At 44.8% G+C, this 60948-nt stretch overlaps 2 protein-coding genes across 4 annotated transcripts; one reads left to right on the top strand and one right to left on the bottom strand.

Annotated features, from left to right (window-relative positions):
• Positions 1 to 1926: 1926 nt before the first annotated feature.
• LOC119707187 (carbonyl reductase [NADPH] 1-like) lies at positions 1927 to 8396 on the bottom strand. The gene is made up of 4 exons (XM_038151784.1): positions 8260 to 8396; positions 6252 to 6571; positions 3672 to 3779; positions 1927 to 2886 (listed from the first exon to the last, which is right to left on the bottom strand). Exons 2-4 carry the CDS (start codon positions 6535 to 6537, stop codon positions 2450 to 2452), a joined length of 831 nt encoding a protein of 276 aa, XP_038007712.1. The 5' UTR covers positions 6538 to 6571; positions 8260 to 8396; the 3' UTR covers positions 1927 to 2449.
• SETD4 (SET domain containing 4) lies at positions 8354 to 17539 on the top strand. 3 transcript variants are annotated; one of them, XM_038151764.1, is made up of 11 exons: positions 8354 to 8467; positions 9324 to 9426; positions 9852 to 9947; positions 10689 to 10766; positions 10993 to 11081; positions 12577 to 13006; positions 13994 to 14168; positions 14623 to 14704; positions 14965 to 15045; positions 16143 to 16266; positions 16518 to 17539. In XM_038151764.1, the coding sequence occupies exons 4-11, from the start codon at positions 10746 to 10748 to the stop codon at positions 16650 to 16652; spliced, it is 1137 nt and encodes a 378-aa protein (XP_038007692.1). In that variant the 5' UTR covers positions 8354 to 8467; positions 9324 to 9426; positions 9852 to 9947; positions 10689 to 10745; the 3' UTR covers positions 16653 to 17539. The 3 variants fall into 3 exon arrangements, with proteins under 3 accessions (XP_038007692.1, XP_038007683.1, XP_038007701.1); XM_038151755.1 differs by having other exon boundaries at positions 10646 to 10766; XM_038151773.1 differs by having other exon boundaries at positions 10729 to 10766; positions 16518 to 17538.
• Positions 17540 to 60948: the final 43409 nt, after the last annotated feature.

Genomic DNA, 60948 nt, shown 5'->3' with positions numbered 1-60948 from the left:
TTAAATTTTCACAGGAGAGTTAATGTGTTTTTCACAGAGGTCTCTTCCAACCCTGCTAATTCAGTGATTCTGTGACCACTGCAGCACTGAACACCAGGCTGGCTTGGATGGAGCTGAACACCAGGCTGGGTTGGATGGAGCTGAACACCAGGCTGGGTTGGATGGAGCTGTTTCTGTGACACTGAACACCAGGCTGGCTTGGATGGAGCTGAACACCAGGCTGGGTTGGATGGAGCTGTTTGTGCAGCACTGAACACCAGCCTGGCTTGGATGGAGCTGTTCCTGTGACACTGAACACCAGGCTGGGTTGGATGGAGCTGTTCCTGTGACACTGAACACCAGGCTGGCTTGGATGGAGCTGTTTCCCCAGCACTGAACACCAGGCTGGGTTGGATGGAGCTGTTTCCCCAGCACTGAACACCAGGCTGGCTTGGATGGAGCTGTTTGTGCAGCACTAAACACCAGCCTGGGTTGGATGGAGCTGTTTCTGTGACACTGAACACCAGGCTGGGTTGGATGGAGCTGTTTCCCCAGCACTGAACACCAGGCTGGCTTGGATGGAGCTGTTTCCAGAGCGAGGAAGGGCTGAGGCAGCATCGCCTGGAGTCGAGCTCCATCTGCCGGGAATTCCAGGGAGCCACAGCGGCCACGGCACGCCGGGAGCCTCTTCCCCGCCGCCCTGCCCTGTCCCCTCCTGCCTGCGCTCCGCAGGGGATGCTTCCCCCTCGGGCCCACAGGGCAGAGCAGAACTGGCCACGACTGTGCAGGCAGGACTGGCCAGGAGGAGACAGCGGGAGAGCCACGGGAAACACCGGGAGAGCCATGGGAAGTGAAGGCACTTGAGATTATAGTTCATGCTCAGACTCAAATGTTTATTTTTTCTTGCCTATGTTACAGTCTCACAAGCTGTGAGTTCTGCAGTATTTCACTAACAAAGTACAAAAATGGCTAACTATCTTTCTCTCCAAGGTCTTTTAAGGCTAAACTGTCCAAGAAAGGACACCTCAATTATTTTCACTTTTAACCCAATAACTAATCACTCAAAGTCCACAATGCAGACTTTTCTGTCCAATTACACAAAAACCCCAACCCATGGAGAAGGTGAAGAAGAAGGAGCAGCCTCCAGCCTAAAACCTCCACCTTGCTTTATATCCATTGCTGTATTCTAAACCCTTCAACTCTGAGTTTCCCAGCCTTTGCTATCACACACTTCTATCCAAACCCCACAGCCACAATCCCAGTTCTGTCATTCCATTCTGGAAGCTTCTCCAGGGCCTCAGGTCACTGCAGTGTTCTCTTGGGGGTCAGTGCCTGGCAGCACAGAAAGTCTGGAATTCTCAGCAGCCAGGGTTCCAACACTTTTGTAATTTTTTCCCCTAAACCCATGGCCTCTTGAGTTTTTTTCCTTCCCACAGAATAGAGCACCCTGAGAACTTTTGGCCGTCCCTTCAAGGAGCTGTGGGGCATGACTGATGAGGTAATTCTTCACAAAAACAATGCTCCTGTATGCTTAAAAAACCAATTTATAACCAGCCCTTTGTTCTGTGCTGATAAGCAATTAATAATCCCCCACAATATTTATTCCCAATGCCTTCCACTGCAAGGCTTCCCAACCCAAGCTGTTCTGGGGGAGGCCGATGCCAAAGCCAGCCAGCATCGCCTCCCTGACTCCTGATTAACAATTAACAAGCCCGTTATTGATTTGCCATTACCAACAACAGCTTTATGGGCAATTGTTTCCAGCTCCTTCAGCCCCAGAAGAGGCAGTTTTTCAACTCTGAGACTTTGAGAGGCAATAAGCAGCATTTCAGCAAATGTAGAGCTCTCCATACCACTTACAGTTCTTGTTGCTGCTGTGTGGGGAGCACTTAATTCAGATTTTATTAAGGAAACTTCTGGCTGTGCAATAAAGGAACTGAGGAACACTTTGCTGTGTCAGGTCTGTAGTTTATTTTCTCTGCTTCCAATGCACACATCACAAATCCCAGCCACAAACTCTGCTGCAGAAAAGGAAAATATATTTTCTGACTTGATAAGCTTTTAGTACCAGAATAATTAATTACCAGAATATAAATCAGTAATTATTTATTGATATATTAACAACACCAACTGATTATGTTTGGCTATAAATGGTGGATCAGTGCTATTTTCATTTTCACCTAATTCCATTTAGTTCTGACAGTAAGGAATGTCTGCCCAACAGTGATTCTGGTCTTGAGTCTCCCCTCAGACAGATCACAGCAGCTCTAGAACAGCCCCATCCTCTTTAGAAAACCCTCCAGAACATCTCTGGATCCTGGAAAACTCTACTGTGATGAGAGATAAGGCACCTGCTTCCTCCTCCCAGCTCCACGAGCCCCATCCCAGGGGAGAGGGAAAAGGGAATGATGGAATTAGGAATGAAATCAGGAAAATGAGCTCAGCCCTTTCCATCCCCACCTCCCTGAGCTCACCAGGCTTTGACAGTTTTGTCACTGACAAACTGGCCATGAGGAGCATCAGCACTGGAAGGCAAAAGGGCCAAATAAACGGGGGTCTCAGCCCCCTCCTCTGGGGACTTGGTGGCCTTGGGACCTGCCATGTCTGTCCTCACCCAGCCAGGGCAGCAGGCATTGAGGAGGACGTGGTCGCCTTTCCTCTGCTCGTTCAACAGCCGCGCTTGGATCCTGGACAAGACAGTGACCCCGATTTTGGACACCCCGTAGGCAGTGTTTGGCCAGCCCTCCTTCTCATGGACACCTTTCTTGGTGTCTTCCACGAATTTGGCCATGAGCTGCACCAGCTCGTCCTCAGTGATGGTGTCGCTGCGGAATTTCTGCTGCAGCTCCTGGCTGCAGCCTCTCAGGGCTGAGCAGCTCACCATGCTGGAGACATTCACCACCCGGCCTGAAAGGAGAATAAAAAGGGATTATTGTCACACATTTGCAGCTCACACTGAAGTGGGGCTGTTCTGCAGTTCTGGATTCACTCCTCAGGTGAACAGCTGTAAAATATTTTAGGTGGGTTGTTTTGCAGAGCTCCTGGAAAATCAGATTAACTCAATGTTCTGATTTCTAGTCAATACCATGAGAGGTAATTTAAGGTGTGAACCTGCAAAAGTTTCAGATAAACCTCCAGGAAACAACTTCACAATCAGCTGGTACACTCTTACTACAAGAGAAATATCACCTGGAGATTTACAAATTCAAGGATTTATCTCCCAGCACTGCAGTAATCAGCTGAATCAGTAAATCACTCATCTCCAAAATCATGTATGCCCCTCCTACCTGCTACTTCACAGCCATTCTGGTGATGAGTTTGGGGATTTCATCTTAAAAGCCACAGAAAGCAATGCTGTTAATGACTTTATTACAGTCATCCTTCACCGTAGTACAAGAGGACTAAACTGCAACTTTGGCACTGTTTCCTCTCTCCCCAAAATTCACTCACTCTGTTTATTCCTTCTCCCTCAGGAAATAAAAACCTGGTTTTTGTCTACTTGACTTCTTTTCTCCTTGAAAACCTCGATGTATTTAAATATTAGAAGAGACCACATCTCATTTTTAGCAGCAAACACCTCACAGCACCACATCTGAAGGATTGGTGCACTGCCTGAGACTGGACAGGATTTCCCATTGAAAAGGGCCAAAATTCAAACAAAACTCTTTCTCTGCTTGTTATGTTTCACTTACCATAAGGCTTCACAAGAGGCAGCAATTCTGTGCAAACATTCCTGGTTCCAAAAAAGTTTGTCTTCAGTGTAACCTCAGCTTGGACTGCAAATGGAGTCGTGTCCTGAACTGGACAGAAGAGGTAGGAAGAGAACAAAAACCAATAAAAATTAGAATTGTAACACTGTTTGAATAGAAGTTACCAAACCCCAAAAGTTTATCTTAGTTGCAGTTTTTAGTAATTAGAAAACAGGCTGGGCAGGTGTTCATTGTCTCCAAAGCCAAGATAATTCAAGAGATAAATTAACAAGTCATTATTTGATGTGGTTTTTATTGCAAACGTGTTTAATGACCCACGTTCATGTGCAAATCACTCACTCGCATTTAAATCTCAGACACAAAGCCAGATCCATGGCCAGGGTTATGGCAGGGGGAGAACTAAAACCCCACAGAACCCCAAATCCTGCTTCCATATCCCGCCTTCCTTGTGAGAGAGAACTTCCTGACACCCCAAACCCCACTCATGTGCCTAACAGGATATTGGCAACATCCTGAAATTCCCTTTATCTGACAACTCTTCCCAGAGAGGCTCATCCAGAAGACAACCACAGCTCCAGCACCGTTTGCTACAGGAAGTTTTTGCTGGTTCAAGGACTTTGCTGGAGAAATGCAGCACAAAACCAAAACAACAAAACCTACTGGCGAATCTAATCTTTGACAGACTGCAGTAGCACACAATGCTGCAACTAAGAAAGGAAAGCATAAATTCTGGGATGGCGGCAAAAACTCGGTGAGGCAAGAAGCAATCTGGGAAGCAAAAATGAAAACTATGAGAGAAGCATCAGAGCAAGTTCTTACACAGATGTTACACCCTCTGTGCTTCACACTCACAGCCACAGTTCCTTTGTCACATCCTGAATTGTGTGACTGCTGACTCAGCTGTTGTCAGCTTGAGGAAAGTCAGGGCTAAACATCTGGAAGTGATATTTTAACTGCTGCTGGAATCTTTCCTGAGCACACCCTGAAGCTCAGACAATTCTATTAAGAGCTGCCTCCCAAGAAGCTGATCTTAAGCAATTTTCCTATGAAGTGACAGGCAAAAGAGTCAGAAGATCATCACTGCTACTCCATGAGAAATTCCTTACCCTCTTTCAGCGTGAAGCTGTTCCCCCTTGGAATGCCCCAATCAGGCCACCCCAAAGCTTCTCCTGTGCAGCTGAACAATGCCAGCTGTGCCAGCCTTTGCTGCCAGCAGAGCTGCTCCAGCCCTCTGCTCATCCTGGAGCCTCCTCTGGGCTCTCTGCAGCAGCTCCAGCTCCTCCCAGCGCTGGGGCAGCTCTGCAGGTGGGGAATCACCTGTGGGGGGCACAGGGGCACAATCCCCTCCACAAAACCATCAGCCAGACTTGTGGTTTGCTCTGTCTGGAGCAAATTCTGATTCTGGATTTCATACATGCAACAAAAATGCATCCTTCCACCTTGAAACCGCTGTGTCTTTCTCACTTTCCCTGCCTTTCTGCCCACTGGGAGGTGAAAGGGTTAAATTCTCGCCCAGCACAGCAGGATTTGAGTGGTTCAGAGGTGACTGAATGGCCTGAGAAAGTTCCAGATAGCAAAGCCCACCCAGGGACAATAAAGGTGCTTTTTCATCAGCTGGAATCCCTGAGCAGAGTGCACAGAACAGAGCAAGAAGAGAACACATAGCTCCGTGGGGCACAGGGAGACATTCCCAATGGAGATGGGCTCCCACACCCTGCTGAACCCCTGGGCACTGAGGCAATTAACCCAGCCCTGCCCACCTGCCTGTGTGCCTCAGCGTTTCCATGTGGAGCAAACACAACCCTCCAGGGAGGCATGTTTACAGAATCATGGAATTGTTACAGCTGGAAAAGCCCTCCCAGCCCATGCAGTGCCAGCTGTGCCCCACGGCCACCTTGTCCCCAGCCCAGAGCACTCAGTGCCACCTGCAGGGGACACCTGCAGGGATGGGCACTGCAAAGCTGCCTGGGCAGCTCTTTCCAGAGCCTGAGCACCCTTTCCATGGAGAAATTCCTCCTGATGTCCAAGCTGACCCTCCCCTAGCACCCTGCTCTCACATCAGCCTTAAGAAGGGAAGTTTGCCCAAGCAAAAAAGCAGCATGGTGTGGTCTTCAGGGCAGCCAGGACAAGGGCGAAGAGAAGGAGAAATCTTGACTCCATGTTTCAGAAGGCTGGTTTATTAAACTATGATACATATTATATTAAAAAAAACACACTAAACTATATTAAAAGAACAGAGAGAAAAATGCATCAGAAGGCGAGGCAGGAATAGAAAGGAATGAATAACAAAGGCTTATGACTCCCAGAGAGTCTGACCCAGCTGCCTCCTTGATTGGTTATGAAGTAGAAACATCCAACATCGACCAGTCAAGGGTGCCCCTGCTGCATTCCACACCAGCAGATAACAATTTGTTTACATTTGTTCCTGAGGCCCTCTCAGCTTCTCAGGAGAAGAAAACCTTGACAAAAGGATTTTCACAGAATATCATAACTACACAACACTGGCACAGAAGTGTTGGATGCATCCACTGCCTCTCCACAGAGCACAGGAGCTCTTCCTACCTTTGAAGGCGATGCCAGCGTTGTTCACCAGCACGTTGAGCCCTCCATACTTCTCCTTGAGGAAGTCCCGGAGCGCTCGGATGCTCTGCAGGTCATCGATGTCCAGCTGGTGGAAGAGCGGGCGCAGCCCTTCCTGCTGGAGCTGAGCCACGGCAGCCTGGCCGCGGCCGGGATCCCGGGACGTCAGGTACACATCCCCCGGGAACTGCTTGCACAGGGCCCGCACGATGGCCAAGCCAATCCCCTTGTTGGAGCCCGTCACCACGGCCACCTGCACGTTGGACATTGTCCCCTCGCAACGCGAGCCGACGTCACGGGAACTGCCAGCAGCAAAGAGAAGGTCAGTCACACAGGCAAAATGGCTGTTTGGAAAGGAATTAGAATTATGGGACGGTTTGGGTTGGAAGGGGCTGTGGAAACCCAGGGCACCGGGAATATTTCTGTCTGTTCTGGGGTGCCCTGACCCCCAGGACAGCACTGACTCTGACCCTCATTCATGGAGAAAGTTTCCTGGACTTCAAGACAGACTGGAATCCACAAAAGTGTGAAATGGATTATAGAGAGCAGTGCGGGTGTGTCACTTGGGGAGAAATTTAGGTTTTGGGATGTTTAGTATGTTGTGGATGGCAGCAGGATGGAGGGCACAGGGTGTCATCCTGGGTTTCTTCTTCACGCTTCTTCTTCCTTCTTCTCCATGGGTTTGGGTGGCATTTTGGAATTGGGCAGAACAATCTGCACTGGGGCTATTTGGGATCAGTTATTGGGTTAAAAGGGAAAATAATCCAGGTGTCAGTTCTTAATTGGATGGTTTAGTCTTAAAAGACCTTGTAACCAGAGACTGTTGGCCATTTTGTGCCTTCTAATGAAAAGCTGCTGAACTCACAGCAGTGAGACTGTTTTATTGATAAGAAATAATAAACATCTGAGTCTGAACATGAACTACTGTCTCAAGTGCCTTCAATCCAAACCCAGAGGAACCAACAACTAAAACCCCCAGAACCTTAAAGATTGTCTCATTGCCATGGACACCTTCCACTATCCCAGGTCACTCCAAGCCCCATCCAACCTGGCCTTGAACATTTCCAGCAGTGTGGAGCCTCCTTAGGCAAGTGTTTTTCCTTTAAAATATTATTTCAAGTTCCACCTTGGATTATGCAAAACTATATTCCTGTGTAAGCTGTGTAAACTCCTAAGGCAACGTGAGATATTCAGAGAGAAATCTGGGGTTAAGTGTTCTGAAGAGATGGGTACAAAGAAGAAACGTCTCGACTAAAAATTGCCAGTGACTAATTTTTAGTACTGAATTAACTTTTTGTAGGAGTAAGCTTTTCTGCATTTACACCTCGCAGAAAGACTTTCTACCTTTTGGGAATATTCAATCGGGTCAGCTCAAGTTTTGCTGAAAACTTCATGCTCAAAACCTGAGCAACCAGCTTTAGTGCAAGGTATCCCTGGCCATGGCAAGGGTTTGAAGTGGATGATCTTTAAGGTCGCAAACAATATAAAAAAAAAGATGGGGGATCTTTATCTCCCGGTGCCAGGCAGGAGGAGCAATTACAGCCTTTTCGGGGAAAAACAGCAGAGCACAGGCTGACTACAATGGCTGGTTGTGTAACACACAACAACAGCTCCGAAAACCTGCTTGCTGCTTTTCTAACCGATAAGAGTGCATTTAAAGAAGCTTCATTGATTGCCCCCATAAAAAAAAACAAGTTTAAACGCTGGCTTTGCCCCCTTTTGGCATCATTACCATCTCTCTTCCAAATTTACTTGTAACTCTAAGCAGTAGAGTTATATCACTCCAAGTATATATCACTCCAAGAATCTCCAGAGTGACGCCCCAGGGTCAGGAACGCCATTCCCACCTCACCGCGAGCCTCCCTCTCTCCCCCTTCTCTCGTCCCCCTCACGGGGAGGGAACCCACGGGCCGCCATGAACCCCGACGCCCTCATGGGGACCGCGGGGGCGAAGGGTCCAGAGGGGGACAGCCAGCACGCCATCACCCACCTCCAACACCGCGGGGACCTCTCCCTCGTCCCTCAGCTCCACGCAGCGAGGACAGAACACGCTATCCCCAAAGCACAGTCACCCGGGGGAAGGGAGATGGGGACGCCCCTAAGATGGCGGGGCGGCTCCGCCTCGGGGGCGGGAGAGCGGGCGGTGACTCGCGGAGAGGGACAGCGAGGGAATGTCGGTCCGTGTGTCCCCTTCGCAGGTGGGTTTGGGACTCCGGGTAGCAATTCCAGCCCGGAAGAGGCTCGGGAATCACAGTCTGAGCTGGCAGGGAGGATGCGGTTGCGGCTCTCGGGGGGAGGGCGCGGGGCACGGGCGGTCCCTCGGGAAGTTCCGCTCCCGCAGCGCTGCCGGGGCCGTTTCTCTCCCTCTCGTCCCGGGGGTTTGTGCCGAGCAGGGAATGCGGGTCTGGTTAGCGCAGGATTTCCACTTCTAGCCATGGGATGGGATTTGGACTCGATGATCTCTGAGATCTTTTTAACCCAATGGAATGGGATGGGATGGAGGGCCGGCCTCTGGAGGAGCCCGAGCGCCTGTGGGTGATCCCGGCTCCCTGCGGCCCTCCCTCCTGGCAGGGAAAAGCTGCGCTTTGAGGTTCCGTTCAGGGAACTTTTGGCAAAAGGGAGGAGATCAGGGAAAGGTTCTTTCCCCAGAGGGGGCTGGCACTGCCCAGGCTGCCCAGGCAATGGGCACGGCCCGAGGCTGCCAGAGCTCCAGGAGCCTTTGGCCAGCGCTGCCAGGGGTGCCCAGGCTGGGCTTGGGGGGGCTCTGGGCAGGGCAGGGGTGGAACTGGATCATCCTTGTGAATCTTTCCCATCTCAGGATCTTCCATTAGTCTATGAAGGATCATCCCATCCCATTCCCATGGCAGGGACACCTTCCCCTGTGCCAGGCTGCTCCAGCCCCAGTGTCCAGCCTGGCCTTGGGCACTGCCAGGGATGCAGGGGCAGCCCCAGCTGCTCTGGGCACCCTGTGCCAGGGCCTGCCCATGCTCACAGTAGTAAATTTGTCTTTAAATGCTTCTAAATCAGTTATTTGAAAATCTATTTTAAATTCAGGTTGTCTAAAAAAGGCAAAATCTGTTGCTTAATATGAAGAAAAGCAGAGGTCGGACAGGTCGAAAGAGAAGAAGAAAGCACTTGAAGAGTTTTATGGATGGAGGTATCATCATGCCTGCAAGTTAAATAATAAACTAAACCAATTGTTCCTCAAGGTGTCATTTTGTTCATATTTTCAAAAGCCTTTGTGCTTGGAAAATTACATTCATAAATGTTACCTTTTTCATATGCAAATATCTGAGCTTTGCTTTACAATCCCAAGCAGAGCAGGGTGAATTTTCTGAGCTCTCTTTTCTGCCTAATGGCAAATATTACATTATTGTAGAATTCCTTGGACTTGCTGAATAACTCACACATTTCTGAGACAGTGCACAGAGACCCCAAATTTATTTAGTTTATTTTTTTTTTCTTGCCATTTTATTATGCTTTAAAATATCCAGAATGCAGTTTCTCTGACTATACAGCAAAATGTTTATATTTCATTTATTGTCCTCTTTAATAGCATTAATTTATTTTTCTATTTTTTAGTGAACTGCAGTCACAAGCTGGAATACATTAAACTTAAGAAGTGGCTAAAAGAGAGAGGATTTGAAGACAGTAATTTAAGGCCAGCAGAGTTCTGGGGTAATGCTTTAATTATTTATTGATGGTACAAATTTATGAATCTTCTAAGAATTTTAGATTCCAGCTTTCATTTTGAATTATGCTCCTGTCTGGCATCAGGAAAAAAAAAAACCAAACAGTTACTGATACTCTTCAAGGATTCTTGGAATGTCAATTTAACATGAAAAAGTAGATATGGAGGCCTGAAAAAGCCAAAATTTGAAGTGTTAATAAAACAGTGTTTGGAATTTAACCTTGTTATAACTTGTTTATCCTTTTTAAACCCAAGCAAGTTCAGCAGAGAGCTGAGGTTCACTTACTAATGTTTACAGTAAAGATTTATACTTGTATTTTTTTCTCTTTCTGTAGTTATATTTTAAACATTTTGTAATATTATAGAGGGAGCAGAAAGAACAGAATGGATCAGAGAAAAATATTGTGACTAGAAATGCCAGAGTTTAGTTAAAACTCTGAAACCAGGAGCTGCAGCTGGTGATGAAAGATGTGTGTGAGGAAAAAATGGAGAAAAAGAAGGTGAATAATTGCTGTAGGCAGCAGAAAAAAAAAAGCTGAATAATTTCTAGAACTGGACAGCCAATGCTGCAGGATATGCAGGGAAAAGATCCCGAAAAACAAAGAGAATTGGAGAAAAAGGAATGAGCTACATATGGAACAGCCCGTAATTCATGTTTTGTTCCACATGCTGCCTGTTCTTTTAGAGCTTTTCCTTGCTGACCCGATCACAGATCACTGATTTTCCAGATCTGCATTTATTTACTCCTGCTCTTTGCTCCTTCTGCAGAGACAGGCAGAGGATTGATGACAACAAAAGCTCTTCAGGTGAGTGATGTTGTTTCTAATGCGGGAGCCCTTCAGGTTTTTTCTTGACATTTAATGATTTTTGCAACAAGCAAAGCTCCGAAATCCATTGTGAATGTCATTTCTGACTTTTGGACTGTTGCAGCCAGAATGTGAAGCCCCCAGTCCCCACAGTAATTAAATGAGTCTTTACACTTGATTTTTACTGTTTCTTGTGTGTAATTTTGTTTTTCCTCCTCCGTCAAAGGCAGGAGATGTGATTATTTCATTGCCTGAGAAGTGTTTGCTCACCACGGGCACTGTCCTCAGCAGCTACCTGGGAGCACACATTGAGAAGTAAGTGACAAGTGACACTTGGTGGCCTTTAGAGAGGTTTTTTTCAGCAGTCACGAATCCTCTGAAGGCGTGGTGGAGCTTTAAAGTGAATATCCTGAGTGCTGCCAGCATTTCAGGGATGTGGAATGCTCAGAGAGGGAAAATCTTAATACTGAACATCTCCTTTGAGCTTGGCCGAGCTGGAGAGGGGGCACAGGCTGCAGCTGGAGCTGCCTCAGAGCCTGCTTGGCCCTAAATGCCAGGTAGGAATGGGGGTTTTGGGAATCTGGGAGTCAGCTGCAATAGGAGAAGGAAGATGAAACTGGGCTGCAAAGCCAGGGCCTTTTAGAAAATTAGGAACAAATTGGAAATTTGGAAAATTTGGAAGAAAGCCCCATGCTGGGCATTGAATGCTTGTGTATCCTGAAAAAAGCCAAGCCAAGGCTGAAATTGTTATTGCATCCAGCTTTTATTGCCCCTTTGAAATCAGCCAAAGGACTTGGAGATGAACTACAAAGGAGTTTTAAATAGAAGCTATTTATTACATGCAGTGAGCTCTGAGAGAGGTAAAACACTGCTGTGTCCATTTCCCATCTCACCTCTGCAGGTCTGCTGCGTTGGTATTTTTATTATTATTTGTACTTTTATTTGTACTTTTATTTTTAGTTTTAGGTTTAATTTCTTTATTTATATTTATAGTTCTATTTTACTTAATTTTAACTTTAATTTTATTTTAAGTTTACTTTTAATTTTAATTTTTTTGTTTATGTTTCTTTTTATTTTACTTTTTATTTATTTTTATTTTCATTGTAATTTATTTTAATTTTTCTTTCTGTTTTCTTTCTATTTTATTTTTCTTTCTATTTTATTTTTCTTTCTATTTTATTTTTCTTTCTATTTTATTTTTCTTTCTATTTTATTTTTCTTTGTATATTATTTTTATTTTTATTTTACCTTTCTAAAAATTTTTATTTTTATTTTACTTGGGTTTTTTATTTTTATTTTTGTTTTTATTTTTCTTTCTATTTTATTTTTATTTTACCTTTTTAAAAATTTTTATTTTTATTTTACTTGGGGTTTTTTATTTTTATTTTTGTTTTTATTTTTCTTTCTATTTTATTTTTATTTTACCTTTTTAAAATTTTTTATTTTTATTTTACTTGGTTTTTATTTTAATTTTTTTATTTTATTTTTCTTTCTATTTTATTTTTATTTTACCTTTTTAAAATTTATTTTATTTTACTTGTTTTTTATTTTTATTTTATTTTATTTTCCTTTCTATTTTATTTTTATTTTACTTTTTAAAACTTTTTATTTTTATTTTACTTGTTTTTTATTTTTATTTTTGTTTTTTATTTTTATTTTATTATTATTTTTCTTTCTATTTTATTTTTATTTTACTTTTTAAACATTTTTATTTTTCCTTTTATTTGGCTTTTACATCTTTATTTTTATTTAATTTTCCCCATTTTTAAAATTTGTATTTTATTTTTATTCTATTTTTATTTTGCAACAGATGGAAGCCCCCGGTGTCTCCTGTGCTGGCGCTGTGCACGTTTCTGATAGCAGAGAAACACGCTGGGGACAGATCTCCATGGAAGCCCTACCTGGATGTCCTGCCCAAGGCTTACTCTTGCCCTGCTTGTTTGGAACCCGATGTCATCAATCTCCTCCCAAAACCCTTAAGAAAGAAGGCTCAGCAGCAAAAGACGATGATCCAAGAGCTGTTCAGCTCTTCCAAAGCTTTCTTCTCTTCCCTGCAGCCTTTATTTGCTGAGAAGACAGGATCCATTTTTAATTTCAGCGCTTTGGAGTGGGCTTGGTGCACTGTAAACACCAGGACAATCTACATGGAACATCCGCACAGGGAGTGTTTCTCCCTGGAGCCAGATGTTTATGCCCTGGCCCCATATTTAGATTTGCTAAACCACAGCCCAAATGTTCAGGTGAGAAGCTCAAAATAGATCAGTAAATTTCTTTATTTTTATAAAGTGCGCTCTCTCGATGCCATCTGCTTTTATGTGATGGATGAGGAGTGTGGGGAGGGCAGGGAGAGATCTCACAGGGGGAAAAATGTCTCAGCTCCTCAGGAACTGGAGAGCAAGTTCACCTGGGCAGGAGAAGCTTTGGGCTGAGCTCAGGGTGGCCTTGCAGGGCCTGCAGGAGCCCCAGGAAACCTGGAGAGAGACAATTTCCAGGGCATGCAGGGACAGCACACAGGGAATGGCTTCAGAGTGAGAAGAAAGTAGGGTTAGATGGGATTTTGGGAAGGAATTGTTCCCTGGCAGGGTGGGCAGGGGCTGGGATGGAATTGCCAGAGCAGCTGGGGCTGCCCCTGGATCCCTGGCAGTGCCCAAGGCCAGGCTGGACACTGGGGCTGGAGCAGCCTGGCACAGGGGAAGGTGTCCCTGCCATGGCAAAGTTGGAATGGGATGTTTAAGGTCCCTTCCAACCCAAACATTCCGTAATTCTGTAACTCAAATATTTCAGTTTGTGCAGCAAAGCACAAAGCCCAAGGTACAGGGAGAGCCCACAGTGGCTGGGGGAGATTTACATCCAAACGAGCTTTTGGGAAGAGCCACTTGTAATCATCCCCCTGATCTGCTCCTAAAAGCAAGACAAATTCCTTGCCCTGACCCAAATTCCATCGTCCCTGTGTTACTCCACCTGTGGCTGAAGCCTCAGAGCAGCTTGAGGGGAGTGCAGAGAGAATTTCCACCTTCTGTCAGGCTCTGGGTGCCACCACTGAGCTGGGGCAGCACAGGAGGGGCCAACTCTGCATGGAACCATCTGTGTTTGCAGATCTGGGGTCTCTCCAAGAATTCCCCACAATTGAAGAAGAATTTCAATCCTCTGGGGTTTCAAAATTCAAAGGTTTGTTTCCTTTTTCACCCTACCAAGAGTAAAAACCTTTTATTTTTCGCTCCCTGAAGGTCAAGGCTGGGTTTAATGAGCAGACAAGGAGCTATGAAATTTGGACAAATACACAATGCAGAAAATACCAGGAAGTTTTGATCTGCTATGGACCTCATGATAATCAGAGGCTGCTGCTGGAATATGGATTTGTTGCCGTGGACAACCCTCACAGCAGTGTTTATGTCTCAGCAGGTTGGATTTATGGATTATCTGAGCATGGAAAGGCACACAACCAGAGAACTGAGTGTGTAAATTCTCAAGGAGGGGAAAAGGTTTTGATACCTCTTGGCATATTTACTTTTTGCTTCATTAAAAATGCTTTTTGTTAATATTTTGGAGTTTTTTTTAATGGTTATTATTAACAACATCTGTGTAGAGATTCCAGCTGGATCTCTTAGATTGCACCATTGAGGACTGAAATCCAGATCTCCACAAACTGAACTTGCTTGGAGTGTTTCCTGACTTCAGTCTGAGTCAGGATTTCTGTTACAATCCTGGAGAGAATTCTGGAAGGTTCTCCAAAAATTAACAGGTTCTGATCTTAGTCCTACCTGAAAAATATTGTTGAAATCTTTTCTCAGAATTAATGATGGTGGTTTCTCTTACATACAATTTATTTAAATATTTAAACTGCATTTTTCTGCAGATACTCTCCTCAAATATTTCTCCCCACTGGACAAGCAGAGAAAGGCCAAACTTTCCATTCTAAAGGATCACGATTTCCTGGAGTAAGTATCTGGAGATTTTTTGTTTCTTGGTGAGATTTTAATTCAGTTTTTTCTGGGAGTCAAATTTTGCTTCTAGTATAAAAATCCAGCAAAAAAAACCCTATAATTATTTGTTTTTTAGCAAACTCTCTGCTTGGGAGAGAAGGAGAAGTTATAAACACCAGTATCAATGCTGGAAATCTTCCCTGGCTGATGTGTCTCAGGAAGAAAACTCACTCTAAAGCTCACCTTAACTTCATCTCATCCCTTGGGCTTTGTAGGAACCTGACCTTTGGCTGGGAGGGACCATCCTGGAGACTCCTCACAGCCCTCAAGGTGCTGAGTCTGCCAGCAGATGAATTGTAAGTTGCAGCACCCTGAAGATTTATTTGCAGGGTGTGCAGGTGCCTTCTGCTTTGATTGCATGGAATCACCAGGGTGGGAAGAGCCCCTCAGGATCAGCCAGTGCCACCCCAGTGCCACCAGCATCACCCCAAAGCCTGTCCCCAAGGCCACATCCAGACTGCTCTGGGACAATTCCAGCGACTCCTTGAGCAGCTCAGCCCAAGGCCTGACCATTCCACCAGGGAAATTTTCTTTCCCAGTCTCCAACCTGAGCCTCCCCTGGTGCCATCTGAGGCCATTTCCTCTCCTCCTTTCCCTGCCCCTCCTGGCAGGAGTTGTGCAGAGCCACAAGATCCCCCCTGTTCCCCCTTTACTCCAGGCTGAGCCCCGCCAGCTCCCTCAGCTGCTCCCCCCAGGATTTGTTTTCCATCCCCTTCAATATTTTCTGTTTCCTCTCACTCTTTGCTCTCTGCTGGCTGTGAGTGACACACTGGGACAATTTTTGGATCTCCTGTGTCTGATTTGTTGACCCCAGGTGAGAAGTGAAAAGAAGAAAGGCAGAGAACACCTCTGACTTTAACTCCCTCCCCTTTTGCTGCTTTGGTGATTTTCTTTCCTGTATTATTTTCCCTTTCTATTTCAAGCCCCAGATATTCCCTCAAGGTTCAGGCTCCTTCCAGGCCTTTTTCCTGTTGGTTTGATGAAATTTTAAATGCTCTTAACCTGGCTTGATTTCCTTGAGTCATGTGTTCCACAGGCTGGAATTCCAGGGCCAAGGAAGTTGCTGAAATTCATCTCCAGGGACTCTCAGTGCCCTTGGAGCATTTATTCCAAATGGCAAATCTGCCTCAAACATCAGGGCTGGAAAATGATTACCTACTCTTTGCTTGGAATAAATAAAACGAGGGAATAAATTAATGAGAAAAGGCTTGTTCAAAGTTGTTTGTGCTTTGAAGATTCATTGCTGAGTGGAATAAATGAATCTGAGAACTAAAAATAAATCCCTGGGGTGGGTTACGAGCCCAGGTGAGGGCCAGGGCAGCAGAGCCACGTTTGGCATCCAGCTGGGGAGTGCAGCAAATAATTCTGTATTCTTCAACCATTTTGGTTCCAGTGCCTGCTGGAGGAGGATCCTGCTTGGTGAAGTCTCTTCAGCCAGGAATGAACAGCAGGCTTTGGGTACAGCAGCAAAAATCTGTCAGTTTTTAATAGAGGAGACCCAGCATGTCCTTCTCCAGGTAACTTGGAAAAACCAGGGAGCTCAGATTCCTTTCTCTATCAGAACATTGTCATTTTCTGGGTGAGAATTTTGATGACTTTCCCCTTTCCCTGTTTTTTTTTCCCCTTTTTACTACTAAAGTTTCTCTTGTGGAATTTAAAAACTATTTTAACATAATAAAATCATTACAGATTTCCACAAATTTTCTTTTTGTGTCCTGTTCAATAATCAAAATTTTGAATAATTTCATCCCGTTTGTCTCCACTCCAGATTTCCCAGTTGAAAAGAGACAAAGAGAACCTCAAAACCCACCTGGCTTTGGTGGAAATGCTGCGCTCAGAAGACCTCAAGATCCTTCAAAAATCAGCTGAGATTCTTTGCAACTTGAATTTAGGAACAACTTGAGCCCCCTGGAGCTGTGACAGCTGTAATTGGTCAGGGATTATTGCCAGATTATTCCTCTTTTAATGGACCTGAGCAGCAAGGAATAATTGAAAAATTCATCAGAATAGTTTTGTTCTTTGCTGGCCTTTGCACAAAAGGTTCTGCTGAAGTGGAGAGCTCGAGCTCCTTGCTTTGGAGAAAAGAGAATTTATTTTAAAGGGCATTTCAGGGCAGGACCCTTATTTAAGCTGCAGAAACTTCATTTGGAATTAGGATTCTCTTGTGTCTATTTTCCATGATGTGATTTTAAAAAGTGTTTATTTTTCTAAATGTTTTACTTCATTTTCTACAAGATTTGTCTGTTTTATTTTTGCTAAAATCCTTTCTGGAGCTGGAACTCCATTTCTTACATCCTTGAGCCCCATCCACCTTCCGATTTGCCTAAATTATGTTTTTGAGTCACTTGCCATCAAATTTTACACTCTAATCAGTCCCATTAAGCCCTGATCAGTTTAGATTGGATATCAGGAATTTTTTTTTCATGGGAAGAGTTGTAAAACATTGGAACAGGTTACCCAGGGAGGAGTCCCCCATCCCTGGGAGTGTCCAAAAACGTGGATGTGGCACTTGAGGACTTGGTTTGATGGTGCCCATGGCGTGATGGTTGGACTTTGAGCTTAAAGTCTTTTCCAGCGTCAAGGATTCTGGGATTTTCTGGCTCTGAAGTGCCTCCTGAGGTTCCTTTGGATTTGGGGGGAATTCTCACCAGTTTTTCTCCAGGTCCTTCTGTGCCATTGACTGGCTCAGCCCTGCCCCTGTGCCTGTTTGACCTTCCTTTAATAATAAACCCCTTTTCATTCTCCAACACCAGCTGTGTTTCTAATTTTATCATTTCATCACTAAATGGTGCCAGGGTTAAAGGAGATGAGGCTGTTTGGCTGCTTTATTTCTCTTTTTTTCTTTTTCCTGAGGATGGTTATTTTAAGAACAGCTCCTGTGCAGTGTGTCTGGCAAGGTGAGTTTCACAGAAGCTGATTTGCTTTTGCTGGGGGCTCCACATTTATTCCAGGTGCTTTGGAGATGAGCTCTGCTCCTGGAGCTCCTACACACCCACCAGGGAGAGCAGGAAAGGAGGGCTGGAAGTGCAGGAAAGAAGGCAGAGCACAGCAATTGATGTATTTATATCACACTATAACTTAAATTTAAGCTTAAACTTTTTTGGTTCAACCTAAACTATGTGCAAGGCAGGGCTGAGAGCTGAGGTGCCTGAGGAGGCAGCAGCCCTTGGAGTGCTCTCTACCTGTTTTCCAGAATAAATCAAATTTTCAGAGGGAAAATTCTCCTTCTCAGTCTCTACTTGGAGCTGCAAACAGCATCTCCTCAGTGGTGTGCTGTTAACATTTCACTCTGGCTGTGTGTTTCCTGGGAAGGGATTGAGCTGGGATCTTACTGTGGGGGAAAAAAAAAGGAAAGAAAAAAAAAGAAAAGCTTGATTTCCCTCTTGGTCTAAATTCCCTTTCAGATTGAACCTGCAAATCTGAGCAACAGTGGGAATAAACTCAGCTTCTGCCCAGGAGTGCTACAAAGCTGGGCCAGAGCAGGGCAGGGAGTTGGATTCTCTGCCAGCTTGAGCAGTGTTACCCAAAAAATGACACTGAGGGTTTGGGCTTGGCCAGAGATGACAAAAAAACTGGGAAAGGGCTGGAAAACAAATCCTGGGGGGAGCAGCTGAACTGGGAGGGCTCAGCCTGGAGAAAAGGAGGCTCAGGGGGACCTCACTGCTCTGCACAGCTCCTGAGAGGAGGGGCAGGGAAAGGAGGAGAGGAAATTGTCACCGCGACATTTTTTATGAAAATCCTTTTGTGAGGATTTTCTTCTCCTGAGAAGCTGAGGGGCCTCAGCTTCAAGATGTAAACAATAACTACCTGCTAGTGTGGAATGCAGCAGGGGCACCCTTGACTGGTCGATGTTGGATGTTTCTACTTCATAACCAATCAAGGAGGCAGCTGGGTCAGACTCTCCGGGAGTCACAAGCCTTTGTTATTCATTCCTTTCTATTCCTGTCTCGCCTTCTGATGCATCTTTCTCTCTGTTCTTTTAATATAGTTTAGTGTGGTTTTTTTAATATAATATGTATCATAGTTTAATAAACCAGCCTTCTGAAACATGGAGTCAAGATTTCTCCATCTCTCACCCCTTGTCCTGGCTGCCATGAAGACCACAGGAAATGGCCTCAAATTTCATTCCTAATTGGATATCAGGAAAAAAAAAAATCCTTGGCAGAGTGGTCAGGCCTTGGGCTGAGCTGCCCAGGGAGGTTTGGGGTCACTGGAATTGTCCCAGAGCAGTCTGGATGTGGCCTTGGGGACAGGCTTTGGGGTGATGCTGGTGGCACTGGGGTGGCACTGGCTGATCCTGAGGGGCTCTTCCCACCCTGGTGATTCCATGCAATCAAAGCAGAAGGCACCTGCACACCCACCAAATAAATCTTCAGGGTGCTGCAGCTTACAATTCATCTGCTGGCAGACTCAGCACCTTGAGGGCTGTGAGGAGTCTCCAGGATGGTCCCTCCCAGCCCAAGGTCAGGTTCCTACAAAGCCCAAGGGATGAGATGAAGTTAAGGTGAGCTTTAGGGTTTAGGGTGATGCTGGTGCTGCTGGGGTGGCACTGGATGATCCCAGGGGGCTCTCCCCACCTTGGTGATTCTGGGAATGAAGGAGAGCTGAAGTGGGAATGCACTCAAACACCAAATGGGTTTGCTTAGGTAATAAGAGCCACCGGATTTCATGTAATAAGAGCATGAGGCAGAAATAGCACAGTTGACTTTATTTTTTAAGAGAGGTGTTGATTTAGTGCAGTCACGGAAAAATTATAAACATGAAACCTCCTGACAAAACCTTCGCTGTGTCAGTTTATGTCAATAAAACACAGATTTCCTTTGATCTGCTGCAGAAAGTGGCTCCCAGTTGAGAGTTTTCCCCTGTAATGTGTGCAGCTCATCCATCACTGCTGTGTGCCCTCAGGCCTGTCTGGTTTGGGACAAGATAAGGGAGTATCGACTTCACAGCCTGATAATTAAAGCTTTTAAACAAGCTATGAAAACACTGCCAAGAGGACATTCCCAAAGAAAAAGCTTTTAAAAATGACATTGTCCCAAAAGTGCCACACTTGGGCAGAATTTGAGATGTTTGTTTGCGGTCAGTGATTCAAGTGATGGATTTAATATTCTCTGGGACACAGGGAAATATCCCCAAAAAAATTTATGGACACAGGGAAATATCCCCAAAAAAATTTATGGATTTATTTAAACAGTAACAGGGTCAGGTGGCTGCTGCCCCTGGATCCCTGGAATTGTCCGAGGCCAGGCTGGATGGGATTTGGAGTAACCTGGCAGGGGGTGAAATAATTTGTAATGTCCCTCCCAACCCAAACCATTCCATAAACTGAAAGAAAAAATTCCATTTCCAGCTCATTTCACTGTGTGTTCAGTGGATATCTATAATCCCAGAATTCAGGTTTAGAAAGCACTGCAGTGAAGTGTATTCAAAGATAATTAATCCCACATCAATTGTATAAAATGTAAAAGCAATGCAATCTCTGTGCTGTCCACTAGATGATGCAGCTGTACTGTAGAGAAATAAGGAATTACAGGAGATCCACATCCAATTACAATCCTATTTCCTGTATTACATTTATAACAGGAAAAAAAAACCATTGTCTTCAGTGATATACCCCGACTGTATTTAGATAAATAGTTCAAAATGTAATTTTCTTTCTGCTCTGGAAGTGAAACATGAAGGTTTGTAGTCTTTTATCTTCTCAGTTTTATTGGGATTTAACTTGGTTGCGCCTCTCACAAGTTTCCTCATGGCATTCTTCTTGGAGCAGTCACTCGAGACAGAGTTCAAATCATTGCCTGGATGATCTTAGAGGTCTCTTCCAACCCTGATGATTCCATGAACTCCACTCTGATGGTTTAATTAGTGGGATTGCACCGGGGAAATGACTGTTTTTGTGTTTTTTTCCTTCAGAATAGGGGCCTGATGGATCTTTGGCACAGATCCCTCTCAATAGTGTCCTTGGATGGAGCAGATGGAAACATTTCCATTGACTGGGAAGATTTTGGAGAAGGGAAACTTTAGGGTGACCTTACTGTGGCCTTCCAGGACCTGAAGGAGCTGAAAGAAACATGGAGAGAGACAATTTCCAAGGGATGGAGAGACAGGACACAGGGAATGGTTTCAAACTGCCAGAGGGCAGAGTTGGAATTTTCATGGGAGCTTTCAGGCACCTGGAATTAAAGAGATCAATAATGATTCAATTGTTGTTCCATGGGGCTGGGAGGGAAAATTACCCGTGAAATAGGAAATAATGGGATTAAACATTCACCTGTTGGGACTCCTGGAGCAGCATTTGGGGAAATCAGGGTGGATGATTGGCATGAAACCCTTGATGGGTGGAGAGGGGCTGGAAGCAGGATGAGCAGAGGGCTGGAGCAGCTCTGCTGGCAGCAAAGGCTGGCACAGCTGGCATTGTTCAGCTGCACAGGAGAAGCTTTGGGCTGAGCTCAGGGTGGCCTTGCAGGGCCTGCAGGAGCCCCAGGAAACCTGGAGAGAGACAATTCCCAGGGCATGGGGGACAGCACACAGGGAATGGCTGCCAGTGCCAGAGGGCAGGGCTGGATGGGATCTTGGCAATGAGGAATTGTTCCCTGGCAGGGTGGACAGGGGCTGGGATGGAATTCCATCCCTGGATCCCTGGCAGTGCCCAAGGCCAGGCTGGACACTGGGGCTGGAGCAGCCTGGCACAGGGGAAGGTGTCCCTGCCATGGCAGGGCAGGGATGGGATGAGCTTTAAGTTCTCTTCCAACCCAAACCATTCTGGAATTCCATGATGTTGGCGGGAAGAATCACTAGCTGAGCTCTGCATCCCTTGCAGACATTCCAGAGGCTCTGGATGTGCCCCTTTAGAGCTCCCTCCTGCTGGGGCTGCTCTGGCAGGAGCTGGCAGGGCCAGCTGGGCCCTTGTGACCCCTGGCAGGCAGCAATGAGGGGACAAGGGGCACTCTCAGCAGGGGGCTGGTGGCACTCCTGGCTGTACCAGCCTGCCCAGGCTGGCTTGCAGAGCTTGTCCAGAAGAAACCAACAAGGAATTGTGTGGGAAATGGATTTACAGAAAGTTTTTGAAGTTCAATAGAAGGTTTATATAGTGTGTGTATAAAATAAGTTTATTACAAAAAGTATGGTGTGTTACAAAATAAGTCCATATACATTAAAATAAAGATTATATATAATATAATATAATATAATATAATATAATATAATATAATATAATATAATATAATAATAATATAATATAATATAATATATAATAATGTAATATAATGTAATATAATGTAATATAATGTAATATAATGTAATATAATATAATATGATATAATATAATATAATGTAGTGTAATGTAATATAGTGTAATATATAATTTAATGTAATATAGTGTAATATATAATTTAATGTAATATATTATAATGTAATATAATAATTAAGTTTATATACATTAATTATTATAGTAAAAATATTAGCAATAGTGCCTTGTGTACTTCACTGTACACACCAATCAATAAACAATAAACTTATAGTGCATTGTAATTAGTAAATATTTGGCTTTTGATTGTGATGGTGTGAATTATAACATCTGTATTGTCTCACAACTCCTTATGAGACTAAAAATAGAATAAAAGTTTTTAAACGGCCTCTCAGTTACCCTATCTCTGGGTCAAAAAAAGGCTTAATCCAACAGAATTGCAGAGAATTTGTGTGTCCTTCCCATGAGATGAGCTCTGAAAGGACAGGGATGGAAATTTGGGGAATTTGGGTGTCCCAGGGATGGAATTTCAGGGAATTTGGGTGTTCTTCCCAGGAGATGAGCTCTGCAGGGACAGAGATGCTTGGTGGGGGTGGTCTGGCCTGCAGAGGGTGTTGGGGAGGGATCAAGAGGGACCTTTTGGCATTTTTTTGGCAGTGCTGGAGCCTTTTTGTTTATAGTCCACCTGGGGGTGTCACTGCTCCTTGCACAGATGGATATGGACACAGATCCCAGGTGGGAAATCTCTCATTTTCTGTTATATCAGTGTATCCCAGAATTCCAGAATTTTTTGGGTTGGAAGGAACCTTAGAGACCATCCATTTCCACCCCTGCCACAGGCAGGAACACCTTCCACCGGAAAAATCAGTCAGGGAGGTGTGAAGAGCAAGGAAAAAAAAAAAAAAAAAAAAGGAAGACAGAGAAACAACACTGAAAAAAACCCCAAATGGTTAAACATCCCTAATTTCCAAATAAAATGTTTTTGTGAGATAAAATGGGCAGAGGACTGTGAAACAAAGAAACCCCAGACCCTTGCAAAATGAAACAGCATGAAAAATATTCTTAATGCGCCCACATTCTCTGGAGCTTCCCCCTGCTTTCCCCACTGGTTCGGGATTTGGATCTAAGTCGGTAACAAAATGCAACTGTTGAATGTCAAGGAGGGGGAAATGGGAGCGTTCCTTGGATAATTCACAAAGCAGCTGCTGCTGTTGGGTTGTGTTACTTAGGAAAAGATGCTGCTCCCCTTGGGAGGAAGAGACAAATTTCTGCTAATTTGGTGTTTGTTCTAGGGCCGGCAGGGTTGTGATGCTTTGTGAGCCCAGCAGGCAGCAAAGAGGACACGAGGACTGAGGCAAACACTCCTGACAGTTTAGATATAAATGTGCAGCAAAATGGACCTAAATCCTCTGTCTAAAAGGAGAAAAGTCAAGGCAGAGTTATTTAAATCATTCTTTAAACACAGTCGGAGGGCCTGAGCTATTTTTACCCGACTTGAAGCTCTCCATGATTAATAAATAATTAAAAATAAATATAAATAATATAGAATAAATACTAATAAATAATTTAAAAATATGGAATATCCTGGTTCTCACTGGTTGCAGCTGATTCATAAATCAAGTGCTGATGGCAGAAAGCTCCAGCCTCTTTTGCCCTTTGCCCGCTTCAACACTTGGGGAATCATTCCCTCCATTAACGCCCTGAAATTGCTGAGGAATGATGTGGAACAGAAGTCCCAGCAACTCCTCCTTTGTTTATAGCCAGAAACTCTCTGGCTGCTTAACAGAACATGAAAACCAGTTCCTTTCCTATTACTGTCAAACAAACTTCACCTCCCCGCTCGCATCCCGCGGGATTTGTCCCCGGCAGGAAGCGCAAGCCCAGCCCTGTGAGTACAGAACTTCCAGTCACTTCAGAGGGAGGAAAAGAACCCTTTCATCATGTTCGGTTTTCTCCACTGCTTTATTTCACTTAAAACATCACTCACTACCAAATGGTCTTTGTCAGGAGTAATTGGCGAGCGCTGGAGGCGCTTTTCAAGGCTGTCTGGATGGAAAATCTCAAAGCTGTTGTCTGCGCTGAAAGAAAATATTGCATTTGATCTTTTTATGATTCCTGCAGACATGATGTATGTCTGCATTCCTCAGCCGGAGGAATTCTCCCTGTTTGGGTTTCTCTGCCTTTCAGTGACAGGAAGTAGCACTTCACCCTCATTTTGCTGTATTGTCTGGGAATTAACCACAACATAACCGTAATGTGCATTTTCTTTTTGTGCTTCACAGAGGTCGGTTTTTATTAGCCATTTCTTGTGGTTTTCTCGTTGGCAAGTGGCAGATTGTCTCAGTGATAGCTGTGGCTATTGCATTTCAGCTGGGTTTGTATTTAAAAGTGGATTTCTTCTGGTGGCTCCTTCCTAAGTGATGTCCTGCTCTGAGCTTCCCATGCCATAAATCAGCTTTTTCCCTACTGCAGTTGTACAAAGGTGGCACTGCCCTGGTCACCTCTGCTCCTGAGATTTTGGGTCACTCAGAGAAAGGACAGACGGAATGTTACATTAACCCTGTGAATTCCTGGCATGGAATTGTGGAATCATTGAATATTCTGGGCTGGAAGGAACCTTAAAGATCAGCCAGTTGCATGGCAGGGACACCTTCCCCTGTGCCAGGCTGCTCCCAGCCCGTGTCCAGCCTGGCCTTGGGCACTGCCAGGGATCCAGGGATGGAATTCCATCCCAGCCCCTGCCCACCCTGCCAGGGAACAATTCCTCATTCCCAACATCCCACCCAGCCCTGCCCTCTGGCACTGGCAGCCATTCCCTGGCTCCTGTCCCTCCATCCTTGTCCCCAGTCCCTCTGCAGCTCTCCTGGAGCCCCTTCAGGCCCTGCCAGGGGCTCTGAGCTCTCCCTGGAGCCCTCTTTTCTCCAGACTCTTGGGAATGGCACAGAATCATCAAAGTGGAAGAGACTTTCAGGATCACCCAGTGTCACCCCAGTGCCACCAGCATCACCCCAAACCCTGTCCCCAAGGCCACATTCAGACTCCTCTGAGACAACTCCAGTGACTCCAAACCTCCCTGGGCAGCTCAGCCCAAGGCCTGGCCACTCTGCCAGGGAAATTTTCTTTCCCAGTCTCCAACCTGAGCCTCCCCCAGTGCCATTTGAGGCCATTTCCTCTCCTCCCTTCCCTTGAGACAGGGCAGGAGACACCAAACCCCATCTCAGTGGATCTGGCAGATTCAGACCCCTTGGAAAAGGGGATTTAGGAATTTTGCTGCCTATGGAATAACTTGGTAGTGAATAACAGTGCAGAATTCAACAATATGAGTATTTTAAAATTTTTGTGGTTATTGGGCCACATCTGCCATGACTCTGTTGATTGTCACTTTTTCACAGTTCCCAAATTAGTGCCACATCAGAGACTCCTAAGCCAACAGCACAATTAGTGAACAAAACCATGTGAGATTGTGAGGAAAATTAAAGGCAAACTCTGACAGTCAAAAGTTTTGTGTTTAGTGATTATCCTTCAGCAGTTACTGTTGTCTTCTTGTAAATCTTATTAAGAGTATTCAGGGATGTCTTGCTTTATTTTTGTCACCAATCAGCAGAACGTTAAATGCACAAAGAACCCTTCATTTTTCTCCCTTCTGCTGACATGAGCAGCTGAGGACTTGGGGATGTGGGTGAGAAATGATCAGGATTTTATTAAAAAAAAAAGTGTTTCCACCAGAAGGAGAGAGTGGAATGCCAGACCCCACAGAGTGTCACTTAATTCTGACTTTGTGCAGGGCTGCATGGTCAGAGAAAAGGCAAGAGAAGCCCAGACATCCATGGAGATGTTGGAGCATCCGGCAGATCAGAGAATTCCAGAATCTCTGATGTTGGGAAAGATTTCCAATGTCACAGAGTGCCAGCTGTGCCCCACGGCCACCTTGTCCCCAGCCCAGAGCACTCAGTGCCACCTGCAGGGGACACCTGCAGGGATGGGCACTGCAAAGCTGCCTGGGCAGCCCCTGCCAAGGCCTGAGCACCCTTTCCATGGGCAAATTCCTGCTGCTGGCCAAGCTGAGCCTGCCCTGGCCCAGCCTGAGGCCGTTCCCTCTGCTCCTGTCCCTGTGCCCTGGCAGCACAGCCCGACCCCCCCGGCTGTCCCCTCCTGGCAGGGACTTGTGCAGAGCCACAAGGGCCCCCCTGAGCCTCCTTTGCTCCAGGCTCAGCCCCTTCCCAGCTCCCTCAGCCCCTCCTGGGGCTCCAGCCCCTTCCCAGCTCCCTTCCCTGCCCTGGACACGCTCCAGCCCCTCCAGGGCTCTCCTGCAGGAGCAGAACTGGCCCCAGCCCTCGAGGGGCCTCTCAGAGCCAGCCCAGAGGGACAATCCCTGCCCTGCTCCTGCTGGACACACAATTCCTCATCCAGCCCAGCTGCCAGCGGCCTCTTGCCCACTTGGGCACCCCTGGGCTGGTGTCCAGCCCCTGTCACCAGCACCCCCAGGGCCTTTTCCAGCTTTCCAGCCCCTCTGCCCAGCCTGGAGCTCCACAGGGTTGTGGTGGCCTCATCCCTTGGATCCAGCCTGTCCTGGTCCATCCCAGATGCCCTGGCCATATTCCAGCCTGTTCTTCAGGAATGGATTTACCCCTTTACAGGTTTATTCTTCACCTGGGCCACTTTGAAGTTTGCTTGCAAATTTAATTTGGGGATTTGGCTGCTTGCAGGGTACAGGTGTCACCTTGGGACAGTTGGGTTGTGGTGGGTGAAAATGCTGCTTCAGTGCTCAGCAAGAGCCAAAAAAATTAATGAACAGGGCATTTTTTGTGCCCTTTATAACTCATGGATGTACATCCTTATAGACAGGAAAAATAGAATAGAATAGAATAGAATAGAATAGAATAGAATAGAATAGAATATATAAGTGATATAATAGAAATAAATTATTATATAATATAGAAATAGAAATAGGAATAGAAATAGATAAATAATATATTATGATATAACATAATCTAGGAGTATAACATAATAATATAATATAATATAATATAATATAATATAATATAATATAATGTAATGTAATATAATATATTCAATAAATACAACAGACACTGCTTTGGGCATCACTTCTCGGATCCAGCAGAATTAAAGTAAAAAGCAGAGATTGAAGTGATCCCTGCAGAAATGAAGATTAAAGATAGAAATTTCCTTAAGTTTGGGAAAATGGACAAATGGGGTAGGAAAGGGTCACGATGGGCGCCTATAAAATCCTGAATAGCACAGAGGAGGCAGATAGGGAAAGCTGAAATCTGCTTTCCCAAAACACAAGCAGTGGGGGGTGCCTGGTGGGATTATAAAGCAAAAAAACAAAAGGAAAGAGCCTTTCCCAGCAGTGTGGAATTGGTTCATGGAGCTTTATTGCCTCAAGATGTCCTGGAGGCCAAAAGGAGAAACGTTTTCCAAAAGGGTCGGGACAAGGACAGCGCCAACGGTCTGGATGCAAACTGGGACAAGAGCATCACTTTGTTCTCTGCTTCAGGCTTTTCCCTGGGGTCTCTGTCCTGGCTGGACACTGGGATGGATTCTGGCCGTTCCCATACGGAATTGCTGTTCCTCTCTCTGTTTTGGGAAGCTGCCAGATGACGGTTTCCTCAGCCCTGATGCTTCTGCCGCTCGCTCTCTTCGACGGTTCTGTCCCCACCAAAGGTGGGGGATGTGTCTGGCAGCCCCAAGCTGGGCTCTGGGTGGGATTTCCACTTCCTGAATGGAGAGAATCATGAATGTGTGAAAAACATGTTCACTCCCCTATGAAAATGTAAAATATTAATAAAGGACAATGGGAGACCAGGCCCACAGAGCAAAGGTTATTACTCAGCCAAGAGCACCCCGTTATCCTCAGGGATACCTCTTAAATACCGTTTCATTACATCAGCCCTTTGCATATTCATAGACCATTACACATAGCAAACTTTCCCCCAAACTACTTTACATGTTCCAAAAACTATTTAGCATATCTTCTTCTTGGGTCCACTCTTTTAGAGCATGTGTATTCCTTGGTTGTGCTTGTAGTCCTTTTTTAGCATCACCTCCAGTTTTTGGGCTTTAGCCCACACTGCCTTCAGAGGTGAGTGCTGATGGCTGGCAGATCTGTACAGGTGTCCTCATCCTGTGCTCATGGGGCGTTATCCCATCCCAGCAGGCATTCTAACACAAACATACCCAGACCAGCTATTTCACTGAGCTCAATGAACAACAGAAATAAAAACCGTATCTTGATAACAAAGTTACTTCAACACCACACATATAAAATCCATTTTAATATTTGCAAAAAGCCAATATTATAATATGTATCTGTAACAAATGGTTTGGGCTGGAAGGGACATAAATTTAATCATCTCATTGCCCTGGGCAAGGACACCTTCTGCTATTCCAGGTTGCTCCAAGCCCCATCCAGCCTGCCCTTGGATTCTTCCAGGGAGGGAATATCCACAATTTCTCTGGGAATCCTGTGCCAGGGCCTCCCCATCCTCACAGGGAATTGCCCTGTACAAATCCCTAGGTCTGCTCTAAGCTCTCTGATTTGTGACTTAAGGCCAGGCTTAACAACTGCTCAACACATTTATTATTTCAGTCTTAAGGAGCCTTTCTTGGGTAAATCCTTTTTGAGTTTGCAAGTTTGACTTAGCCATGATGAGCTTTTAAGGGAAAAGGACTGGCACTGTGTCCTACTCCTTCAACTGCACCTAATTTAAAATCTAATAGGGTTTAAAAGAAAAACATGACCTGTTTAGTGGATTTTAGTGGCATTTCAAGACCTTAAGATCCTCATCATCCATCTCAAAACCAAGTGGTGTTTTATTTCTCCCTTATAATCCTCCAGATGTGACTCAGTGTGCATCTTACACAGATTTTTTAATTCCTTAATTTAATTTTTTTTTAAAGAGTAAAGGCTAATGAATGTTTGGGTTAAAATTCTTGGTGTGCAAGGCTTGGATTTGGTGCTTCATCACCCATCTGCAGCCAAGAATATTTTTAAGAAGCTCTTGTAAGGCTTGCAGGAAATGTATGTGAGCTTTAAATGTCAGGTCTGGAGGGAGTTGAGAAATATTGCAATTGTTTTTGGGTTTGGACTTGTGTGATTCATGACGTGAATGGGGGTTTGTGCCTTTTCCTGCTCTTCCCAGGATCCTTTTGCAATTTCTCTGCAATAAAATTCTCCTCTTTGCATCATCCTGGGGTTGTTTTAAGGCAGAACCAAATCGTCAAATATGGGATTGTAACTGGGGAGACAGAGAGGGAACTTAGCAGGGATTAGGATCAGAAGAGCTGATTTTTCCCAGGTTTTTCATGAGGAATTCATTGTGAGAATTGGAGCAAAGCCAGTACAGGATCCTCTGGATGATCTTATGGCTGTAGGGAGAGCAGATCCCAAAATCAATGGGAGAGCCCTTCAGCATCATCCAGTGCCACCATCATCATCATCACCACCCCAAACCTTGTCCCCAAGGGCACATCCAGACACCTCTGGAACACTCCCAGAGACCAGGACTCCACTGATGCCTTGGGAAGGCTGGCCTAGAGCAGAGGCTGGGCAGAGCTAAAGAATAAAGCAGGGATTTATTCAAAGGCCTCCATGGATCCACCTTGGGCAGCACAAGAGCCCAGCCAGGGCTGCCCCCAAGATGAACCAAAATGGTCCCAAAATGCACCAGCGGGCACGGGGTCTCTCCCTTGTATCAGTTCTGCTCCATTTGCACCTTGCAGTTCATTGTCCAGTTCCAGCTTTAGCCCAGGCACTCCCACCCTGCTTGTTTGTCTCTCTCCAGCCCACGCTGTTTGTGCTCCTGGGCTGAGCTTTGGATCATTTGTCCTTGGTGCCCAGCTGGAGCAGGAATTGTTTTGTCTCCCTGCTCTGTGCAGAGAGCTCACCAGCCCATAATACGAAGCCCAGACCCACACATTGAAGCAGCACAGAATCCAAAAAACGTAAAAGCTCAAAATCTGAGGCATCACCACCACCTCCCTGGGCACCTCATTCCAGGGCCCTTTGGGGAGGGATTGAAGCCCTTGGAACACCTTTGTGGTGCAGCAGCGAGGTGTGAATCACCCATTACACAGCGCTGTTTGCTCTCATCAAATATCCACGCTGCAAGAAGGGTCACAGCAGATATTTCCTTATCTTTGGGTTTGTTTGAAGACAAAACCACAGCCGTGTTGGGATAAAACGACTGAGGTTTGATAGCGCTGTTAACTCCTCTCCCAGCTCACCACGAAAACCTCAGTGCTGATACGCTCCTGCAGAGGAATTAAAACGACTCCTTGGCTCTCACTGAGAGGTGGAAAGGAGCTGGAAATCCATGCTGGAAGATTTTCCCGGGGGGATGTATCTGCTTGAAAAAAAAAAACCAAAAAAACAGCTGGAGTTTTCAAAAGTGTGCCCAAAGAAATCAACATTTCAAGTGCCTGATTGCCTTGGACACCTTGGAGAACCCAAAACAAAGGTGATCTCATGGATAATTCTCCCAACATCCCTGCAGAGCCAAAGGAATGTCTTAAAGACAGGAGTTTTACAGCTTTTTCCCTGTAAGGATAATTTTTATTACACTTCTGACTGATTTATAGAGAATTGTATGAAGGGAATAAGACAGGGGATGTGTGTTAAGACTTTTCTGCAGATTTACCTGGACATTAGATGAAATAGATATAGAGCATCCTGCAGCACTGCCCTGGGATGCTGGTCCTTTCCCAGACATTTGGGATATTCATGGGCTCGTGGATTTGCAGGAGATGGTGCCTTGAGCCTCTCACTGTCCAACCTGGGCAGGTTCAAGTCCCAGGTGAGGAAGGGTTATCCAGCCCAGGAAAGTGGTGGAATCACCATTCCTTGAGGGATTTAAAGCCCTGCAGATGTGGCATTTGGGGACAAGGTTTAGTGGTGGCCTGGCAGTGCTGGAGAATGGTTGGACTTGATGCTTTTTGAGGGTTTTTCCAATGAAATCATTCCATGATTCCATTGCATTTCCATGTTGCACACGCCTGGAGCTCTGCATGAATCACAAACCAACCATTTCAGTGGGTTTTGCTTTTCCAGGACATCTTCATTCTGTGAGAGGTTTTGGTGTGAATCCTGGAGGATTTGGGCACTCTGGATGTTCAACTGGCATTGAGCACTGCAGGGATAGTCCAGCTGGGCTGGATGAGGAATTGTGCGTCCAGCAGGAGCAGGGCAGGGATTGTCCCTCTGTGCTGGGGTCCCTCCAGGGCTGGGTCCAGTTCTGGTCCTGAAGGAGAGCCCTGGAGGGGCTGGAGCGTGTCCAGGGCAGGGAAGGGAGCTGGGAAGGGGCTGGAGCCCCAGGAGGGGCTGAGGGAGCTGGGAAGGGGCTGAGCCTGGCGCAAAAGAGGCTCAGGGGGCCCTTGTGGCTCTGCACAAGTCCCTGCCAGGAAGGGACAGCCGGGGGATTCAGGCTCTGCTGCCGTGTCCCAAGGGACAAGAAGAGAGGAAATGGCGTCAAATGGCACCAGGAGAGGCTCAGGTTGGAGACTGGGAAAGAAAATTTACCTGGCAGAGTGGTCAGGCCTTGGGCTGAGCTGCCCAGGGAGGTTTGGAGTCCCTGGAATTGTCCCAGAGGAGTCTGGATGTGGCCTTGGGGACAGGGTTTGGGGTGATGCTGGTGGGGCTGGGGGGGCACTGGGTGATCCTGAAGGGCTCTTCTAACCTCTTCTAACTCTGTGATTCTCTGCTTTCAACAGCTACCAGGGCTCTGTTGCCCTTTTCTGTCCTGTCTGTGAGAAGGTGCTGTGCTGTTCAGGCTGTCACTGGCAGCAGCTCTGACCTTGGGACTGTAAAACCTGAACGTCTTCAGCCTGAGCTGAAAGAAATCAAAGCCCTGACCAACTTTTGAAGTAGCAGCAGCCACTCCTGTGGCCCACCCAGTGTTTCAAGCCTGCAGAGCACCACGCTGAACATGTGTCAGGATGAGGAAAAGCCACTCTGGCCTGAGCTCCTCTTCCTGTGCTGAGGTTTCCATCTGTTTCCACTCCTTCTGCAGGAATGTGGGCACCGCGCCTCCTGAATATTTGAAGACAACTGCAGGCTTCCACTCTGAAGAGCAAAAACCTCCTTGATGATAAGATCTTTGATGACATATGGAGGTTTTCTGCAGTGGAGGATCACACGTGTCCTCTGCTATCAGCTCTGCACATGGAGCAGCTGCCGCCCTGGCTGGGACATCCTCCTTCCCAGGGCAGCTGTGGAGAGCTGTGCATCCCAGGGCTGAGGGGAGCAGCAGGAGGGGGCAGGGAATGGGGTCAGGACCACACCTGCAGTCCTGGTGTTGAGCTGACAGCGAGAAACCCATTAAGAGATTGCAAAGGGGCAGCAAGATTTGTGTTTGGGCAGCAGGAGCTGACCTGGATTAGGGAGGTGGATCTCTGACTCGCCAGGATGAGGAATAGTTTGTGTTTACAAGTGAGATTATCCTGGGAGAATCACACAGAATTACAGAGACATCAAGGTGGGAGAGCACTTCAGGACCATCCAGCCCCACCAGCACCACCCCAAACCCTGTCCCCAGGGGCCACATCCAGACTCCTCCTGAACACTCCCACAGCCAGCGACTCCAAACCTCCCTGGGCAGCTCAGCCCAAGGCCTGGCCACTCTGCCAGGGAAATTTTGTCTCTAATCTCTATTCTGAACCTTTAGAAGATTATCTAGTTACCTGTTACCTCTCAAGTAAAGACCAGAAGCTCAAAGAAAACTTGAGCAGCACAGCAGCAGCTCTCACCTCAACCCCAGCACTGATTTACCACAGGATCTGCTCCAGCCAATTTTTTAATCCTGTTTTATATCACAGCAGGTACAGGGCTGACAAAGGAGGGAGGGTGTGCTTGTTTTGAAAGTGCTCTGGTAAATACCACGTTTAACAGGACAATTAAAAGGGGTGCACTGCCCCTCTGAGGGAATAGAAACAAAATATGGGCAGAAACTGCTGACAGGAGGGGCAGTGAGGGGATGTGGGCTCTGCTGCCTGTCCCAAGGGAAAGGAGGAGAGGAAATGGCCTCAAATGGCACCAGGGGAGGCTCAGCTTGGAGACTGGGACAGAAAATTTCCCTGGCAGCTGCCCAGGGAGGTTTGGGGTCACTGGAATTGTCCCAGAGCAGTCTGGATGTGGCCTTGGGGACAGGCTTTGGGGTGATGCTGGTGGCACTGGGGTGGCACTGGCTGATCCTGAGGGGCTCTTCCCACCCTGGTGATTCCATGCAATCAAAGCAGAAGGCACCTGCACACCCACCAAATAAATCTTCAGGGTGCTGCAACTTACAATTCATCTGCTGGCAGACTCAGCACCTTGAGGGCTGTGAGGAGTCTCCAGGATGGTCCCTCCCAGCCCGAGGTCAGGTTCCTACAAAGCCCAAGGGATGAGATGAAGTTCAGGTGAGCTTTAGAGCTGGATGTGGCCCTTGGGGACAGGGTTTGGGGTGATGCTGGTGCTGCTGGGGTGGCACTGGGTGATCCTGGAGGGCTCTTCCTACTTTGATGATTCCAGAATCCCAGGATCCCCTGTTCCCCCATCGCTGCTGTGGCCCTTAAACCACAGCAATTCCAGAGTTCAAAGTCGCCTTTCCACGCTCCCTTTGCTTTTCCCTGAGCTTCAGGCAGAGGGAGAAACCAGCCAGGCCCATTTCCATTCCCACACTTGGGAAAGGAGCTGTGGTTGTTGGGCAACAAAAGCTGGAAACACAAAAGATAGGGAGGGCTCCCAGCCCGCTTGGTAAACCCAGCACAGGTGGTGGAAATCAAACCTGAGCAAACATCCCCACTCACTGCTGCGGGTTTCACTGTAGGAACATTTGCTCTAGGTGGTTCACACATCTCCTGCCGTTTGCTTGGCAAACAACCCGCTCTGGAACAAAAGGAAAAGGCTTCCCAGGAATGATTATGCATTAATTAACCTCACAGATAATGTTATCAGCGTTACTTTTTCTGCCATTATGAACTTCTACGCCTTTCTCAGTTTTAATCTCAACGTTGACACTGCTTCAGGAACTCCAGGGTTTAAAGGTGGGGGTTTTCTTGGCCTGCAGGTTTTTGGAGACTCTTCAACAGCTTCTTTTTGTCCTCAAGACTGCACTTTGCAAAGGAGGAAGAGTTTAGTTGGTCAAGCTGATGCCTCAGGTTTGAGCTTTTATATTTTTCAGATTCTATGCTGCTTTAGTGTGTGGGTCTGAGCTTCCTATTATGGGAAGGTGCCACCCACACTTTGGGTGCCTCCTGCTCCAACTTGTGCCAGGCAGTGATCCCAAAACTCACAGGATCCCACAAAATGATGCTCTGCCTTTCCCAGAACTTTGTTATCCATCTGCCAAACAGCCAGAGCTCCCTGCTCACAGAGGTGAAAAGCAAGAAGGTTTTAATAGGAGAAACAGAGCTCCCCTGGGGATAATTCCAAGGGAATTATCAAGGGATATATAGGTGGGATATTAAGAAAAAGCTTTTCCAGAAAGGGTGATAAAGCTCTGGAATGTTCTGCCCGGGGAGGTGGTGGAGTCCCCATCCCTGGGTGTGTTTAACACAGCCTGGATGTGGCACTGGGTGCCAGGGTGCAGCTGAGCTGTTGGGGCTGCCTTGGACTCGATGGCCTTGAAGGTCTCTTCCAACCCAGTAATTCTGGGAATTCTGGGATTCTGTGAATTCTTTGGATAATTCCTCGGGCAATGGAATTGTCTGCCCAGGGAGGTGCTGGAGTCACCATCCCTGGATGTGTTAAAGGAAGCCTGGGTGTGACACTCAGTTCAGTTGATGAGGAGATGTTAGGTTAGGTCTTAGGTTGGACTTTGTGACCTCAGAGGTCTTATCCAATCCACTCCATTCTGTGATTCTGTGAATTCCACCTCTGCTGGCTGAGGCACTGCTCGATCCAGAGTCTGGAGATGCCCTCACACCCTTTTTTAGATGGAGAAAACCAGGCTCCTCAAGCCTCTTCCCCAAAGCACTTGGGCCCTCAGGCTCTGCTCCTCTCACTGATTCATATTTTCAGGTCTGAGCTTTCTAAACAACACATTCACAGGAGCAAAGGTGGAGCTCCAAGCACCGTGGATCTCATTTTAGAGGCAGCTTCTGCTTTGCTGCAGGGCTTGGTGCTCTGGGATCAGTGAGAGCCCAAAGTGACACTGTGACACTGCTGGTGGCACTGCCAGTCCCATGTCCTTGGTGCACAGCACGAGTGCCTTGACAAATCAGTCTGGCAGCAGCAACAGCACCAAGAACCAGAACATCCACAGGGTTCTGGGAAGGTGTTGACCACCCCTGAACTCCTCGGTGGAATAAAACCCTTTTCTTTGGAGGTCAAATATGGATAGACTGCTGCCCCATCAGCTTTTCCAAAAATGATATCTTAACAGTCATGAAGGGATTTTTTTTTTGGTGGAAATCATTATCTGACTTCACTATTATGTCTAGAGATAACAAAAGATAAGAGAAAAGGAGGCTCAGGGGGGCACCTTGTGGCTCTGCACAAGTCCCTGCCAGGAGGGGACAGCCGGGGGGGTCGGGCTGTGCTGCCAGGGACCAGGGACAGGAGCAGAGGGAACGGCCTCAGGCTGGGCCAGGGCAGGCTCAGCTTGGCCAGCAGCAGGAATTTGCCCATGGAAAGGGTGCTCAGGCCTTGGCAGGGGCTGCCCAGGCAGCTTTGCAGTGCCCATCCCTGCAGGTGTCCCCTGCAGGTGGCACTGAGTGCTCTGGGCTGGGGATGAGGTGGGCATGGGGCACAGCTGGCACTGCATGGGCTGGCAGGGCTTTTGCAATGAAAATGAATTTTCTCAATGAAAATTATTTTTGTGAGTTCTGTGAATTCTCTCTTCCTGCTGCTTTCACTCTTGCTGGCTGATCCCCTGTGTGGAGAGGGCTGGGTTTGCCACAATCATCCCAAAGACATCACAGCAAACACAGACCCTGAGCCAGGAATTCCTCTGGCAGTGGAACTGGACCCTCAAACCCTGCAGATCCTACAGGTCCTTCCTCCCTGACCCCACCCCAAACCCCCCTCCCTCCAGCAGAGGTGGGTTTGTGCCCTGCATTGTTCCCTATTTGTGCCCTATTTGCCCAGCTGGTGTCAGCTCCGAGCTCTGTTTGGATTACTCCACAGCGAGATTTGCCTGAAAGGTTTGCATATTCCAAGAAACCACAATGATTAAGTAGACATGAAAGAAAGCATTATGATGAATAATCAGGGCATAATCAATGATCCCCTTTTTGCATTATAAATGATGACGCTTGTACTCCGCAGCTTTTAGGCAGAGCGTGGGTGTGACAGCTTGAAAAACAGTGTCCAGCCTGACATGAGACCTGTCAGCTCTTAAATGAGGTAATTAATGACCTGCTAAGCATGCAGATTTTAAATGTCAGTTGTTTTTTTTTTTTTTTTTTTCCCTTTGGAAATATCTCGGGAGGAAAAAAAAAATTATTTGCAATTTATCATTCCGTGAGGAAAAAACTCGGAGCGAGGACGCACGAGCCCGGTGAGAAATAACAGAGTTATGGCAAAAATGCTTTGTGCTTTTAATAGAAAAATGAAAATCAAACCTCCCTCCGAGATTCCTCTCACCCCACATCCTCTTCACATCACTTTAGAGGCTGACAACTTTATTTTTGTATACATGGACTTGCTGGATTTTAGGATCTTGTCCTCCAGGCCAGGACCAGCTGCTTTAAAGTGGGGCTCAGAAGGAAAGAAGGAATTAATTTATTCTGCCAGATGTCAGCTGCTACTCCTGCAATATCTGAATTTGTGTAACCCCTCTCCCAGGGCTTGTGGTAGAAAAGAAAGGGCAGGTTTTAGTTTTAAAGGAAGTTTTTGAGGCATCAGTTTTCAGGTGTTTGCCAACTGAGACACTGAGCTGGGCCTCGCTCCCCACTGCAGCTCTGAGATGTTTTTAGCTTTTTATTTTTTGGATACAAGATGAAAAATGGATGGATTTGTTCTCCACAAAAGACTTTTTAATATCTTCTTTCACTTCTTGCATTAAACCCAATCCATTCCGTGATTTTATGATTTTTATGATGTTGTGTCTGAATGAGCAGCCAAAACTCTGAGCCTGCACACCCCAAAAAAAGAAAGACAAAAAATAAACAACAAGTGAACTGTGACAGCTCTTGGAAATCTGCACATTTAGGCTTCAGATGGATGAAATAAACACCTGGAGTAACTCCAAATTAGGGTTAATGTGTCACTGGCAGAGTGCACAAAGGCTCCCTGCATTGTGTCCCTCAAACAACCCTGAGCTGGTGTTTGGTACAGTAAATCTCACCTTTGAGATGGGTTTGGAGCCTGAATGTTGGAAACAAACAGGGCACAGAAAAGGAACACCTCAGTCTCCCTAAGGACAGCCAGAACAGAGCCAGAAGCTCAGGGGATTAGAACTGAACAAAGGCTGGGTCCTAAGTGCTGTCTCAAGATTCTGTTTACCTCGTGCTGGCATGATGAACTCTCATTTTGATGCCTTAAGAAATGAAAGGAAAGGAAAAATGTCTGAGGTGGTGTTTGGAGCACTCTGTGCCAAGAGTTCTGACCACTGAAAGCCGACTTTAATCCCGGTTTAAAAATCAAAATGTTCAGTTTTGTTTGCATGTCAGTCTTGTGCTGTTCATGCAATCAATAATAGTAGCTTTGCCAGCTCATTATAATCAGATTTTCATAAGGGTTGACACCCACTTCTTGCAAGGCTCCAGGGATATTTTCTCCTCAGGGAAGAAGAAAGGATGGGAATGTGCTTCTTTCATCTTTTCCCATAAGTTCTGTCTGGGAAGCAGAGCTACCCTGATCCATCAGGACAGTGGGATTCCTCCAGCCCAAAGCTTTTTATCACCAGCATGGAGTCAGTTTATGGGTTTAAATCATACAACAGAAAAACGTCCCAGCAGTAAAATAAATCACAAAAACTACAAAAGTAGAGGTGTCCCAGAAGAGATTTGATTGGATAAAAACATTTCAGGGGAGTTGTGTTGGCTGCTAATTGTGGAAATACAGGAATTTTCAGCTGTGCCAATGCATGATATTAATTCACTGCGAATTCCTGTCACCTGCAGATACTTCCAAAGCTCCACTGAGGTGAATAAGAGCATTCCCACTTCCTGCTGCATCCAAACCAGGATCCCAGCCCTGGGAGGAGCTGGAGCTGCTGCAGAGAGCCCAGAGGAGGCTCCAGGATGAGCAGAGGGCTGGAGCAGCTCTGCTGGCAGCAAAGGCTGGCACAGCTGGCATTGTTCAGCTGCACAGGAGAAGCTTTGGGCTGAGCTCAGGGTGGCCTTGCAGGGCCTGCAGGAGCCCCAGGAAACCTGGAGAGAGACAATTCCCAGGGCATGCAGGGACAGCACACAGGGAGTGGCTTCAAACTGACAGGAAAGTAGGGTTAGATGGGATTTTGGGAAGGAATTGTTCCCTGGCAGGGTGGGCAGGGGCTGGGATGGAATTCCCAGAGCAGCTGGGGCTGCCCCTGGATCCCTGGCAGTGCCCAAGGCCAGGTTGGAACCCTGGCTGCTGAGAATTCCAGACTTTCTGTGCTGCCAGGCACTGACCCCCAAGGGAACACTGCAGTGACCTGAGGCCCTGGAGAAGCTTCCAAAGTTCAATAATAAAACTGAGATTAAAGGTGTGCAGTTTGAATAGAAGTGTGTGATATCACAGGGGGGAAACTCAGAGTTGAAGGGTTTGGAATACAGCAATGGATATAAAGCAAGGTGGAGGTTTTAGGGTGGAGGCTGCTCCTTCTTCTTCACCTTCTTCTCCGTGGGTTTGGGTGGTTTTGTGTCATTGGATAAAAAGTCCCCATGGCGGGCACGGGTGGTTGGGTATTGGGGTAAAAGTGAAAATAATTGAGGTGTCATTTCTGAATTGGACAGTTGATCCTTCAAAGGCCTTGCAGAGAGAGAGAGACAGGGCTCCATTTTCAGTGTGTTGAAGTGCTGCAGAACTCAGGGACTATAACAGAGATAAGAACTGATCAACATCTGAGACCCAACAAGCCATACCCTCTCACACATTTAATCCTGACCCTGGCAGAAAAGAAGTAAAAGAATTAACACAAGGCCATTAAAAAACTTCTGCCCTTTGCTCTGTCTCTCTGCCCCTATTAAAAAAAAACCCTCTTCCTCATTTTTACAGCCCCTTTGAGGTTCTGCAAGGCTGCAGTGAGGACTCCCTGAAACTTCCTTTTCTTCCCCAAGTCCTTCCAAGCTGAATTATTTGACATTTCTTTCCCCCCTCCCCCCCCAGCAGCAGATCATCATTAACAGCATAATTAGCTATAACATGTGGCAGCATCACCAGACAAATCCTTATCCCATTCCTGGCTAAAAGGACTCAGCACAGCCAAGGTTGTGTCATCCAAAAGTGGCCGAACTTTGTGGAAGAACCAGTGACTTTGGCACTGTGAGTTCCTCCTGCTTTTTGGTGAGGAAAAAATGAAATTAAATATTTTTTACGTTGCAAATTTTGTCGATGATGCATCAAACTGGGACCACTGTGGTGGAAAAATGGGACATCATGGACTGAGGCTCTGCGGAGCTCATTTAGAGCCTGGCAGGCCCCAGGGACAGCACCAAGGGTGACTCCCTGACCACCTTTGTCACCTAACTCAGCTCTACCTATTTATTACAACACCTAAAGCAATGTTCTCTAGAAAATAATGCATCTCCCAAAAGTGGGTGAGAACACCCTGTTGTCCACTTTTCAGCCTCAAGCATTTGGGCAGAAGTTTGAGCCCCACCAGGTGTTTCCAGTTTGAAACAGAGGCTTGGATCAATGTCTGATGTCTTTGGATAAAGCAGGAGAAGCATCTTTGCAACAGATTCCAGACTTTTCTGACAGTGCTGGCATTAAAAATTCACTCTCTCAGCTTTTTCTCTGCATCACCCTGCCACAGCTTCTGTTTGGTGCTTCCTTGCTGCTTTCTTTGTTGGCTTTTCAGATTTTCTCTGCTATAATTCCTAATAAAACAGCAGAAGCAAAGCCAGATCTGTTGATCAGTAGCCCAAGTTCTCTTTTTTCTTCCCATATTGAAACCAAATGCTTTTAAACCAGATGGTTTCTCCTCGGGATTAGCTCTGTGCTGATGCTTTGATCAACAGTGGGGGGCTTCATTTTTTAGTCACCTGGTTCCCTAAAAAAGTTTAATTTCTTCTTTACACACCTCTGCTGAAACCTGGGCATTAACTCCACTTATCACAGAATCAATCTCTAACAGCATTTGCTGCATGTCGGGGATTTCAACCAGAGAACATTTCCTCCTGCGCTTGCTGCAGTTCCTGAGGTACAAATTGTCTGGGAGCCATTTCCCAGCCACGTTTCCTCCACACAAATCCTGATTCTGCTCAGGCTGAGATCCCAGGCCTGGGCTTGCGCAGAATCATAAAATCGTGGAAAAGTTTGGGTTGGAAAGGACAATAAAGATCATCCAGTGCCATGGCAGGGACACCTTCCCCTGTGCCAGGCTGCTCCAGCCCCAGTGTCCAGCCTGGCCTTGGGCACTGCCAGGGATCCAGGGATGGAATTCCATCCCAGCCCCTGCCCACCCTGCCAGGGAACAATTCCTCATTGCCAAGATCCCATCCAATCCTACTTTGAAGCCATTCCCTGGCTCCTGTCCCTCCATCCTTGTCCCCAGTCCCTCTGCAGCTCTCCTGGAGCCCCTTCAGGCCCTGCCAGGGGCTCTGAGCTCTCCCTGCAGCTTCTCCTCCCCAGGTGAGCACCCCCAGCTCTGCCAGCCTGGCTCCAGAGCTTTCCAGCCCCGGGATCAATTTATGGCCTCCTCTGGACCTGTTCCAACAGCTGCACAACTTCCTCGTGTCGAGGAGCCCAGAGCTGGATTTTGTGGGGCAGGTTTCCCCCTCAGCACTGTGGTGGAAATCCCAGTTAGAGCCCGGTGCTGAATCCCCTGGCTGATCCCAGATTGGGCCACTCCCTGAAGAGCTGGACTCGGTGATCCTCATGGATCCTGGGATAATTCACATGGGGGGAACTTTGGAAGGAATTCAAGATGGGACCTCTGAATTGTTTTTGATGATGTGGTTTATTTTCTTATCTTCTACACAGGCAGGAAGGGTGAGTTCGGCTCACATCTTCACTGCATGGTTCAGAAGGTCCCAAGACCCTTAGTTACAAGACTTTTTAAGGATTTATTAACCAATAAAACACTGCTAATAAGGATATTTATGTTTTTCACCCAATCCTTAAATATTTCATCTCATGGACCCACGTTACAGTGTGAGCTTTCTTAGCCAGTCATGTCATGACACACAAACCCACAGTGCTGCATTCTGAGCTCCTTGTTTACCTCTGGAACTACTTTGATTTTTATATCTTAAACTCTAAAACTCTAAACTTCCCTTTCCTTAGCTCAACGTGTCTCTGCTTTAAACCACAAACCCACATTCTCCCTTCCAGCACCTCAGTTTGGGAGCCTTTTCCAAGGTCTCAGATCAAATCCTGGGTTTAAGTCTAAGCTTTGGCTTCCAGCCCCAAAGTTCTGAGAGTTCCCTGCATTTTGATTCCAACAGATCCCTTCCAACTCCTCATAATCTGATATTCTGTGCCTCAGTTTACCAAAATTATTCAGTTTTTCATCCTCTGGAAGAAACAGCACCCCCAGAGTGGCAAAAACACAACGAGGCCTCTGGCTGATGAGAATGACAGCAGAATCTATTTTTTACTGTCTTTTAAGACAGCCAAGTCGTTGTCTAATCCTTACCTGAGGGCTAAAAGCCTTTCAGGAGAACAAACACGTGTGAAATCAAACAGGGGAGGGCTGTGCCGCAGAAAACTCCTCCGAGGGGGGCTCTCAGATGAGCAAACGTGACACAAGTGTGCGCAGCAATAACAATATCCTCAATCAAAGGCATCAGCTGCACTCATGTGTGCTAAACCTGACTTCTGAAGGCTTTCAAAGAACCAAAACTGGCACATGTGGACACAAAACGGTGCTTGCGAGGGTGGGGGGACCCTCACGTTGTCAGGAGAGCATCTGGCTGGGAAAATTTGAGATGTTTCACCTTCCTGCCCTCAAAAAATCACAATAATTAACTCATTTTTTTGCTTTTCTGGGTGGAAGGTTATGTCTTTTGGTGGCAGATATATTATTTAAGTAGGGGGATTAACAGAGAGGTTTATTATAATAGATTAATAGATTTCAGGTGCTTCTTTTAACTGAATTCTTAATTAATTTTTTTTTTCCACCTGAGCCTACTTTTTTATAGTTCAGCTACTCAGGGGAATCTTTCCACTCTCCAAAATTGGAGTTTTTCTGTTCTGGCAGACAGATCAGCCTTTGGAGTTGAGTGATTTTCAGGCATAATCATATCAGAAATGCCTCAAAACAGCTCCTTTCCTATGTTTAACAATTTCTGGAGAATGGGGGAACCTGGATCCCCAGAATGTCATTCATTTAAATTCATTCCTTTAAATAATCAGATGAATTTTCATGGGAGCTTTCAGTCACCTGGAATTAAAGAGACCAATAATGATTCAATTGTTGTTCCATGGGGCTGGGAGGGAAAATTACCCATGAAATAGGAAATAATGGGATTAAACATTCACCTGTTGGGAGTCCTGGAGCATCATTTGGGGAAATCAGTGTGGAATTCCATCCCTGGATCCCTGGCAGTGCCCAAGGCCAGGCTGGACACTGGGGCTGGAGCAGCCTGGCACAGGGGAAGGTGTCCCTGCCATGGCAGGGGTGAGATGGGATGATATTTAAGGTCCTTCCCAAACCAAGTACAGATTTTATTATTCCTGGTCTGATTCCCTCTCTCTTTCCCCCCTGTGATTTTAATTCCGTCCCCTCAGGACTCACTCCCTGTGTGCAGGTTCCTTCTGGAACAGCCATCCCTGGAAGGTGACCCCTGTCCAAGCCCAGCTGATTCAGAGAATCACAGAACCACTAAAGTTGGAAAAGACCCCTAAAATCATTGAGCATGAAGAAAACTGTCAGTCCCACCACCAAAACCTCCCCGTAAGCCCCAAATCCACCAATTCCTGCAGAATTCCTCCCTGACCTCCGAGCCCTACGTGTGGGGTGGGACCCAAGGAGGACAACTCTGCTTCCAACTTCCATCCAGTCATGGCTGGGATGAGTTTTTCCAAGATTTTTGGATGTGGATCACATTCCAAGTCAACCCTCAGAGGGTTTAGAACTGAAATTGCTGATGTCCACAGCCACAATTTTGCCACTTTGGTCTCTTTGCCTGTAATTTGTTTACCCATGGAACTGTGAATTTTGCCCCGTGGGTCCCTGATAAAAATCATCTGGGGAGCAGCTGGAGCATGGAAGTGGTTAAAAAAAAGCAGATGGAAATGTTCTGCCTCCGTTGGCTTTTTCCTGGAAATAAAAGCAATATTTAAAAGTGAAAAAGAAAAAAAAAAAAAAAAGAGGAAAAATTAATTCTGCTGAAGTAGAACTTCATCCATTCAGGCAGGGTAGACACCAATTGGTAAATATAATTATTAATTAAAATATCTCATTTCCTGGGTTTTAATAGGTTTTAGACTAATTTCTGAACCCTTAAATAAAGACACAAATAGTTCTCACTCTGTACAATGGAGATCTCAATGATTTTAAAGCAGGGTGTGAAATGCAAATTTTTTATTAACACAGCAACAATTTCCAAGAATTTCACGTTCCTTTTTTGACCATTTTTGTTGTGTGAGATCTGGGAAACTTTCTATTTTTTTTAATTATTTTGAGGGAGAGCTTTTCCGTCTAGTGGATTTTTTTTTGTAGGAATGGGTTAATTTCAAGCTGGAACAAAACCTTGATGAAACAAGGGAATAAAATCCAGTTTTTTAGCTTATTCTCAGCCTTAAATGTGTGTATAGGAGCTCATTCCCAAATTTTTCCTGCCTTATCCTGCTGTGGTCACTAGATGATGCTGCATGTCTGTGTTAGCAGTGCCTTGGAGGATTTTATAGGTGTAAGAAAAGAACATTTCTCTCCAATACCACAAAAAGAGAGATTTCACCCAATTTATTAATTCCATGAATAAACCAGCCCCCACTTCCTTCATTTCAGGATAAGCCCTTCCCTATTCATGGACTCTACAGAGCAAAGCAGGTTTTTCTCTTGCCCCAGACTTGATTTTTATTTTTTTAGCACTTTGGATATTTAGGAAAATCCCATTTTCCCTGTAAAAAACCAAGGATTTAGGCACGACCTTGCCCTAGTTCTGCAGTGGGACCAAGGGAATTCTCCCCTTCCCCCCCAGGCTCTTGGAGAGTCAGTTTCTTCTCCTGGGATTCCTCCTCAGTGGCTTCCCAAAAAAAACATGTTTAATATTCCCAGGATGGGAACTGCTGGATAAAAGTAGATTAAAATAATTAATTATATTAATAAATCAATATTAAATATATATTCATATAAAATATAGTAAACATTAAACATTATATGGTATCATTTAATATAATACACATTATATATAACCACATACTATAATTATAAAATATATTTTAATATAGTCTATATTATGTATACAATATAGTATATACAATAAATATTATATAATATATCTTAATCTATAGTTTAATCTATAGATAATAAAATAATAAGATTAAATATATATTAATTAAATATACTGAGCAGTCTCTTTAAGTCCTGATTGCTGCTATTAAAAAATAAAGGGATTTTATAGGAATGTTGTGGGTTTTGGGAGGATTTAGGGCTAATGAGTGATTAAAAAAAAATCATCTTTCCTCTGATTATTCCTTAGGGGAAGCAAAAAGATGATCACCTTCCCTGACCCTTCCCCTCCCTGATTTTATTCCTGAAGGAATAAAATCCAGTTATTTCCAGAAAAAAATCCTTCAATCTCAGTCAAAGCTCAGGATCTCAGTCAATGTTTGAGCAAAGCTCAGCCTCCTGTTTGGTAACTCCCCTAATATTGAATTTACAGGTGACAAACAGCTCTGATTTAACTCCTGGACGTGCCTTTTTCTTGGGATATTTCCTGTATCCTCAATTTGTAGACAAGTGACACACCTTGGAATCCACGGAGGGTTTCAGTGGATAATAATTAATCAACAGCACTGTGCAAAAGGGAATTAAATTTCATCCCAAATGTTGAACTCTCAGCCTTAAATTTAATTTCAATATGGAGATGAAGAAAAAAAATGCAGGAAAATTTCAATACAATTTAAAAAAATTAGTCAGCGCAGAGTAGAGAATTTATGGAAGTAATTTTGGATTATAGAAGCAAAGTTTGAATGCCCACATCCTTTGCTTAAATGTTGTTGAGTGCTTAGGTCAAGCCCAAGGATATTTCACAACATGTGAATATTCACTGGGGGTGAAAATCCTCCTGAAAATCTTTGGTTGCTGTAATGGATTCTTTGCTTCTTTTTAGCCAAGGTCGGGATTAAATCATGGGATGGAATTTTTTGTTTGGGTCTCAGATGTTGATCAGTTCTTGTCTCTGTTACAGTCTCACACACCCTGAGTTCTGCAGTATTTTACTCTAAACAGGTAAAAAATGGTGATGTATCTCTCTCTGCAAGGCCTTTGAAGGATCAACTGTCCAATTCAGAAATGACACCTCAATTATTTTCACTTTTACCCCAATACCCAACCACCCGTGCCCACCATGGGGACTTTTTATCCAATGACACAAAACCACCCAAACCCATGGAGAAGAAGGAAGGAGAAGGAGGAGAAGGTGAAGGAGAAGGAGAAGGAGAAGGAGAAGGAGGAGGTGAAGAAGGACCAGCCACTGCCCTAAAACCTCCACCTTGCTTTATATGCATTCCTGTATTCTAAACCCTTCAACTCTGAGTTTCCCAGCCTGTGATATCACACACTTCTATTCAAACTGCAAACCAACAATCCCAGTTCTGTCATTCCATTCTGGAAGCTTCTCCAGGGCCTCAGGTCACTGCAGTGTTCTCTTGGGGGTCAGTGCCTGGCAGCACAGAAAGTCTGGAATTCTCAGCAGCCAGGGTTCCAACAGTTCAGGCCTTAATCTAAGGCAGGAGTTCAGGATTGATCCCATTCCAGGAGAGGTGAGTGGGATTGGGAGGATGAATCCCCCTGGGACCTGCCTGTCCTTATTGATTACAGAAGAATCCCAAATGGCTGCCTCATGTCCAATTCTGGAAGGCTGGAATTGAGGTTTTCTCTTCTTTCCCGCACTAGAGATGTGTTTTTTAAAATCACTCTGAAGAAGCTAAAAGCTCTGAAATCGCATTCTTTTATTTTTTTCTGAAGTCCGTGATTTACAGAAGTGCTAAAAACCAGGAGATGAGAAAATTTCATTATTATAGAGCTGATAATTACAGCATCCATAGGTGAGCCCAGCATCCCAAACCCAATATTCCTTCCCAACACTTGATAATTCCCACTCGCCTTGCTCCCCTTTTCGAAAGGGACTGTAAATAAATCAGCTTTGCATCCCTGCTGGGAATCTCAGGCTGTCTCTTGTCATTTGCTTGGAGACCCTATTCAGCAAAAGACACCTTAAAAATACATTTTTCCCCCAGGATTTAATCTGGAAGCAAACGCGGATGGGTATTGTGGGCACCTGTGGGTTTCTGGTCTTTATTTAAGAGGTAACAGGTGACCAGATAAATCCTCTAATTAGGTTCAGATTAGAGATTAAAAGTTATTTTTCCCTGCTAGGGTGGTCACACCTTGGGATGAGCTTCCCAGGGAGGTTTGGAGTCTGGGAGAGTTCAGGAGGAATCTGGATGTGGCCCTTGGGGACGGGGTTTGGGGTGGTGCTGGTGGCACTGGATGACCCTAAATGTTTTTTCCAACCCTTCCTTCAAGAGTTTTCTTCTCAAAATTCTTGACCATCCCATTTTTCCTGCCACTCTTTTCGGCACTGACCTTTGCAAAGCCTCTTCCTGCAGCGACTGCTGTGTCCGTGCTACAGGCTCTACCCTTTTTCCTGGTTAGAAACCCACAGAAGGGGAAGGAAAGAAAGAAAACTCCAATTCCTAACTAAATTTTGCAGGCAGGGAGGGAAGCCCACGGATTCAAACGTGTTAAGTCCTCACACAGTTAACAACATGTCACTTGGTGAGAGAATTTTCATAATTAATGAACTGGTTCAATTTGCTCTGCCGCTTGACTTTGATTAATACATTTTTGAGTGTTCCCACTGGGACTCTGTCCAGTTTGTTTAGTAAGCTCTTATGTCTATATCCAGTTCATGTGGATGGATCAAAGTGTTGGCACCAAATGCTGGCAACGTTTCGGCTTTGGTGCAGCCATTCTGACTCCACTTAAAAAGGAGATAGCAATATATCTTAAACGCAGTTCTTTGTGACTCATTTCTAGGGGAAATAAAGAAAAGGGAGGAAAGAAATTTCACACTGCATTGTGTGGAAATGCTGTGATTTAAAAGTTCATCTCACGCAAGCTTGGCCAATTAAAGGGATATTTATCAAGGCAGACAGTAATTGTGCAGAGCCAAACTGGCAATTCGGTCAATATGAAGCATTGAGCTGCAAAACTTCCATAATTAACAAATTAGTGAACATTACCCTTCGTTACCCAGCTGCTGGGGGGGTGTTGCACATTCACCTCACTCCTGGTGCTCAGTCACCTCCTCAGATTCTCTGTGCAGCTCAAGGAAGTGCACAATGCTTTAAAAAGAGGTCAAATTCTGTTTGCTGGACACCTCTGGACAGCCCTGTGGGACCTGGGAATGAGGGGCTCTTGTTTCCAAACAGGATGATCCAGGGAAGGAGAAGCAGCTCACAGAATTCTGGAATTATTGAGGCTGGAAAAGCCCTCCCAGCCCATGGAGTGCCAGCTGTGCCCCATGGCCACCTTGTCCCCAGCCCAGAGCACTCAGTGCCACCTGTGGGGGACACCTGCAGGGATGGGCACTGCAAAGCTCCCTGGGCAGCTCCTTCTGATGATCCAGCTCATGGTTTTAGGGCAAAAATTGCAGGTGAGAATGTTTATTTTTGGAGAAGCTGCAAGGTTCACTGGGACATAATCACCTTCTGTGGTTTTCGTCTTCAGGGATGTTGCTGAACATTATTGCCCTCCAAAATGTCACGGGGCAAATTCTGTTCTTGGTGTAGATGTCTAAAGGCTGGATCAGCATTAATGAGTATGGCAGGGAAAAGGGAGGAATTCAGAAGGAATTTCTTCGTGGAAAAGGTTGTTAAACATTGGAAAGAGCTGCCCAGGCAGCTTTGCAGTGCCCATCCCTGCAGGTGTCCCCCGCAGGTGGCACTGAGTGCTCTGGGCTGGGGACAAGGTGGCCATGGGGCACAGCTGGCACTGCATGGGCTGGGAGGGCTTTGCCAGCCTCAATAATTCCAGAATTCTGTGAGCTGCTTCTCCTTCCTTGGACCATCCTGTTTGGAAACAAGAGCCCCTCATTCCCAGGTCCCACAGGGCTGCCCAGAGGTGTCCAGGAACAGAATTTGACCTCTTTTTAAAGCATTGTGCACTTCCTTGAGCTGCACAGAGGATTTGACGAGGTGACTGAGCACCAGGAGTGAGGTGAATGTGCTGGGGACACGGTGGGCATGGGGCACAGCTGGGACTCCATGGGCTGGGAGGGCTTTTCCAGCCTCAGGAATTCTGGAATTCTCTTTTGCCATCCCAGTCAGGGCCATCCTTGCCTTACTTTGAGGCTGCCATGTAGTGCTGTGGTGCTTCTCTGGCTATTTCCTGGCTGGAATCTCATCCCCAGAGAGCTGGAGGCATGAAGAGGGTCACTGCTGGTGGCAGAAACTCCCCTGAGAAACAAGAAAAGGCTCCAAGAAGTTTCCAGTGAATGCTGTGCCCGTGTACAAATTTATAAATTTATATCTCCACATCAACCCTCCTTGGCTCCCAGCTCTGCCCTCCCAAACCACGGCACTTGGAGATGCAGATCTGAAGGCAGTGAGGTTAAAGTTAATTAAAGAAATTCCCTGAGTCCAATCTCTGCTTTCCCTGGGGTGACAAGGCCCGGGGCAGTTAATCACCAGCAGCCCCCAGCGTGTCACTCCTGCTGCCCTGGTTTTGTTCAGATGTTATAAGGCTGAGTGACACCAGAGAATGGACAATGGGACACAAGCTGCTGGAAACACAGGGAGCAATGGCAGATTTAAGTGCACATTGTTCGGCCACCAGCAGCAGATCAGCCAGGAAAGAAAAAAAAAGTGGTTTTTTTTTAAAACTTTTCCCATGGGGTTCCTGCTCCCAGAGCGCTCCAGTGGGGTTTGTGGGTGTTTATTCTCCTTGGAGCCAGGCTGGGAGAGATGGAAGGTCTGGAGAGACCTCAGAGCCCCTTCCAGGCCCTAAACGGGAACATAAAAAGGAGGGAGAGGGACTTTTTATAGGGGCAGAGAGAGAGAGAGAAAGGGAATGGTGTTAAACTGCCAGAGGGCTGGGATAGGTAGGATATTGGGAATGAGGAATTGTTCCCTGGGAGAGTGGGAAGCCCTGGAATAGAATTCCTAGAGAAGCTTTAGATCCCTGGAAGTGTCCAAGCCAGGTTGGACATTGGGGCTTGGAGCAACCTGGGATAGTGGAAGGTGTCCCTGCCCTGGCAGGGGTGGGAATGAGATGTTTAAGGTCCCTCCCAACCCAAATCATTCTGGCATTCTGCCTAAAAAAGCCTTTTTAGCCTGTGCTGAATTTTAAACGTAGTGTACATGAGAAGTGAAACAGAGAGCAGAAGTCCTTTCCCTTTTGCAGTTTATTTGGTATCTGTGTTTGGCTGATGTTTTTCAGGGCTCTGTTTTACTCTTTGCACCCTTCAGCCACTTGGTTTCTCTTCTTCTGTGCCCAACTTTCAGTAACAGCGACAGAGGATGTGTAAAAAAATGAAAAAAACCTGAGAAATGTAGGGCGCTGACAGGAGGATTCATACTCAGGTGTGAGAGGCAAAAGAAGGTAAAAATTCGATTCTATTTAACCTCAAAGGAGGGGGCAGTGAGGGGAGGTCGAGTCCCTATTCCCAAGGGAAAGGATGAGAGGAAATGGCCTCAAATTGCACCAGGGGAGGTTCAGAGTGGTTCATCTGTGGTTGTTGACACCAGGACACATTCCCAACCTCTTTTGTCCTTCTGGGAATTAAAATGTTGAGAGAAGCTTCAAGTTGGGAAAATGATTTCCAAAATTTTGCCTTTCAAAAACATCTGATGTTGGTTTCAGTGTTTTTGTAACATTTTCTTTAGGCTCTTCCTCCAGCAGAAATGAGGGGTCAGAGGAGATAAGGTTTTAAGAGGGGGTATATGCCAAGATACTGAAGAGAAGAGGAAAAATGGTGTCACTGAGTCGAAAAGCCAATGAAGTCCTGGAAAGGGAATTACTGAGGCTGTTTTCTCCTCTGGTACAAGAAGCATGGAGGGAGGAATGGGACACAAATGAAAGGAGGATTTGCAGTCACCACAAACATCCCAGTGCAGTGTGGGGGGAGCTCAAAGTGTCCTTGTCACAGCAGTGGGGACACAGGAATTCCCTGGGCTCAGAGAGACAAATGGGATGTGCAGGAACCACCTCCAGATCACGGAATCCCCAACTCCTGATGTTGGAAAAGCCCTCCAAGGTCATCGAGTCCAACTTGTGACTGATCCCCACCTTGTTACCCAGCCCAGAGCCATGCCCAGTGTTCCTTGGACACCTCAAGGATGGGGAATCCATGGATCAGACCTTTCCCACTGTCTTAGGTTGGAAATGGGGGTGTGTGTTCTGTTTCCATCTGTCAGAGCTGGGGCAGTTCTCTGCTGTTCTTTGGGCAGTTTTTTCTTTATCTCTCCCACAGCCAATCCTCCCTCCAGGAGATCTCTGCTGTCCATGGCCACTGAGTGTCCCTGCAGGGCTGAGAAAATTCCATCATCCCATGGGGAGATGCTCTGCCCAGGGCAGGAGCCAAGCATTCCCACCTGGATCCAACCTGAGCCTGGAACAGCACAGCAGCCTCTGCCCCCTGCATTCCCAGAGGAGCAGCTTTCTCCTGCCCTGCATTCCCAGAGGAGCAGCTTTCTCCTGCCCTGCATTCCCAGAGGAGCAGCTTTCTCCTGCCCTGCATTGCCAGAGGAAGAGCAGGCCCATCTCCAGCAGCCCTGGAGCTGCAGAGGAAAACTCCAGCCTTGTGCAGGATCCCTGCTCCAGCAGAAGCACAGCTGGCACTGCAGGAGGGCTGAGCCACCATGGAATCAATGGATTCAAAGATAATTTTTTTTTTAAGAAAACACATCTTAGGAAATAAACAGTAAACAGCACCTTCTACTATCAGTAGTGGTTCTCAGTTGAAAATATTAAAAAAAAATTCAGTGTAACAGAGATGAAAGTGTAAAACTTGTAAGAAGTTCTTTCTGTGAAACCTTGAAGCTGTGCTGCCACCACCCTGACCCACAGGCTGCCAGCTCCTGTTCTGACTCTGGCAGGGTTGTTTTTGTTTTTGTTTTTTTTGTTTGTTTGTACTATTGAATTTGTATTTTTAATTTCCCTAATAAAGAACTGTTATTCCTGCTCCCATATCTTTGCCTGAGAGCCCCCTAATTTCAAATTTATAATAATTCAGAGGGAGGGGGTTTCCATTTTCCATTTCAGGGGAGGCTCCTGCCTTCCTTAGCAGACACCTGGCTTTCCAAACCAAGACACTCACCCACTGAAAACAGCAATTCCTTAAGGAGAAAAAAAAGGGGTTTTTCCTATCTAAGGCAAGAACAAATCAAATTCTTCTTTGTCCATCTCAGCTGTGAGGCAAACTAAATAATTCAGATAGTTATTCCTCTTTTTTTGGTAACTAATTTCAGTATTCATGTCGAGCCATTGCTCACATCACGACACCGCTCTCATGGATTTGTCACCCCCACAATGGATTGGGCAGTGTAAAACCAGGGAAAACCTTCCCAAAACCACAATTTCCAATTCAACTTAATTAAAATATCCCACTCCAGGGAAAGCAAAGCGTTAAGCTGGAAAATGTTGGCTGCAGAAAAAATAAAAATAAATAAAAAAAGCTTGATCAAAGGACGCCCCGCCAGTGTCACCTGCTAATGAAACGCTGCCGTTGTCACCCCGAGTTTCCAAGAGAAAAGGAGGAGCTCCAGGGGCTGTTTCCCTGCTCCTTCCAGCACACAAAGGTCAGTGACACGCAGAAAATGGCCTTTCATTAACCAGACATTTGTATTATAAACATTATTCCCAGACGAGCAGGAAAGTCCCAAAAATCTGAGTCACTGGCGGGTGAATGGCTGTTTTGTGAGGCCTTTATAAATAAGGCATTGAGGGAATAAACAGTCACTTTGTATCAAAAAAGGGAAAATTTGCTGTGTACACACAGAGTTTTCATACAGCAGGGCTATGATTTAGTGGTTCTGCTTTAAAAAAGTGAAATTGTGGCATTATCAGGAGATTTATTCTCTCTGAACAACATCTGAACTGGCTGCAAGTCTAAGATTTTCTTCTTTTTTAACCAAGAATAAATCTGCCTCAAATCATCTTTTTGCCTAATTTTTAACTTCTTAATTTTCCTTCCCCCTGATCTGAGTGATGATCATGATCCTGAAAAGAGAATGGAAATTCAGCTGTATAAAGGAAATGTAGATGAAGCTCGGGTTTTTAAACCTGAAATTGGTTTTGTTGCTTGGAAAGTCTCTTCTCCCTGGGCCCTCGAAATCCAGGGAAATGCTCTCCTTGTGGACATGAAGAAATGAATTGTGGTGGCAACAGGATTTTTGATTCCAGCAGGGGTAGGGATTTCTACCTCCCTCTGCAAAAACTGGCCACAATTTTGATATTTTATTTGATATTTGATTTTATATTTTGGTATTAGGATATTTTCTAGAGAGTAGGAGAAGGCTTCTCCCACTGGGATCCTGAGGAATGAGGAGTTCCAGCCTAATCCCATTTGAGGCTGAGATCAGGATGAGAAGGAAGAAGCAGCAGTGCTGGGAATGAAAGTTCTTTGCCACTATAAAATGTAGGAAGATGCATAAGAAAATTAAGTTATAAAATCCAGATTCATCCTATATTTTTCTCTTTTTATTTATACGCCCCAGCAGAGCAGAACAATTAGTTTCTTTGGAAAATCAGACCAATTTCCAATTTTATTTTGGGGAAAAAAGAGCAGGGAAACCAGGAGTAGATGTGCACAGCAGATTCCTGGGCTGGGATTTTAAACACCAGGAGTTTGCCAGGACAGCATCAGGAGGTTTGAGGGAAAGATCCCGAGAAGAATCAGGATGTTCTTCTCTCTCTGCCTCTTCTTCCTGTTTCATTAATTAATCTTTAATGAGGGCAGATGTTTTGCTTTTGTATCTAAAGTAGTTTGTGAAATTTATTGCAGGGATAGAAACAGAGATTTGCTTGTCAATTTACCTGCTTTCCTTTCTTCCACCTTTCTGCTATTCTGCTATTAAAAAAAAATATATAGTATTATATATATAAAATAGATATATAATAGATATAATATAATATAATATATAATATATAATATATATAATATAATATATATTATATAATATATAATATATAATATATAATATATAATATATTATATATTATATATTATATATTATATATTATATATTATATATTATATATTATATATTATATAATGTATAATGTATGATGTATAATATATAATATATAATTGATGATAATAGATAATAGATAATAGATAACATATATATAACATATTATATATTACATATTATCTATATTACATATTACATATTACACATTACATATTATATATTATATATTATTTATTATATATTATATATTATATATTATATCTTCTTATATATTATATATTATAGATTATATAATATACATTATATATCATGATTTATTATATTTAATATTTCATATTTTATTTTTATTTTCACATATTATATTGTATTGTATTATATTATATTATACTATATATAATATTATTTATATTAAATATATATATTATATTATATATTATATATATAAATATAATAGATAATTTATAATAGATAATATATTCTCTATTACATATTGTATATTACTTATTGTATATTGTATATTATATAATATAGGAAAATAAAATATAATAGACAGTAATATATCATAATATATAAAGATTAAAAATAATAAAAATAAAAATAATAATAAAGACATAAAATAAAATCATAAAAATATAAATATAAATATAAATGAAAATAATGATAATATTTATAATGATAGTAATGATGATGATGATGATGACGATAATAATAATAATAATAATAATAATAATAATAATAATAATAATAGTTATTATTAATCTAAAATCACCAGGCCCACAAGTAGCTGCTAAAAGCTGTTTTCCCAACCCTGCTAATGGGTAAGTGCGCTCTGGGATGTGGGAACAGCCCAAACAATAACAGAATGAGAACAGCCTCTTCTGCATGGATTTCATTTGCTGCCTTTTGCTTGATTGGGCAATTTGGGGGCCGAGATTTTCGGCACAGCTTCAACCAGGCAACAGTAAAAATAAAACCTCCTATCCAGAGGGCAGGAGCAATTAAAGACAACTGTGGGAAACGTTGTTTTCTGGAGAACATTTCCTCTCTTTTAAGATCTGCTGGAGATGTGGAAGGGCTCCATGGGAGAGGAGTCATCAGCAGCGCTCGCTGTGGGCTCCTCCTCCAGCCTCCCTGGGCTCCCCAGGGCTCCCTCCTCGTGTTTGTTTTGGTTTTTTTGTTGTTTTTTTTTAAAGGGTTTTAGTAATTTTAAGGGTTTTATGAGCTTTAAGTGTGAGGGTTTTGGGAGATTTAATGTTGTAGGTTTTTTTTTTTTTAATAAGTTGAAAAGTGGTGTTAGTTTATTATTGGTGATTTTTAAAATTGGTTTGATTTAATTGATTTTTCTTTTTAAAAAACGATTTTTTAATATATTTTTATTTTTTTTCCTTTTTTGGTTTTGTAACAATGACTGAGTTTTTATTTTGTATGTATAGCATGTTTTTAAAAATTTTTCTGAGAGATTTTAAAGGTGTAATTAAGCTTTATGTTTTGGGTTAAAAGACATGGGAAATGACAGTGATATTTGTACTAGGGTTTAACATGTTTGTGATTGTGATTGTTTTGTTATTATGTTATTGTTTATTATATTAAATATTACCAGTAATGTTATATTTATTTATGTTATTATTTATTATGTTAGTTATTATGATGTTATTACCTGTTATTGTTTATTATTGTGTTATTATAATATATTAAATATTAATATAATTATCTTTATTTGTGTTATTATTTATTATTATGTTTTTACTTGTGATTGTTCTGTTATTATGTGTTAAACTGTAGGTTATTTGTGGCAGATTATGGTTTATTTGTTTTATTTTGATGATATTAATAGATATTATTAGTAGATTATTAGTAGATATTTTATTAGAAGAATTAAAGTAATAATTACTTTCCTTGGGACTCTGGGATGCTGGAGATGAAGGAATTTTGCAAGCTCTGTGTGGTCAGAAGAGGAACAGAGCCAAAGATATCCCAGCCCTGCAGGGAGGTGCCTCCTCTGCTGAATTCTGAGGAGCTTTGCGGAATTATTCCCCTTTTTTTTTCTCACCTCAAACCCCTGCATTTCATCCCTTGCCTTGCAATTTTCCCAAAATTGAGTGGATGACTGTAGGATTTCCAGGAGTCACATTTATTCCAGAGTGGGCTCGTGTTGTGCTGCGCAGATTTCAGGTGGATTTCTGGTGAGTGAGATTTTATAAGGTGTCCAGAGAGAAAGAAGCTGAATTTAAGAGCAGAGTGTGGGAAGACATCAGTGGTGGCACCACAAGAGTGGAGAGGACATAGAATTTAAAAATCACAGAATTTAGTTTGGAAGGGACATTAATCCCACCCAGTGCCACCCCTGCCACGGCAAGGACACCTTCCACTGTGCCAGGCTGCTCCAACCCCATCCAAACTGCCTTGGGCACTGCCAGGGGTGGAATTCATTAGGAACCATTTTAAAGATGATCTCTTAAATTTAGTGATGTAAAAAAAATAAAATCAGAAGTTGAAAACCCTGAGGGATTAATCCTAATTAAATAAGCCATGATTGATGCCCTGTTCAGGCCCCAGGAAGACTCCCAGTGTTTTTCCTAGAACAATAAACAAAAATATTAAATAACAGCAGCTCTTCTGCAATATTTTTTTCCACCAAAATTGCTGATTCCAGTCACCTGTGAGCTTTGCCATGGTGAAAAGGAGAGGAGAAGGATCACTGCCACCTTTGCATGGATTCTGCTGGATCATGAACACTTCCACTTTATTCTTTAGCTCCATTTAGTCTCTGCTGCAGGCCAGCCTTCAGAAGGCATCACACCCACTTTAAAATCCTGAACAGCCCTGCCTCCATCTGTGCCTCCACTCTGAATTAGGATCATGGAATCATCACGGGATCATAACATCATGGGTTTGAGTTGGAAGGACTCTAAAGCCCATCCAGTGCCACCCCTGACATGGCAGGGCCACCTTCCCCTGTGCCAGGCTGCTCCAGCCTGGCCTTGGGCACTGCCAGAGATCCAGGGATGGAATTCCATCCCAGCCCCTGCCCACCCTGCCAGGGAACAATTCCTCATTGCCAAGATCCCATCCAGCCCTGCCCTCTGGCACTGGCAGCCATTCCCTGGCTCCTGGCACTACATCCCCTGGGAATTGTCTCTCTCCATGTTCTCCATGGCTCCTTCAGGCCCTGAGGTCACTCCAAAACCTTCTCTTCTCCAGGTTGATTTTTTTTTTCCAGGAAGAAAGTAGTCCTTCAGTTTTTCCCCTCAGTGTTTTTCTCCAAAGTGGCTGCCCAATGTTGGAGAATAAAGGTAGGGAGACCTTTGTATCCTGCAAAAACTCTGTGATGTGATCCATGACATCTCAAGTATCACTTTCAGCCCTCAGTAATCTTTAAAAATGAAACCTGGCTGTTGACTGAGATCAATGCTCTTCATTGCTTGCAGGGTGATTGACTTGATTCCCTCTTGTTCCTGAAAATCCTGAGGTTTCCAGGCCAGTTTGGCTCAGAACACATTGATTTTCCATTTTATATTCAATTCATGGTGTGCTCAGACACTGATGAAACGGCCTGTCCAGGAAACCAAAAGTACAACAGCGTCAAATTCAGAGTAAGGTGCCCAAGCTGAGGGAGAGAAATAATTTACATCAGTAAAAAACAGGGAAAATAGGGGATTAAATGTTAAAATATGAGTTTGGGCCGAAAGATTTAATCCCAGGGAGGTTTGGAGTCCTCATCCGTGGGGGTGTCCAAGGCCTGGATGTGGCACCCAGAGCTCTGGGCTGGGGACAAGGTGGGGATCAGGCAGATCTTGGACTCAATAACCTCGGAGATCTTTGTCAACCTCAATGATCTGGGGATTCTGGGATTCTATTCTATTACCTGAGTGGGCAAATAATGTTAAAAAATGACTTTTCCTTCTTAAAAACTCAACTCCAAGTGTTCTGAGATGTTTGATTTTCTGTCCAAATCCTCAAATGTGCATCCCACTGACTTCGGGAAGATTTGGGAAAGGTCTTTCATTGCCCAGCTCTGTTTCCTCTCGTCCCTGAAGGTGTTTGGTGCAAACAAAACCTTTCTCCCTTCCTGGGCTGTGGTGCTGATGGCCAGTGAGGAAAAACTTGTCTGAAATTGAAATTATTCATCCCACCCCCTTCCTGGGAGCATTCCCTGCAGGGAGGACACTCATGGATGATGTTCTTCCACTTCCACATAAAGAACTGGACACATTTAGCAAAACGTGGTCATGGAGGGTGAGACAAGTTGATTTCCCAAATTAAAAATCCCTCCTTTGGGTCATTAAGTTGAGCTGATAATTTTAGTGATGAGAAGCAGGAATGTTGTGAAAACGAGGGAAGAGTTTTCAGGCAGCAAACAGTGGTTTCTCTACAATAAATTTTATTTAAGTAAGAATTTTATCCACCCTATCACCTAAAGCTTTTTTTTTTTTAATAAATGAGATTGCAGTGCAGCGAACAATGTGCCGTGATTTGTGGATAAATAAAATGAGAAGAATTGTGATAATGGTTAAACCTAGAGCCCGTTTTGGGGAGAATTTCCAAGTGACACAGAGAAAACGGGGTGGTTTTTGCCAGCCTTTCCCCTGCACTGAAGGAGTTCACACCCCTTACCAAGGGCAATGCTGCTTTTTCACTGTTGCTTTATTAAAGAAGGCTCCCTGAACTTTGTTCCCTTGGTTAATGTTGGATTTGGAAAAGGTAAAAGTTTTTTTTCCCGAGTGAAAATGATGATTTAGGGATCCCTGGCACTGCAGGTGTCAGGCTGCTGGATTTATTCCCAGGTTTGCTGGGGGATCTCACGGAATCAGTGGGAATTACTTTGCCAAATCTCTTGATTTTTTGAGGTCTTTTCCAACCTAAATGAGGCCTTTTCCAACAGGGATATTAAATACCCTGTTTTGGGGTATTCAATGCTGAATAAACATCTAGGAAGGATTTAAAAAAGGATATAAAAAGGCTATGAAAGGACAGTCCTTTCCCTATGGGAGCTGATGCAAGATCCAGAAGTAGAACAAAAGTCAGAGCAACAAAGATATTTATAAACAGAAAAATGCCAACCTCCCAAATCCATCCCCAAAACTAAGCCTCTTGGCAAATGAACCTTGTCCAGAGCTTTAAGACCCCTCAATAAAACTGCATTTTCTGCATAGTTCTGCTTCTTTAAAAGATATTTCACCTCCCAACCCTCTCTTGCTGGAGGGACAGGATGATTCCATAACTAACGGTTGTTGTGGTAGATGCCTGGAATCCTTCAGGTTTTCCAGTGGTTTGACTTTTCCTCCTCAAGACAAAAAAAAAAAAAAAAAAAAAGAAAAGAAAAAGAAAATTAAATGCAGACAATGCTCTCTTTCTTTTCTTTTCTTTTCTTTTCTTTTCTTTTCTTTTCTTTTCTTTTCTTTTCTTTTCTTTTCTTTTCTTTTCTTTTCTTTTCTTTTCTTTTCTTTTCTTTTCTTTTCTTTTCTTTTCTTTTCTTTTCTTTTCTTTTCTTTTCTTTTCTTTTCTTTTCTTTTCTTCCTTTTCTTTTTTTTCTTTTTTTCCTTTTTCTTTTTTTCCTTTTTTCCTTTCCTTTTCCTTTTCCTTTTCCTTTTCCTTTTCCTTTTCCTTTTCCTTTTCCTTTTCCTTTTCCTTTTCCTTTTCCTTTTCCTTTCCTTTCTTTTCTTCCACTCATGGTGCAGCACCCTGTGCTCTTGTTTTGCATGAAAACACCCAAAATCTCTTTTTTCATCTATTGTTTCTATTCTTTCTGTTGAGTTTTCTGTCCTCAGGGCTCCTGCAGTGTGTTCTGTGCTACCCAAAGTGCCCCTCTATAAAACTCTCTCTTACGTAGATCTCGAAATCCCAGGAGATTCTGGAAAAAGTTCAGCTTCCATTCGGAGACAGAAAAGCTGCTCAGGTTTGCAGGACTGTTCTGAACCCAACAACACTGAGGAAAACATTAAATGGAAGGTTTTTGTCTCCCAGAACATTTCTTCACCCAGCACATTAATATTACTCATCACTGACGTCCTGGCCTCTTATTTTATTGCCTGACTAAAAGCTGATTATTTTTGCAATCTGGCTCATGCTCTACCAAGTGAGAGTTGCTTTCCCCTGCTCAAATATCACTTTTTAAATACCTTTTTCCACTGTTTTCTGTCAGGGAAAGGCTTTTCCCAGGCCACCCATGTGTGGAAGGGAGGATTGGGTTGCTCTGAGAGGGTTTTTTCAGGGTTTTTCCCTCACCTACCATGTGGGTTTGTCCTTCCTGGGCCTCCTGGATATTGAAGAGGGAAGGCTCAGGAGCAAAATATCCCATTTATTCCACTTATATCCCATATATTCCACAAAATATCCCATTTATCTCTCTTACACAGCTTTGGAAGAGGATTTGATGGGTTACATGAAGTCCCTCCTATCTGTTCTCCACAGAATTGGCTTTTCCCTCATCCTTTGTCACCCTGTGGAGAGGCAGGAAATTCTCAGAATTAATAATTCTCCTCTTTCCTCTTCCAGATTGAAAAAAAAAAAAAAAATTAAGGCCTGAAACAGAGTAATAAATACACCAAAGACAAGGGAAAGCTTTTTGGTTTCAGCAAATCCAGGATTTTTGTCCAACACCAAAAACTGGAGGCTGATAAAGGCAGGAAAAGCGTGGGGGTGAAGCTGCAAGCCCCAGCTAAGCCGTGCCTGAATTTTGAAGATGACGAATGATCTTTCAATTTCTAATTTAAGAATATTAATTACCCTTCTCCTAGCAGGTTCTTTCCATGTCCTTCTCACGCCACAGCTTTTAATTTCTTTGCTTTGGCAGGGCAAAAGCTTCTTAAAATTTATGAGAAGGGCAGTGACAGAGTCCTTGTTCCTGTCAGGCCCTGATGGAGGCAGAGCTTGGGCAGAACCTGCTCCCAAAATCAGGGCAGATGTGAAGGCAAGGAGAGGTTTGGGAGGTGTCAGAAATCCAGCTGAACATTCCACACTCTGCTTTCCCTCAGTTTTCCATGGCTCAGGGAAGCAGAGAGCTGGAAATGGCCAAAAGCATTCATTGACAAGGACCAGGCCTTGGTGCCACCCTGGCTGTCTCTGGTTGAAAGGTTTAGCTGGGGGTGTGTGTTCTATTTTCATTTTTTTGAGCTGGGGCAGTTCTCTGCTGTTCTTTGGGCAGTTTTTTCTTTATCTCTCCCACAGCCAATCCTCCCTCCAGGAGATCTCTGCTGTCCATGGCCACTGAGTGTCCCTGCAGGGCTGAGAAAATTCCACCATCCCATGGGGAGATGCTCTGCCCAGGGCAGGAGCCAAGCATTCCCACCTGGATCCAACCTGAGCCTGGAACAGCACAGCAGCCTCTGCCCCCTGCATTCCCAGAGGAGCAGCTTTCTCCTGCCCTGCATTCCCAGAGGAGCAGCTTTCTCCTGCCCTGCATTCCCAGAGGGAGAGCAGGCCCATCTCCAGCAGCCCTGGAGCTGCAGAGGAAAACTCCAGCCTTGTGCAGGATCCCTGCTCCAGCAGAAGCACAGC

The sequence above is a fragment of the Motacilla alba genome, chromosome 1 (assembly GCF_015832195.1).
Source record: "Motacilla alba alba isolate MOTALB_02 chromosome 1, Motacilla_alba_V1.0_pri, whole genome shotgun sequence".
Classification (NCBI taxonomy): Eukaryota; Metazoa; Chordata; class Aves; order Passeriformes; family Motacillidae; genus Motacilla; species Motacilla alba.
The sequence above is the reverse complement of the archived record's forward strand: the minus strand, read 5'-3'. Positions and strand labels throughout refer to the sequence as shown.

Excerpts from the sequence above, each read along its gene's own strand:
- LOC119707187 (XM_038151784.1), bottom strand. The coding sequence starts at position 6,537 with ATGTCCAACGTGCAGGTGGCCGTGGTGACGGGCTCCAACAAGGGGATT. Across the intron at positions 3,780-6,251 it reads CGCTGGCATCGCCTTCAAAG|TTCAGGACACGACTCCATTT; the intron begins GTAGGAAGAGCT and ends TCTTCTGTCCAG. Across the intron at positions 2,887-3,671 it reads GCCTCTTGTGAAGCCTTATG|GCCGGGTGGTGAATGTCTCC; the intron begins GTAAGTGAAACA and ends TTCTCCTTTCAG.
- SETD4 (XM_038151773.1), top strand. The coding sequence starts at position 9,357 with ATGAAGAAAAGCAGAGGTCGGACAGGTCGAAAGAGAAGAAGAAAGCAC. Across the intron at positions 9,427-9,851 it reads GAAGAGTTTTATGGATGGAG|TGAACTGCAGTCACAAGCTG; the intron begins GTATCATCATGC and ends TCTATTTTTTAG. Across the intron at positions 15,046-16,142 it reads AGTCTGCCAGCAGATGAATT|TGCCTGCTGGAGGAGGATCC; the intron begins GTAAGTTGCAGC and ends TTTTGGTTCCAG.